Below are 72089 nucleotides of genomic sequence, written 5' to 3' on the forward strand. Positions count from 1 at the left end.
ATAATCACTGCTTAAGCTTTTTCGAGCTTGTGGCCAAATACTACAGATGCAGCTTTAGTATTTTGATCCAATTAATAATTTCAGCAAATGTTTGGTTGTTTCTGCTACACTTTTAACCTCATAAGTTATAACACAAGTTATACAGCAAAACTCAGAAAATATGTTCCTATTCCACACAAGATTCAAATACTGTTTTGATTAATTAGAACCACATGGCTCCACTTTTTCATTGATCCAATGCCCGTTTTTTCAAGTCCATAATGGAACATAGATATTTAACTTGCTGCTGTGTCCAATTTTTTTGCCATTAGGACAACAAAACCTGCATTTCTGTATTCCTCAAATCCTTATAAAGCAAGCCGTGTCACGTAATATACGTAGGTTTGACAGTGCAGACATTAAACCAGGGCTATGATTCTCCACCAGGTGGCAGTCTACACCAAAGTAAATATTCATTAGGATTTTGGTCTGAGCAACAATCAAACTGCTGTGGAGGTTATTGTTTCAATACCAGTCCCATAATGACTGTTTACGTTCTTTATGAAATCAAATAAAGAAATCAGATGTTTTTCATGCACAACATCCAAATGTAAGACAGATACCTATTTAAAGAGTTATTAAAAGGTTTATTACAACAACTTATCAGTTAATTTTTTTTTTTTACAGAACTTTCACATTACAATTACACTGTCAACACAGTATCACAACCCGTTTGTAGCCATACAGCTAGGGTGAAATAAACAAAAACAAAAATCACAGAAACGTCTACAAGTCAAGTTGTAATAACTTGTTTCATATTGTTTTCTTAATTCAGACATAAACAGTAAAATTCTCGCAGAGAATTGTTATCTCATGCAGATAGCACATAACAATAAAACCTTAAAAATCACATCTTAAGAAAACAATGTGTTAGCTGTTTATAAAACTACACAGTAGTAAGCCAGTACAGACTAAGAAGGAAAAGGCAAACTGACTTTTAAAGTTGAAATTTGTTTCTTACGGTTACTTCAATAGTCATAATGACTCAGGAGCTTTAGCTGTAGTGTAACTAATGTAATTCCAGTTCACATCTGAATGATGGCATTTTACATGATAACCCTATTGAGTCAATAAGAGGTGCATCCTAAAGAGTCAGTTTAACAGCTAATGGAGCTGAGATCCTAAAGCCCTATCAAATCAAATATTAAGAAGGACAACATATGATACATTGATGGCTTTTTTTACAATGTTTCCTAAAAATGTTCTTGTTCACGGAAACCTTAATGTTCTGAAGAGTTTTGCATTATATGCTAAAGCCATAAAGAGTCACTTGCAAAGCGAACAGTTTACGAAGCAGGAAAATCTCTGCAGAACAAACATGTTCATGGGCCCCTTTAAATCTGGGAAAACAACAATCAACTCAAGCTTAATTGGCATTTAAAAAATTTTACAGAAGGTATTTATGCAAAATACATTAATGGCACTGAATAAGGTCAACATCACCACAGACTGAAAAATAGAAAGAAAAAGGTACTGCAATCCTACAATCACTGCTTCAGGGACAATCAGGCTACAGCTGGAATGTTAATGAGAAAACACACAGATCTAAGCAGCTCTCCTCCCTCAGACTATTTTACATGCAGAGGTGAGCTCAAACATTCAGACTTGCACTACAACACTACGGCTGAGCTCAGCCAAATTCAGCTAAGTAATGTTTGTGTCAGCATTCAAAAATCTACTTCTAAAAAGCTGCCAGTGCTCAACAAACTCTTGAAAAGTAAAACCCGTCATCTCTTAAATATGTGCAAAATGGTCAAAAAATACAAAATACAAAAAAAAAAAACCTTCATCAAAGAGAGTGCTTATAAATCAGTTAAGACAAAATGAGCCTCTAAGCACTTTGGTAAACTTAATGATGGAGTAAATGACTGCCTTCAATTGAAAAAGAATAAGATACAGCAGGTAATATAAGTGTTAAACACCTTAACTTTTTTCTCAGTAAGTAGTTTTCAAATGGGAATATTTGCATGAAATTCACACCATAGGTTAGTGAGAACCAAAATAATGCAAATATAGAAAGAAATCAAAACGAATAGATACATAAATTCAGACGTGTGTAATAAGGTGCAGTGGGAGCGGATAATCATTAAGCAGAAAAAGTTGAAAAAAGTCACAGAAAGCCAGAAAACAAAACAAATCTGCTAGCATTTAGAAAGCTATCCTCTATATCAGTACAAATCAATATCATTAGGTTTAGTCCAATTAAATGGCATATGAATAAGTATCTCATGATTGATAAAAGCAAAGAGTTTTTTCAAGACCTTTCCAACATTATTGCTGCAAAACATACTGATTCCACTGCAGTTGCATTTTTCCGATTTGAGTCTTAGCACTTCGGCGCATCATTGAGTTGATGACAGAGGAGTCAATAGAATACTCAGAAGAGTTGCTCGAGAACAAAGGACCAATCAAAGAGAAATTCAGATAGATTTAGCAAGTTCACTTTTTCCCTGAAAATGAAAATAAGTCACTCAACCTGGGGTGCAAGTGCAAGACTTCTCTGCTGAAGAAAAAAGAAAACATTCTGATGCTCATTTAAAGTTTACTGTAAAATACTTTGGCAAGTCAATGAAATACAGTGAGAATCAGACTAAAATTAAACTGTTAGGATGCCTTTGGACACAACATGTTTTGGTGAAAAATAGCGTTGGATGTCAACCCAAAAATGCCACACCAGCAGCTAAGTTTGGAGGTAGGAACCTGACAGTGTGGGTTGTTTTTCTTGTATTGAAGCTGTTATTACCAAAAAGGTTGCTCTAAGTTCCATCCAATTTTACATAGTTAATAAGCTAAATCCTAGTTTATTAAAAATAATTCTTATGTGCACACAGTTTTGTTGTAACCAAGATTAGGTGTGGATTTCATCTCAATAACCCCGTTAGAAGTAGAATAGTTGAGAAAATGTTAATTTGTTAAATACTTTTTTGTTTTTTGCTGCCGTACAAAATAAATAAGTCAAACATATATGAAAACAATTAAAAGCAACATTTTGTACAAGTTACACCTAAAGTGCTTTTCTTTTGTGAAGAGAAAACATTGCATCTTTAAAAGCATAGACTATCAAGTACAAAAGTTAACAAACATTTACCCAAACAATCAAGAATAAATTAAAGTGTATGGTCCACAACTGAAGCCGAGAGAGAGCCCCTTTCCTCTGTTTGTCACAAAAAGGTTTGAGGGCCATTAGCGCTCCAGTGTGGGATGCTCTGGAACAGTTTGGGATGATCAGCTCCCTGAAGGCTGGGACCGGGTGCTGGCCCTCCGCGGTTGGCTCTCCTCTGTGCTCTGCTTTGATGTGGCCGCAGCGGCGCTGGGTGGGGCTGAGACCGCCGGGGTCGTTGAGGAGGAGGAGGAGCTGCTGACCCCGTTGGAGGTGCTGACGGAGCTGTGCTGGATGGCCTCATTCTGCGGGCTGCTGGGGACGGACATCTCCTCGCAGCTTTCGTCTTTGTCGGAGACTGTAAAGGCATCAGGAAATATTCGGTTACGTTGCCTACCGTGCTCAGAATGCCGCTTGATTGGATTACATTCTAGCACATGAAATCCAAAAGGCTCGGGATAGCTTTGTTGCAGCAGCCTAATTACATGCAAAACAGCTATCTGCATGTGGAGTTTGCAAACCATTTCATTAATCCCCATAATGCTACTTTTGCACCTCTTTCCTTTAATTAATGCTCCAGTGTCAATTTAAACCCACATCATAAGGGTGCATTACATTCTGGGGCATGTGGCACTGTTTCCCATCCCTAACTGCATTCTCATTTGTTTCTTGTTACCTTGCCAACTACTGCAGCGACAGATGATTACAGCACCTGATTTTAATGATGCTCACACTGGAGAGTAGGGAAGACTTGGAGTCGAAATGCCACCAGCTGTTAGGCAGTTGCCTTGAATTAATTGGATCCTGATGGAAAAAAAAAAGAGACTCCACTCTCATGCTCTGTTTCATACAGGAATAAGGAGCACAATGATAATTAATATGGCTAATGATATGAAGTCACTTGTTATGGCTCTCTGTAATTAATGACTGGGTCTCTGAGAATGTAAAAGATTCCAAAAAAAAGATGAGATTTCAGCCACCTTCCCACCCTAAAGTGCTTTTTTAAAATTCTGTTTCAGGAGGTTAACTTCAGAATAAATTAACTTGGTGAGTTTTGTTTCATGTTCAAGTGAACATCATTACTTTTAACAACACTAAGTGGTGGCCAGTGGATTTATCATAATACTCTAAATTTCTGCTTCCCATGGCAAAGAGGGCTTATTTCCGCTGTCTTGTTTTTTTTGTTGGGCTTTTTTTAAGCGGGCCTTCGCTGTAAACAGATGGACAGCTCGGCTTGCCAAGCGAAACCATGTCCTGGCTTGTTTGTGGGGCAGTCTGGGCTATTCCCTTCCACCTGCCACGGCTACGCCTGGGCAAGACGATGAAGGGTATTACAGGGTCTGGAGGGCGGAGAAGCCTTATGGGATTTGTAACAGGGAAAACATAAAGCTTGATGAGATCTTTAGTGGATTGGTCAGAGTTTAATAAAAAGACTTTACTCATTAGCAAAGTAGATTATTTCTGAGACTCCCAACAAGGGGGTCCTCATTGCCTTGAAACAGTAATCCTGCCTTTGGAGCCTTTCCACATTTTGTCATTGTTCATTTGAATTTAATGTGGACATTGACTAGGTCATTTTCACACATGAATATGCTTTGTTCTAAATCATTCCACTGTAGCTCTGGTCTAATATATTTTTAATCCAGGATTGCCCTGTATTTTACTCCCATCAGATCCAATCAGCTACCAGATCCTTGTGGAAGAAAAACATACCCACAGGATGATGCTGCCACTATCAATGCAATATTTTACATTGGGAATGGTTTGATCATGGTGGTCACATAACATTTTAAATAATCGTCAGGAGTTGTGGAATCCAAAAGCTTTTTGCTGTCCTTCAAACAGATTTTCAGATCTCCGCATCTCCTTCAAAGTTACAATAAACTTATTTGCTATTTCTTTGTTTACTGCTTTCAATTGTCAGCTGGTGAATTAAGCTGTTTGAACCTTGACCTTTTGTCTCATGACCTAAATGTCGCCACAGGTTTTCCTCTCTGTCCTCTCTCGTGTTCCTTGATCTTCATGTTGCCACTATTGTTCTCCAACAAACCTCTCTGATCAAAAAATCTGGATTAAAACTGAAATTAAATTACACACATACATATGTTCTATTTATTAATTATGTGACTGCTGAATGTAATTGGTGGCAGAAGATTTTATTTGGTGGTATCAGAATAAAGGGAGGCAAATCAAAAATTGATACCACACTTCTCAATTTTTCATTTGTAAGAAATATGTATATTTACTTTACACTATTGCTGTTCATTTGTCTATTTAAAATACAAAAGATGTATGCACAAATTTAATTATAGATTATATTATTCATAAAAGCACATTAGACATTTTTAAAAGCTGGAATAAAGACAGTTCTGTTGATGCAATGTATATAAAACAAACAGTGAGAAGTTTAAGAAAGGACATCTAACAATGTTTTAATAGTTTTCAAACACTCTAAAAAATTTTATTTTGATTAATGTCAGAGTAAATGTTTGATATTTCATTTCAATTTTTTCCAGCCTCTATATGAACCAGATTTTTTGTTTATGCTCATATTAAATCTGTCTGGCCAAACACATCAATTGATGTATCTGGGTGATTCCTCCAAAACAGGACAAAAAGTGCTTCAAGTGTCAACCTTTACAAATATCCAGAGGGAGAGAGGAGAGATCTTGGAGAGGAAAGAGGGCCATATTCTTTTGTGGATGCCACTAAGAACAATATCTGCACCACACCAAATGAGCCTTCAACTCCAGCCTGGACGCCCTGAGTCCCATCATGCACAGGAAGTGTGTCTGTGGGATGGTAGGCAATAAGAGATGCATAATGAACAGGGCTGCTTGGCGGACGATCCACGATGAAAATTTTCTGCAGTCTTGACAAGCCTGCTGCTTTAATGGACTCATTTTGGTGGCAATCACTGTCAATACAAGTCTGGCGATGTGTTTAGGGCTACAGTGTGGAGGAGGGGGTGTGTTGCAATCTTTTTTTTTTGCAGAGTGCCTCATCTGTGAGGGGAGGTAAGTTATGACCACAAAACCAAAATGACAAGAGGCCCCATCTGAGGAAAACGAAGAAAAATCAGTGAAATGATTCTAAATGAGAACATATTATGATGCTCTGCAGAGTAAGCTGACAACAAGAAATTTAAATTAAGAACTTCAGAATCAGCACAGTCTTTTAAGTGTTGATAAAGATGATCACTGTAAGCTGAAAACATTAGATGGGGGGAAAAAAGTTTAATCACCACATACAGGTGAAGCAATAAAACAAGACACCCTGCTTGAAGAGCACAGACATTTAACGTCATCTCACAAATGTTTATCTGGGCGCCAGATGACGAAAAGCATTTCACACGCCAGCTGTGGCCTCTCTGAAAGGATGGGAACAGCAGCACCACCAATAAAGATCTAAAGTTCTGAAAAGTTTTACGGAGAATAAACAAGAAGAATAGAGCCTAGCATGTCGATGGTTCTTTCTGCTAAGACATGTCCTTAGCTGGAGCTCATTTTAGACACGTTTCACATGCAGCCTCAGGCTGAGAATAATGGAACATTACTCACTGTGATAGCCAGACTTCTTCTGCATGACGGTTACAGGGCAATCTTTATGAGCCAGAAGAAGCTGCTTCAGCTGAGCCACTTCGTTTCTCAGCAGGGTGACTTCATTCTTGGGGAAACAAGAGACACACAACGACAGTCAAAGAAATTGGTCTCTCTTCAGAAAGGAGGTTCCCCACAACACCAAGATCAGATGTAGACCACCGCTTTTCAAGTATTTTTATAAAGTAGATACATTTCTTAAGCTAGACATATCTGTAAACAGAAATATAAAAACAGATTTAAAAATAAAAATAAGTGAAATGCATTTTTTGCACTAGAGGAGCTCCAGTACATCAGCTGGTGAGCAAAATCTGAATATTTTCAATTTGATCAACCTGGCCGGTTGGAAACAATTAGTTTTTTTTTTTTCAATCATTTAATTCATACTAATCACTACCAAGTCATACTAAGAGCAACACTCTTTGGTTTAGTAAGCTCAGTATCAATGAGACATTTACAAATTCGGACAGGGGAATTTTATAGGAAACAGAAGAAGATAGCGAGACTTCAAAGTGATAACAGGAAGGCTGAACAGACTACAAAGTTGCTCAGCTTTAAGCTTTTCAAATCATGCCTGATATAAAACATACTGAATTCAGAAATGAAATCTCATATGTAGGTAAGGACCTACATTCTCTGGAGAATTGACACAGAGACTAAAGATTTATTACCTTTAATCGGCCAAAAAAAGCTTAAAATGTCAAAATGATCAGCAATTTGTCTTCATTTCAAAGTATTTGTTGAACCATATTTATATCAAATCCTCTGTCAAACATGATGTTACATTCCCCTTACTTCTAATATGATAAGTCACACCAGGAATGATAAAACATGTATTTAAATTGCTGTTATTTCATTTTTTTTTTTCTATTGTCTTAAAGAGAAATCTCAATAGGCTAAAATCAGCATTAGCAGGTCAAAGCTTCCTTTCTGGATTTTGGGAATCAAAATTCAGCATATCACAGATTTTGTGTATTAAAATATTTAAAGGCGGAAAGCAACTTCCAAGAAGGAAAATTCTATGTCTGTGTGTTAGATGTTGTACTACTATTTTACACTTATAAAATTGCCTATTAGACATTGTTTACATATTTATTTCTGTTGTTCTCTTGTAAGCTGACATCTTGGTCAATTCTAACATCTTGCTAATAAATAATAGTGTTTTTGAACAGCCTCTATATAAGCTAATAAATAAGCTCATAAATAATAGTGTTTTTGAACAGCCTCGTACTCTAGCTGGACTAAAGCTAAAAAGGCAGATATTTGGTTTTGACGTGGTTGCAATCTGCACCTTATGACACTAGATGTCACCCATGACCATGGCCATTAGAATAGGCAAAAGCTTTTTCTCTCATCCATGCAGTAAACATGAATAATAACACGTACACACAAGTACAGCTTCTATCTGCCTTTGTTTCGTCCCGTAGGAATAGCTACATTTTTTTAGAGCTAATGACGAAATCATTAAATTACAATATTCAGGACCCCATTTGTACTTTAGTGCTGTGCATTATTCCGGGGAACTTGCATTTCTTCCCCTGAGAAAACAACAAACACAAGAAAGGAGAAACGATATAATAAATTAATAGAGGATAAAGTATAAAACACTGCTTGCTGCACAATAATTATGGGCCTTCACTGGCTACCAACCAGCACATTTGTCAGAGGTGAGCTGTTAGGGTTGTCAGTACAACTTCGTAGAGGCTGCAGAGATTTACACTCCTGTGTCGTTACAGCTCCCAAGAGAGCTGAGGATTTCTGCATGTCGTAAAAGAGAGCCACATTACGCTGAAGGTGACTTTAACTGGATTTAGAGCGGCCAGGGGCCCGCGCAACAACCAGTGGCAGATTTAAGCTCCTTCTCTTCTCCTTTAAAGGACTGAGAGTGGCTTAATCTATTAGTTTAAAAGCAGCCAATTTATCTGATTCCATCTGTTTGGTTTTGCTGGTGTTGGCAGGGCTGAGCTATTGTAAGCCAGATTTAAACACAGCTGGAAGGAGCATGTGTATCACATGTAGCCAGCACCATTTTCAGAATGCTTCCAGCATATCTGCCGCCATTTAAAGCTAATATAAACACAGGTGGGCTCTTTTTTTAATACTCCTTCCAATTTATTACAGAGATAAAGTTTTGGCTAAAAAAGTGACACAGGGAGCATGACAGCAGATCTGCCGCTTACTTTAAAGGATCATTTACATCAAATTACACCACAGCTACAAGTTAAAGTAACCTAAACAGGACAATGGAGAGTTAAAACTCGTTTCTAACTTAATCGAAAGTCGCAATTGGGCCTTGGGTAATGCTGGGAGCCCTATGAGCTGTCTGGTCTGACACCTCATTAAAAAGCCAGTTAAGGATGATGTTAAAATAATTGTGCATCATTAGAGGCAGTTTCGCTGATCAGCTGGGCCATGTCAGCATGGGTTTCTTTTCCTTTTTTTTCTCCACACAAAAGCTGCTCTGCTGATTAATGCTTTGATATAAAGTGGCCTTATATTCTCTACCACATGTTGTTCCCCTCTTGTTTAGCAGGGACACTTTTCTCTGTTTCTCAGATACCTGTTTTCAGGTATATGTTATATATCTGCTCTTACTCACCTATGTCTTGGTTTTGATCCTCTCTCATTCAAATGTAATTGTAGACAGAACAACCATGAAATGTGGTGATAACTTGATTTTGAACGCTGTTTTGTTCTGAAGCATTTTTTTATGCTGCCGAGTATTCCCCTCCTCTTTCCTCCGTATCTCACTCTGCTTTTATCCAAAAAAAACAAAAAAACAAGACGGTAAGCAAGTAAACATCACATCTCATTTAATTGTCTGGAACACCGATGTGCCGCACCCCCGACTCACACTTATCAACAGAGACAGCAGACACATGAACTGTTTCGAACTTGTCAGCATCAGATCCTAATTGCTTCCTGCGAAATGAAGGTTCAAAAAGACACCTTTTCCCTGGGAGATTTTTGAGGCCATTCGGTAAACTGCAGAGACAGAAGCGGCGACACGCTTGTGTGCGGCTGACATCTGGAGGATACATCTTTATTGACAGGGACGTATCGACGTAAAGGGCTCACACTCTACTGCTGTCACACGGCAGCTCCGCTTAATCGGCTTTAATGACTTCATCACAGCAGAGGAGGAAAAGAGTGTGTAACATCTCTTCATGATGCATGATGAATACACACACATATTTATGCATTTTAATTCTAGCACACACAAAAAAATTAAATAAACAGGTTGTTGCATGCAAAAGGTGCCTGGGATCACCTGTAGTTGTGTATTCATGGAGCCCAGGTCCTCGGCCTTCTTTTCCAGAGACTGGACCCACACTTTCCTCTTCTGCCGACAGCGAGAAGCTGCGGCCCGGTTACGCTCTAGGAACTTGCGTCTCTTCTCATCGGGGTCTTCGCTGGTGGTTCTGCGCCGCCGGCCCCCTGTGGTTGGAGGGTTTGGCACAGGAGGGGCAGGGGAAGCCTGGAAGGTGACAATAGGAAGCATGTAGTTCTAAAAACAACGTTCAATAACTGCTCATGGGAAAACTTCAGCACTAGTTAGGGTAGTGAGAATATACTAAATTTCAAAAATAGAGTTTCAGCACAAAAAAATCTTATCAAAGCAGTTGTCAAATTTGTTCTTTGATACTCTGTTTTGTGCAAACAGAGCATCATTAAAATACCTCCTGAATTTTAGAGGCACACCTCAATAACATCTTCTGCCACTAAATGGGGTGTTTTGAGGATACAAGTTGGACTGTTGGCATGAAAACCTACGGGTGTTTCTGTGGTGGAGGTGGCTGGCTGCTGAAGGGAATGTGTGGAGGCTTCCTCAGTTGTAGGCAGTTGGGGAGCCGGAGTTAGGATCGCAGCCGGCACCGGGGTTGGAGTCGGGACTGGAGTCGGGGTCGGAGCAGGGGAAGCGGGATTAACGGTGTGGGTTACTGCACTGCTCTGGACCTCGCCTCCATCTCCATTGGTTACCTGAGGAAGCTGCTGGCTTAATGTGGCTTTCAGTTTCTGCGAACAGAAGAGGACAGATAGTCACTGAACAGCTCGAAAAACAATTATTATAAACAAGAAGTGGTTTAAAACTATGTATACACAGCTAGACCCTAACTTATTAATACATCTCAGATATTTGGATTTAAAATTATTTTTTAATAAACCAGGAAGTTTGTATCTGATAGGAAATCAGACAGGCATCTCTCAAATTATTAAAATTATTTTCATTGTTCTCAATAATTTGTTTTTAGAAATAATGGGATGTTAAAAAGTATTATTACCATTCTCAACATTAAAAAAATGCACACTGGCAATACAGTCATTAAACCCTATCAGCCAGCTGAGGTAATGCACTTGGAAGAAAAAGTTGTGGAAAATAATTAGCAGGCTCCACTAATAACTTTGAATTATTGCACACATCATAACCTTGAATTTTTCAACATATTTCCAGTGTAATATTTTGATTCTGCAATAAAAATACATTAGTTTTAAAGCTTTTTACCCCTCTGCAGTTGCTGTGTTAGAAATTGAAGCATTTGCCATAAATAAGCAAGATTATGAATACTTTTATAGCTGCTAACTTCTAAAGTCATACAATGCTATAGGCTAGTTAAAAATGTAAAAGGGGAAATGCATATTGATAACTATATCAATATAAAAGTGCCAGAATTAGCCAAAAGGCAACTTTCCAACTGTAGTACATGCTGTCAGAGAGAGAGAGAGTTGTGTTGGAAAAGTTGAAATAAAAATGGTTTAAAAAAATTTTAGTTAGTAGCTCTTAAAAACTTGCTTCAGAGAAGGCTTAGCACTAGCTGCAGAGACGGAACAGGAAAAAACTCCTCATGTTATTGCTGAGAACATTTACTAGATACTATAAAATACTCAATTTTACTGCATGTTTGACTCGATTTAGTGTAGTAAGAATTAATATTCAAGTTTTCTTCATAGATTGTTAAGAAAAAATACGGCTGATTCATGATATTGCTACTAAAACACATATAAGCTAAAACAAATCCTGTGTATATGATACTGGATTACTTCACACACACAACTGTATTAAATGTTGTTGGTTAGCTGAAGTGATAGTTACCAAAAGACCCGTTAAAAACCTCATCTTTCCCATTTTTATCACAACTTGCCAGGCTCCACACAATTACATCGCATGTTTCGTAGTGACTCAAAAAAGGGTGTTTGGTGAAATCTACTGATAACTTGAGGTAAAAACTGTCTATTTGCAGGATCTCCTCCTCTACAAACCGATGTGTGAAATTCACAGGTCAATTTTTTCAACATCAAACCTTCGGCAAACAAGGTGAAAGTGAATGAGGCTCCAAGCAATAACAAAGTGAGAGAGAATACATTTACATGGCAAAACAGAGCACCGCATTATTCTAACAGCTACCTTTGCCAGACCAATCTATCTACCAAATTAGTTTATCGTGTAATACCCTTCCAGAAGCTCTTCTGGCAGAAACAAGATATTATTCTCCTGGAATGGCCTGCAGAATGAGGGAAAAGCCAGTCAGATCCATATTTCATCTCTGCCATGGAAACCTCATCAGTGTAATAACCCTCCATCTCATGGGTGTTATTCAACCATCTGCTACTATATTACTTATCTTTATTTTGCAACTAATTAACAGCATAATCTTCTAAATTCAGCAAGTTAATTATCATTATTGTGGTCTTTGCAGCATCATCAGTCCTTGTAAAGTGCCGTCTACGCCGGCTACCCTCGCCGGGTGGGGGTGGGAAGCGGGCAGGTTGAGCTGGGGGTCTGTTTTCTTGATGCAGGCTCATTAGGTGTTTGCTGATGAGCCGAGTGTGGTGGGAGGCGCCGCTAGTGAGGAGGGCGGAGGAGGGGGGGATGCAGGTCAGGCAGGATTCTGCTGAACAAAAGGTTCCATGCAGGGTGAGGCTGACTTAATGTGCCTCGCTGAGCGTTTGCCAGGATGCCCCCAGCTGGCTTTCGCTCGTTGCCCCCCTCGTGCCCCTCCTCCTTCCCGTCAGGTTGGCCCTGGTGACGGCGTGCTGTGCAAAACGATGTCTCGGCGTTTGTCATCTCTGCTCCGCATGATCTTGAATAACTCCCTGCCCCGCCCTCTATTATTCCCCACCAGTCAGGATCAGTCCTTCCCACTCAACACGCACACTTCTTTACGGCTTGGCTGATAATTTCCACAGGCAGAGCACGCTGTGAACACTTACACGATGTTCACGGGTTCCGTGATCTATGCTTCATCATATTGCCTCTGATCTCCCGCCCACACACTTCAGAACAGTGGGCTTTAACTATCACTTCTGTTATATAGGACTGCTGTGACTGCCCTCACACCATAGAGGGTTAATATGATGCATTTCTTTAGCACAAATACGTCTTGTTATCTTTCCATGAGACACCATACAAAATCCATTTTTAAAATGTCATTGTCGGAAGTAAAAAAACGATAAGGAAAAAAATAAGGTACAAATTACAAAACTTTTTTTTTCCTCTATTACCTGCATAACAACAAATGCCTTATTCAATTGAATGTTGTTTCGGAGATAGTTTCCAGCAGGTGGTTCAAGCTGGGAAGGAAACAAAATGATGCCAAAAAAATAATAATTTCTGTACAGTTATCAGAGTTCCTGGAAGAAGTCATACGTTGCACATAACAGCTTTCTTTTTAGAAATTGTTGTAACAAATCATCAATAATCCCATCGTAAATGTTTTCCTACTGTGTCTTTTCTCAAACAGGAGAGACATTGTTTCATGTTGCTTTTATCTGATTCTATTTTTGCTGAATTTTAGATAATATGTCATGTTTTTCGTGACTTATGTGTCTGAGAAAGGTTATTATTAATTAATAACTATACCTTAATAAAATTAAGTTATACTTTTAACTTAATTTAAATAAATTATACTGAATCATCTTTAATAAATATATTCATATTCATAGCTTTCCAATTGCTTTTTTTCTACACATCCTGTAACAAGCAGTCTTTTTAGTTATATTAGAACCCAAAGCAATGTAACTGTGTGTGTGATAGCACTTGCTGTAAAAATAGGTTTTATGAGCAAAGACAAAATAATTATAGTCTTGACATTTCAGGCGCCTTAAATTTGCTGTTCACACCTTCAGTGTTTCTAATTGTGAAGCTCTGTAGCGCCTTTCAGATCATACCTCATTTATCTGCATATGTTGAATGGGCCTGACATAAAATGATGAGTTAAAGTTAACCCCACAAACTGTAAGGGACAATACTGGATTACACAACACAATAATTTCCTGATCCCATATAAAGGATTAGTAGTCGTCTCGAGACTTTTAAGGCACTTTTAATGACCTACCACAACTCTTGACATCTTAATTTTAATAATATATTATTTTTATCGAAGCAACTTTTTATGTTTATTTCAGGGTGTTCCCAATAGGTCGGTTAAAATGACATATAAAAAGGTTTATTGCATCTTAGAAACTTCATTTTGCATAAAATAAAACTATATAGTGTTGCCCGAGTAGTAGTGGTTATCGATCTTTACTGTATGTGTCACTGCATGATCTGTTGAGGAAACACGCTCCGAACCTTTAGCTCATCCTGTTGGTCATCATATTTCTCAGATCCTGTGTCAAATTTCCTGTGTTAGATCAGCAACACAGGAAAATCTTGCTGTACCACTACTTAGTGAAAAACTTGTGCTGATGCTGTTTTTGCTTTGTTTCAAATCACTATTCCACACTCTTTAAAGAAATATTTTTCACTGCTTTAAGTTCATAATAATTACAAGTTTGGGAATACCCTCTGAGGTGGATCAGGGAAGTGATTTTGGTTGTCCGACTTCAAATCCCGATTCGGTGTTAAGACTTGAGGCGTAAAAGACGTGACGATCACAGAATAAGTGATGATCTGAAAGTGGGCTTTAAGTATTCTTCACAACACTCTGAAGAGTGTTGTAAAAAAAAAAAAAAAAACAGATTTTTGAGTTTTCAACCGAAGTGTTAGCGTCAACGGCTAGTTCAGCTCAAAATAATCTAATACCACTAACCAGCTAATTTAAAGTCTAACTTTAGTTTATGTTCTAAAACTATGTCTGATAAAACACTAAATGATCATTTTTATTATTTGTAGATAACATTTTGCCAAAGATGGTATAATATATTGTATGACATGTTGTTTTATAAATGACTAAAACATGTAATGTTTTTTGTGACTTGTGTGTCACAAAAAACATGACACATAAGTGTCATGTTTTTGAGTGGATCAACTCCAGAAGGATTGTTGATTGAAAAAAGATGTAATTAAAATCTTACTGGGGGGAAAAGGCTAACCATTGTATTACTCCTTTAATGCTAGATCCTCTTATTACCTTGGCTGTTATCATCTCCCTCAAATGGGAAATAACAGACACAGCATGGAAATGATATCTGATGTAAATGAGCTAATAAATACCAGCTTTGCTTCTGATTGGACGGGCTGAGGCTGTGGCGAGGGAGGTCCAGGGATTCCAGGGACGGCAGGCACTACGGTGACAGGTCTGACAAGCTGACAACAGAGACACAGACACAGATCAGACCAGAGAAAATTAGTCTTCGGTGGGAAAAAGCCTGGTGTTGGCCCCCTCCACCTCACCCCGCAACACAAACACTAACAGCTATGGCAGACTCTCAGAGCTTCCCCCCATATCTCAGCCTCATTAGGTTGGATGGCCTGTTATTTTGCGGAGGCAGCGCCACATGGAGATGCAGCGTGCACGCTAATGAACCTCTGCCTGCCTGAGTGAGAGCATATGGACAGGGAAGATGAGGAGAGGATGGAGAGACACGAGTCAGAAGGCCAGATTCAGGCCTCTTCTCACAGCCGCTGACAGCGAGACAGTGAGGGAGGTGGGGAACACATGAGAGGAGTAGGGAGGAGGAGATGATCGAGGAAGAGGGAGCCCCACTGGTGGCTCGTGTTCTCCATCTATTTTAGCCCTTCTTTACTTGTCAGAGGCTCTCCTTATCCCAGCAGACAGGGGAGATGGAGGCTTCTCCCTGCTGTGCCTCTATCACAGTGTTTCTCAACCTTTTTTGGGCCAGCGCCTCCCTGTTCATTATCCAGGTCCCTCAACGCCCCCCATCAAAAAAATTTGTAGGTTTCTTTGCACTGAATATTATTTTATTATTAATATTACTATCACTATTGTTGATGTTTTGATTTTTATGGTTGTTTCTGTATTTATCATCAAAAATAATTTCCCAGGGGACAAAAAGGCCATGTGAATAGAAATTATTTTTACAGGCGTCTACGAAAAATGTAATGAATGAACATTCAGGTTAAAATCGGTAGGTCTGTCAGCAGCCAATCAGAGTGGAAAAAAGTATTCTTGCTCTGTGCCATTTTCTGATGCTAGTTGTTAAATCTTTCACAAATTGACCAAAATGATAAAAGATGTACAACAATACCAGTTAAACAAAATTTAATGCTACACAGCACCGTTTTAGCAAGTTTCTCAAAGTCTAAACTGATATTGTTGTGCATATAAGGTGTAAAGTTTACCTTCGAGCAAACGCCCCCCAAAGGAATCCCAGCGCTCCCCTTTTGTAAAAAATTTCCACCAGCGCCCCCTGCTGTCCTTTGAACGCAGACAATCGCGGCAGCAACGCAAAACACGACAGACATCCACGTGAGGGAGTTGCACTATACGGACCACACCTGAGGTTTGTATTACAGAGACAATCAAAAGAACATTTTTGTACAGCCTTTCAATTGTGCCAGAGATAAAAACCTGGTTGTTTAATTCTACAAGGACAGAGCTCTGTAAGGCATCCTGGCCTCAAGCCTGAAAGAGCTTAGCTAAATCCTGTTTCTTTCCAGCACTGACAGACTGTTTTACTTGTAAGTTCATTATTTCCCTCAACCGCTCATTCTCTGAGGTGACTGCCAAATCACAATAATCTCTCAGAGTTCCTTTGTACAATACAATGTGTTTTATGCGTTTTTGAGTATATTTCAGGCGAGATAATTTCGCACTTAAGTGTGAAAATGTATATCCAGGTCAATTTTCAAACAAAAATATGCTTCAAGTAATTTAATTTGCATTTAAAAAGAGAAGCTAGCATGTCAGCAAAACTCACTGTTTGCCAAACATAGGACTCTTCAGTTTGGTGCTGACCAGCAACTAGCCAATTCCTCAAGTTAAAAGCTGGTTGATTCCAGTTACAAGCCGATTGAATCTCTATATAGTACCTTTATTTGTTAAAGCGATTGAATTCTGTGTTTGTACAGGACAAAATACAGAAAACCCAAAAGATCTGATGCTACACAGAATATAATTTCTGGAATACTCAATTTGTGCAAATTATTTTTGACAGCACTCACTGGGATTGTAGTTGGGATATGTACACTTGAGCTTGTAATCGATGCAGGTATTGCAACTGGCATGGTCTGGCCATTAGGCAACTGTAAGAGCACAGGGAAGGTACCAGTCACTGGGCTAAAAGAGAAAAGAAACCACAATTAAGTAAAACACAAAACAACAATCAATGCATAAACAGAATGTCTTGAAGGAATAAACTGATTCATTTTAATTCAGGTTTTGCAGAGTTATTGTCAACAGTCAGTGCTTTACCTGCTGTAAACAGTGGCCCAAGTCTTACTGGAAAAAAAGAAAGTAATTGTGATTGGTGCTAATAACTGGTAATAGCAGGGTAAGTACCAATCTTACACGGTTATTTGATTTGCATAAGTCAGCTATTTAAACTGAGGATCCATGCTTGTTGTCAATTAAACTCCTGCTTAACTAAACAAAGCAAGTTAAGTGACATGACAGAGAAACTGAGTCACCTGATGATTTAAAATGCAAGTTTCAAATTTAACACTTTTTTTTTTAAGACCGGAAACTTTAAAGTAGATAACCATCCACAGTGTTCATAAAAACAGCATTAACATTAGCTTTTTGGGCCTGAAAATGTTTAAAGATATTCATTTTAGAACATGTCCACTTCAGATCCAAATCATTTTATCCACTCTTTGGTAAAAAGTATTTCTTTAAACTACGGTAACTGGTCACAAGCTACTGAATGGAAAATACTGACTGCTGACAACTCCACACAACCTGACTTGGAAAAAAAAAAGTCAAAACTATCCCTACAAGACAGAATGATTATCAGTATACAATTATGACATATTTAGATGACGGAGATAAGATAAAGGAACCAAAAAAACAAAAGATAAGTTCTTAAACCTCTACTCTAAAATGCAAATATCACAGACCATACAGGAACAACTCGACAAAAAAAAAAACTTTACATGAGACCTGATAATGATCGGTGTTGCCCAGATACAGTGTTATTTCCTCAGGGCAGATACAGAAAAAAAAAATCAACTGAGTTTGTCAAACTCTTCTGATATTCACTGCAATCATAAATACTTGTTCCAGAAAATACATTTCTTCTTAACAACTCTACTGAATTCAAAGGTTTCCTACTTCCTATACTCAAGTAGCACTATATTCTTAGAACAAGCTAAAGGAATGCATAGATTAGCAAAAATTTATATACTTTGCTTCACACACACAGAAGAACAATCATGAATTCTAACCAAAATGCATCAAAACTTGTGTTCAAATCCAGTATAAAAACATACAAACATGCTTCAAATGCATCTTTTTATTTTAAGTTGAATGTCCCTCTGCTAGTTGCCCTTTGAAAACACATTTCTTACCGCCATCAACAAACTTCTGGAATAATTCTGGTTGGATATCTCTCCACCCGTCCTTACAGAAACAATGTTTGCTTAAAATTATTTCCTTCCTGCACAATATGTCAAGGTAGCACTTTCAAGATCAGGCTTCAGTGTTGTAGCAGCTGTCAAGCATAGTAGTGGCAGTATGATGCTGAGTTGCTGTTTGCTGCCTGTGCTAATGGTGATTTGCACAAAGTGGTTTCATATACACAGTTTATGACCTTCATGAAAGTATTAACATTTCTGAATAAAACACTGGGTTTCAGTCCAAACTCAGTTGATTTATTCAACTCTGTCTGAGAGCAAATTTGTAATAAAAAAATCTAACGTTTAACCATCATGACTCCCAGTCAGTCAAACAGCCAAAGATTATGAGCACTCGGTTGAAAAATGCTTCCTAATAGTGAAGATTAAAAACAAAACCCAATCTCTTACTTCACTACTCACTCAAAACAATAAACACAGTATCTGAACAACACCGATATCATTTTTGTTTTATTGATGCAACATAATTTCTTTGCAGCTAAACAAAAAAATTTCAGAATGCAAATGAATTTAAAAAAACAACAACAAAAGAACAAGCGCATGCTGCATAAAATGCAAGCTCACCACAATATACTGCACAAGTGATTTGGTAGAAACTAAGATGTTTTTAAAATGGACGCATTTTGTTACTTACACTATAGGCCTATTAGTGGAGGGGACTTGGGTAATAACAGAGCTAGATGTTGGCGATGGGAGAGCTGGCTGTATTACAACACTAGCCTCTGTGGTTGCTAGAAGTACATTGGGAACTTGGAGGGATGCAGGGTGGACTATAGTGGATGTTGGCAGTGAGGCTGGCTGCAAAGATAAGTCCTGAAAACACCATACAAGACCATAGCTGCAGGAATGCGTCATCAACACCAGATCAGTTAATTGAACACCTCTAACATGATGGAGTCACTCATTTATCAGGAGAAGAAGTAAATCTTCATTGGCCCGATAACTATTGTGCGAATGCACATTGTTGGCCCGACAGTTATCATTACACAAGTACTGTATTTCAAGCAGCTCATTGCAATAAATCCACAAACTATACAGCAGTTAAATTGATAAGACAATCAAGAGAAAATCACAAGCCACAAGTCAACCAGGTCTAGTTTTTTAAGCTTTACCTTATCATCACTTGTAGTGGATTCAGGATGAGGCAGCGGGCTGTCTCTATGTGCGTCTATAACTGTGGGTTCCTCAATTTTGTTGCGTATAATTGGTGTAGCAAGAGGTGACAAATCCAGGGGTAGCTGCAAAACAAGGACCAAAAACAGAACAAGGATTATCAGGAAAAAAGTTCAAAATGGACCCAAAAGTAGGATGATCTGGAAGCAAGTTTAACACCTTTTTGATGTCATCTTCAGTCGATTTTTTGAAGTCATGATCGAACGGACTTGCAAGTTCGTTAAAGAGACCAACTTCCTCGCAATTCTTTAAAAAGCGGGTGGGTGTAGGAGTTTGGTCTGAAATTGACATTATTGTAAGTAAACTGGCTTGGTGATAAAATACTTGTCATTTAAATAGCCCACCTGAAATTAGTAGTGAACTCACCTGCAATGATAAGATTGTCATTCCTTGCTGGGCCAAACTTCAGTGTCATCTCATGTTTGTGTTTGTGGACAGCCAAATGGTCTTCATTAGTGAATCTCTATGTAAGGTATAAATAAAAATGAAAAACAAAAACAAAACATCATAATAAAGATGTTGTATCTTGTGGCAAAAAAAACAATCATCTTTATATGTGGTTACTTTTTATGGTAAAGTAACCAAATATATATATATGAATGAGGATACATGATAAGGATCATATACATATACATATATATACATATACTGTACATAGGTATATAAAGTCTATGTTTTTTTATTTTTAATGACTGAAAACTGCAAGAATTTACCTGTCCACACCCAGGAGCAGTGCACTGGAAGGGTTTATCATCACTCATATTAAGGAGTTCCTTTTACTTCCACCTATAATTAAACAAAAAACAATTTTAAATATGGGAATGATTTTCAATGGTTAATACATGTAGCCGTGAAACAACCTTACTGCTGTAGTCAAAATTTTGCCAAAGATCAGAGTTAATACTAATACGGAAATAAATGCAGCATTGATTGTAAATGTGAACGCTCTGGGCAAATCTGAACAAAGCCTTATCGATAAGGGGCGTTTGCGGTGGTTGCTTACAAGTCCATGCTCTCATAGAAAACGTAAAGATAATTTTATTCAAACACAACAGTTAGTTTGTCCTATCGGGTGTCCCATATCTGACCTGTAAATAATCACCCTGCGCTCACAGAACAGCTGTAAGGATGCTACAGAGGTTCATCTGGTTCCAGTCGCTTCCATGAAGCAGCCTTAGTCCTGCATTGACACACAGCCGTCGCCATATTAGAAGCTAACTGTCACTGTAAACATATGAGACGTGAGCGTCTAGTTTAGCTCTGGTTTTATTGCACCAAACACGAGTAGCCCACGGTCACTCCGATGCTGTATTTTAACACAGTTGAGAACACATCCGTTATCAGTTTATGTGGTCACTTACCCCCTCTGCCACAACCCTCGATTTCTAAAATCCCACGGCTTGTCCAAAGTATCGCGAGAGCAAGTCGAAGTCTTCCGTAAACCTTACACTCATACAAGATCGGCTCTCGTTGAGGAGACTAGAAGGTACCAGATAATATTGTGAAGGAATGATTAATAAAACATCTTAAAATGTAAGATAAGCCTGTTCAACTTGTATTATATTGATTAATTACACACAAAGTGCTACAATTTATACGTTTATTTCAGTTTAATTTGAGGGTTAATAGATTACAAGCAATTAAAACCCCCAAAACGGTAGCATAAGAATATCAATACATTTTTAATACATTAGAGCTGCTCTATTATCATATTATTATAGAGCAGTTCTGCTGGACATTATTTCTTACTTCAGTGTCCAGGAGACTGCCACTGGCAGAAGTAACAACAGGCCTTTGCCAAATAAACTGACTAACAGATTGCTGCAAGCATATCAATGGAAAATCGAGTGAAAGGAAAAAGTGCGGAAGAAGATACACAAACAAGAGGTACTGTCACAGCCTTAGAGGATTGTGATGAAAATGCCATTGGGGGAGATTCACAAGGCGGGAGTCATTTCTTGAAGAACCACCACATGGACATACCCAGAACAACCCACATTTGTTGCATTAAATCCCTCCTAAAGGTAAAATGAAAGAAGAATCTTACCTGGTCCAAGGAAAAGAGATGAGAGTTAAAAATCCAAGCAGTATGGGCAAAACTGTGATGTTGCTAACAGTCAGTGACGATTAAGGGAGGCATATTTTGGTGTTGGTCCACCAGGCTTAGTCAAATCCAGAAGCAGCACATTCATTCTCCAGGTTTTTTTTTTTTGGGGGGGTTGTACTTAATGCTTCACATTGCTCACAAGCTATAGAGACATCATTTTAAAGCAGGCCTTGCATTGCAGTCAGTACCAGTACATGATTCAACAACCATACAACTGTCCAATTAGCCAGCAAACTGGCTTGGTATAAACCCCAAATAATTTAAAAAAGAAAAATGACACCTGACCCAACAATGCAGATGGGTTGAAGGCTGCAAATAGAGGAACCTGGGTTGGCATAGTAACAATGCCAAAGTGATCACCCAATGCTGCAATTTAAGCTAAAAAAAAAAAAAAGTATTAGTACACCCATATGCTGTAATATACAGCAGAGAAGCTGGATTTTTTTCACCTCCCATTTAGCTGTATGGCAGAATAATCAAAAACAGAAATGTTTGTGTAAGAATCTGCAGGGGGTTCTAAACTACTCAAATACATTTTAACATTTACTTTGATGTTTGAAATGAAGTGCAACATACACTGAAACTAAAGCAGTTGTGTGCAATAGAGCTCAAAATTTAGTCTTTGAGCTGCCCATGAAGTGTTTCCTAAGAACTGGATGAAAGTTTCACCGTTAAAAGTAATTTTTTTCTAATTAGCCAGTGAAAAGCTAATCAGTCAAGCTCAATGACTATTTTGTAGCTTTTGAAACATTGTGGTGGCAAAGGAAAAGGAAACATTTAACTCAATTAAATCATCTAAGTTTATTCAGTGCCATATACAAAAGCAAGTTGCCACTTGCCGTCTAATTACAGTATTAACTGCAGCTGAATGTCAAAGTCATTAAGGTGGACCCCAAAAGGCTAGGTGAAAACGAGGCTGATTTAGATCTAAGCAAATCCTTCACTGAAAAAGATGACATTCACAAAAGCTAAACGCTTCCCATTTGAACAGTGTGATGTTCCAGACAAAAGGAACTGCCATTACTAAATAGTCAAATCCATGTATTTTAATTGTGTAAGATCTTACATTTGTACAATACATGTTTTGCTTATTTGGACAGTGTCTGAAAGACTTGAAAAATGTACATTTCCATGACACCAACACAGAACAATTTTGGTAGCCACAATAAAATATGTAGTCACATCTGTGGAAAGAAACTGTTGCAGGGGGATGATTTTACATAGCAAACAGAATAAGGAAAGCGACCATCAAACAGAAGAGTCCCATAGCTTCAGACAGGGCAAAACCCAGGATGGCATAGGAGAACAGCTGCTGCTTCAGAGATGGGTTCCTATAAACGACAAGTCACCAGTAAATCAAGACATTAAAAACACTAGTGTGCAAACTGTTGTTACATATTTTTTGCTAAAATTAAAAACAAACCTGGCATAGCCAATAATGAGACTACCAAACACAGTCCCAATTCCAGCACCAGATCCAGCAACTCCAACTGTGGCAGCTCCTGCTCCAATAAACTTGGCAGCAGTGTCAATATCCCGGCTGATGGCGCTGGTCTGGAAGCCTCTCAGAGAGACCTGGGTGAGGGGATTCTGTGGCATCACAGCAACCGTGCTCTGCAGCGGGAAAGGTCTAAATGTCAGAATCTTTAAGGTTTAAGTGCAATAAAAGATTAACAATGACAAAGTCAAATATGAAAAACCACGAAAGAACCAGTTGTGGCCTAAAGTTAGGACAACATGCATCAAAATTTCAATATGAAATTTTACCAGAGTAAAAAAAAAAATAGCATTTTCCATCAACTTCATTAGGTCACACAATTACTCAACTCATTTTAATTACAATGCAGAGAAAATATTGTCAAACATTAAGATCATATTTAAAAACATAAACAGCTGATGAAAAGCTTGGAATCCTGACCTCTGTTTTGGCCTCAGGCCTGGACAGTACAGAGGCAGACAGGGGTCTGTAAAGAGCCCGGGAACCAGCACGCACCTGCAAAAACAGAACATGAAAACATTTTTTTTTAAAGTTACATTTAATTCATTTTAATAGCAGAAATCCTGTCCTTGTCATCACATACAAGTGGATATGAAAGGCACCTTGAATGCCAGTGTTTGAATGCCAACTAACAACTGTGGCATTCAAACAGTCTCCCAATGTTGTTTACACTAACAAGTTTATTTAGTTTTGTTAAATCGTAGATCAGCAATTAAAATGTCCTCAGTTTCCATTACTGTAGAATTTGTTAGATATTATTGCAGAGTACATAGATTAGCTTATTAAAAGATTTGTATCCAGTAACATGACCTTGGAAATAGGAAAGCATCTGGGCTACAAACACCTGACAGTATGGCCAGATAAGCTATGAACATGTAAACTAATTACTTTGAATGTAAATGCTTTTAATTCTTGCAGCACGGTTAGCTATGTTGGGCTAACAATGAGTTTAAATGACCTTACAAAAAACATTCATTAATGATGTCTGCTAAGAGTAAGAGCAATTGTAGTACAACATTTTAACTTAAGAGCCCTAAAACACAGCTCATGCAAACGTTAATGTACTGCTTTCTGTGAGAGAGCCTGGGCTAGGTTTAGCATTAGCTCCTGACTAACCCTGCAGGCCTAGTCGGTGGATACCCTTGGCATCAGGCTAGTCAAGTTCAATCGGAGGCCTACATCTTAAACCGTAACTCTAACTAAACAGTTCGGATAGGAGATTTTTAACTCACCACAGCCGGCGTGGACACAAACTTTGCACAGGCATACATCTTGTACTTTAGGTAGTTTTAACCGGTTCGGTCAAATCTGGTAGAAGCCCGGGTCTCTCTGAAGAAGGAAGAGCGGAGAGAAGTAAGGTCAAACGGCTGTAAAAATGCCCAACTTACAAAATAAAGACATTTGAATGTGTATTCACATCCACCCTGCATGCTGCTCACACTTGTATAGAGCAAAGTGAAGCTAAGCGAGAGGATGAATATAGATTTATGAAGATTCGCTTCTCATTCAAACTGCCATTACAGACTTACCGACTGCAGAGGTCGAACCACAGTGGAGGAGAGAGAGCGCCTGCGCGTCGTGATGTACAAGAGTCCCGGATGTGAGTGGAAGGTCACGTCACGAAAACTTTATTGAAAATTAACACAAGACAAAGCAACATAGTCACGCAAGTGGAAGATGTTTAAAGTACAAAAAATTTCCAAAGATGAGTGGCCGTTTTTGTTCATATGAACGCGAATGTTCACATGAACATTCATCTTTGGCCATTTTTGTTCTTTAAACATCTTCCACTTTGGTTTGGAAGGTTGGACGGTAGGCTGGATGGAGGGTTGGAATTAGGGCTTGAAGAAAGTTTGAAATTAGGGTTGGAAGATCGATTGATTGAAAGAATGGTTGGAAGGAGGGGTGGAATTAAGCCGAGAGGTTTGGAAAGTCGTTTGGAAGGTTTGTGAACCCTTAATGCTACAATGCAAAGTTTTTAGCTGAATTTTTCAGAAATTATAGGACGTTCCGTTCATTTCAATGCTTAATATTTCCTAATATCAATAACAATATACATAGCCGTAATGTCCTGAAACAGCAAAAGTTGAATGGTTGAAATAGCACAAAGTATGCAGAAATAGTTAACTGGGGGAATGTGTACGCAAAAAGCGCAGGAATTCCTACAGCATCCACACTAATAACTGTTACAACCAAAAAAAAAATTTTGTTTCAACATCCATTCATAACAAGATAGATTTTGTCAGTTACATCTTCGGTCTTGTTATTCCTGTCAAGCTGCTTTTATTTTAACAGTAAAACAGGAAACTGTCCCTTTAAAACATAAGCATCAAACAGGAAGTTAATCAAAGTTAAAATAAAAAAAGGCAAAATTTAAAAAAAGAAACGCAAGCAAATAAAGAAATTAACTCAGTGTTATTTACAACTACTTTTCACCTTTGCTTAATTAAAAATAGTTTGACAGTGCTATTCTTAATTTAGCTCAGTTTTTGTGTACTCTACCCAGTGGAAATGCTTTTCTTTATCAGGAACATGAATGCTACAGACCCTGAAAGACATATGACAGGGCAATACTGAAAAAAACACTGTCAGAGGCGGCAATAAATTTCTAAAGAAATCTTTCTCTCATTTTCTGTTGATTTCACAACCGTAAACTTAATGCTGGTTTCTCGTCTTAGCTGAATCTGTGGCAACTCTCATCAGCATCTGAAGAATCAAATGTAGGCATCTTGCACTAATATGTTTGCATATTTCAGTCATGTGTCAGGTGCTTGTTGTTTCCTAAGACAAGACCTTTTTGACATTCATGAGCTTTAGATATATTTCTTTTATCTACCATGTCTTACACTGGTCCAATTTAATTATTTTCTAAAGACATTCTGCAAACCATGCAGGATTCTGTGAGTCTCAGAATTTAGTTTTTTTTTCTTTTCAAAGAAAAAAAAACCCAACAACCTGTTTTTAACTATCACCTGTTTAATTTAGCGCTGTGTCCGGAGTGGCTGATGGCTCAGGGTGATATCTTTGTGACTTGCAGGTTGATGGTGGAGCTGCAGGCTACCAGCAGTAGGCAGATTTATAATCGTGATGAATGACTCTGCAGCAGCTGGTCTGTGATGGAAAGGTAATGAGCAAAGGGAGCCTGCCTCTGCTGCACACTAGGCTTAAAGGGAGGAGAGTCCCAGTGGCTCCTCAGGTATGATCTTTTCAGTTTCACAATGAACATAAAGCCACAGATTCCTAACCTCTTAGGCAGTGAGGAGAATCACCTGGTGCATCACACAGTATGAACCAAGCACTGAAGAAGACAGTGACAGATCTTATTCATTAGTTTACCAAACAACAGCTGAATACTATTCTACTTTATTTTTGTTTTTCCTCTGTTCTGGCTCTCTCCATTTTATTCTACTTTGTCATTGGTCTAACATGATTCCAAGCATGTTTATTTAGTAAAGTTTACACACCAGAATAAATCGTAATAATACGGTACATGGCCTTCAGTGATGAGTTTTTGTAGTCTTATGTGAGAAAGTAGTTTATTTTACAGGATATGCTGATTTGTAACAGTAAACAAAGCTTGAATAACCAAAGGTGCTGGTTTAGACGCATAGGTTAGCATATTGCTCCCAAAGAACCTTTAAACACAGGAGCATTTTTAAAAAGTTGGGATATCAGCAAAAAGGTCAAAAGTGTCACTTCAAAAAGTGAAGCTATTAGATATAGCCATTACCTTCATTGCTGTTATTTTAATAATTATGGCTAATAAAAAATCTGTTAGATTTTAAAATTCTACACTTTCCACTCTTCCTCTGATCTAGGGCCTTGACACAAGATTCAAACTGGTTTTCATTTGAAGAGAGGACTTTGGAGCATTAAGGAACAGTCCAATTCCTTTTCTCTTCAGTCCAGCTAAAACACTTCTGAGACAGTCTCTGGTTCAGTCATAGTGACTGCCTTATGCATCTCCCCAAAAATATTGAAATGAGATTTGCTTCACAACCCACTCAATGCTGCAGTTATCCCTGTTTCATGTGCACTTTTTTCTATGACATTTTTTTTCCACTTAATTTTCCAGTGAATCTATTTAGGTCTTTAACTTTTTGAATCAGATTACTAAAATAAATTTGCTTTTTAAAGCTTTTCTAATTTATTGAGAAACTTAAAACTTTAAATTTTCTTTGCATTGCTCTTAGATTTGCTCCAAAAATTCCTGGAGTTCAAATGTAAAAGATATATCAATTATTTTACATTTAAAATTGCAATTTTGAACATGATTTTGTAACTGAATTTTATAGTGGTGTTTTAAATATGTGTCTTTTTATTAAGATGTGTAAAAAAACCAAAAAACAAACAAATAAAAAAACATTGAAATTAAATATTGAAAAGTTTCATTATTCATCAATTGCATATACCTTAGTCATGCAAGTTGCATACTTCTATGGAGATAAAGAATGAGGAAAAAAAACACAGTTGCAAGTCCTTGTAATTTGTAATCTCATCTAGTAAAGGTTTATGTACTTTATGTTTTTTTTTCATCAGTACAATCTTACATTTTTTCCGTATTTGTCAACGATTAATAAACTTTAGCAACAGTTTTAAGACTAAAAAACGTATTGTTGTTCTACTAAAGACCCAGAAGAGGGCGCAATGGTGTCTGATGTGTTCATTGCCTTTGTTACTGGGGTTATAGTAACCCCAGTAACTACAAGATGAAACATGATTTTATTCCTTTAAAATGTTTCCAGCAGGTCAGAAAATAGAATATTTGTATTACTGATCTCAGTATTAACATAAGGATGTAAAAAGTTGTATCCTCTCCTTTCAGAATTTGGTTCTATACTAAAATCTACAATACTGTTTGATTTTTTTTTTTTTTTTTGTGTGGTGCGAGAGGATTTTCAAAGCAAAACTACCATAAAATATATTCAATGTTTTTCATTTCTAGTAATGCAAGATGTAAAACCAAAGAGTGAACACTAGGCCAGAGTGTAATGCAGCATCTTATAGGTCACATCTAACCAAATGGTAAAACATGAACATCTACACTGCATTAATTGCAAGACAGCACATATCAAAGTGGCCATTAACTACCTGAGGTCAATGTCATACTATCTAATTAACCGGCCAGCGGCTGTGTGGTCCCTACATGGCTGTGGAAGGTGGAGAGTGCAGCCCATCCCACTACACCACGCCACCCTTTACCCGCCTTTTACTTCCCCCACTTTAGCCGGCATGCACGCACTCGCTGTCTGAGTTCTTGCATAGACCGCTGTGAGACATTCCATTTGCATGCCCGCCCCATCAAGCTGGATGCACTCAGACTGGTAATAAAAGGCATTGACCTCCTTAACCTTTATGAATTACAATTTGTGCCTGCAGCACGTCCTGTCAGAGGCCTCAGAAAAGCAGGCACCTCAGTCGGAGAGTGTGCGTGTTGTTTTGCAGTTGTTAAGGAGAGGGGAAAAGGTTTTTACAGCTCCTCGTCGGAGCTTCTGACAAGCAGCTAGGAGGCGGCCTGACAGCACAAGCAGGGTAGGGAGGGACTGCGATGCTGCTGATGGCTCCGTGTTAATCTCCATGGCTGGATGCTGCTCAGAGCTGAGCAGGTTTCTTTCTTTGTCAAGAGCAGGGGCTGCAGTTTAGCTCTCTGTCTTCGCCATCCATAGCCATTCAAGCTTTTCTGTGGGAGCACTTGTTGATTTAGGCTGGAAAATTACCTAATTTTAAATCAAAGTCTCTTAGACTTTGATTTATTATCTCTGATTATTTGACAATTAATGCTTTTTTGTGTGAAAAAGCAAAACTACCATGAAGCAGACCTTTTCCACTTGTTAAAGGCATCAAAACTAAGAACTCTCACTACTTTTGACAATTTGCTTCTGCACTGAAGTAGGTGTAAACTCCAAGATAAATACATGTGGTTTGGTGATTTAAGTGGAATGTCCTCTATTCTTTCCCATTTTGAAGAGAATCTTAAAGCAGTGGGCCAGTGAATTCATGGATCACAAATGAAAACTTACTTGGAGTAACAGTAATTCTGGCACCAGTGATTTAGATAAAAATGAAAATTTCTTAACATTTTTTCCAATGAGTACATTGACTCGTAATGATGGATTTTTCAAAATTGTTCAGATTATGATAAAATGATGGCTTTTCTCAATATTCAAAACATATAGCCACATTTGAAATCATTCTAAAAATATTAATAGGGAATGTCTTGTACTGGGCTGCACAGTTTTCTATTTATGTTAATATGATAAGTGACATCATGGTACTTTTACACACTTTCCATTATTCTGTGAGAATCCCCCACAGGCTTATGCCTCATGACAACTGTAATAACCTAACCTAGACTCCAACAAGCAAATCATTCTTGGAGAAGCTCGATTGTGTTTTAGATTGTTTTTTAAGCCATCCATAGTTGATCTATTGTCTTGCAAACTGAAACTTAAGAGTGACTGCAGCTTGAGATACACCATAATTCTCATCTGTAACATTGTACACACCATACAGTGTCTGTCTATCAAATCCATTCTCCATATGGGGTCCTTAACAACCTTCTGTCTGCTAAAACAAACATGCGTACCGTACGTATGCAGGGCATCTGAAAAAAAAAACAGACAACAGCACAGTGTAGCCACGGACCACAGCGTGAGGTCAAGCAGACTCCTCTGACTGTTTTTCATCTCACTGTCATGAGTTTTGGGAGGCTTTCGCTAAAGTTTCATAAGCCATTTGATTGTAAATTTTAGTGACCTTAAAGTCACTGGAGAAAGCAGAGATCCGTAAACCAATCATCGCTCGGCTGCCCCTGTCAGCCACGCTCCTGTTCACACGAGGACTGACTGAATTTCCTGATGTTGAACAAAGAGAGGAGACAGGATTAAAGCTCAGTTCATGCTTGTATTTGTGAGAACATCGTGCCAGTATGAAACTTTATTTAAGATCCAGCTCATATTGGAGGAATAATGCCGCTGCTAAGGAAATATTCAATAAAAATCTGTCTTTTCCCTTGAATACTCACAGGGCATCCAGTAAAAAAAAAAAAAAGACAGGATAAAGACAAATCATTCTGCAGGATTCAACGTTCTCTAACCACTTCCAGCCAGTGTTGTATAAAGTACTGAAATCTCAGAGTCAAGTAAAAGTATAGGTACCGCTCCAAAATATGACTTTGGTAAAAGTCCAAGTCACTGACTGAAATGTTACTTGAGTTAAAGTCTTAAAGTATCTGAAACGTCTTGTACTTAAGTATGGAAATTGATGTAAAAATGGATGTACTCAAGTAATGTAATGAAAAGTATAAGTAAAAAGTAAAACAAGGCAAATGCAGTTTGAATGACATTTTTTATATTTTGGTAAACTTGTCAAATACACTTAAAATAATGTACACAACCAAGTGCAGGCAAAATTAAACCTGCTAATAGATATACCTGCAGACATCATTTAGTTAAGAAAATTAGGTGCTTTACCTATAGCACAAGGTTAACTTAACCTGCTTTACAACTGATTATTATTCGTTAAATTTAGTCTAAATTGCTATCGCTATGGCTTCCGTCCCCCCTTGAACAGAGGAGTCTAGGTAGGCTGCTACAGTCAACATTAGGCCTAAGCTAAATACACCACGTGTGGAACTGAAACAATACCAAACAAAGTTCATTTATACAGGTAACGTTATGCTCAAGATTTCTCAATAGTGCCTAGTGACCAAGCTATAGTTACTGAAACAGGAGGATTATAACCATTTCATAAGAAGTTACCTCGATGTGTTTCTTCAAGTTGGACGGGGAGTTTTTGTAAGATAGAATTTCCACATCTTCGGGCAGGAATAACATACACTGCATGCGGTACGACAAATATTTAACACCCACGAAAGAGTATATTGTGTTTAAATAAGGCCATGGGCTCTCGTCACCAGCTGGTGGTCCCCCTGGAGCCACCAGCAGTCGTTGTGGTCTCCGTCTCCTCCTCCATGTGGCTGCTGCTGATTGAGAGACTTGCTTTGTGTTTAATGGGAGAAGCGAAACAGGTGTATCCTATTGGTGGTGATGAACAAACCCAGGCAAGTAGGCTACCGACTTTGTTGCAGTCAATCAGTAGGTGGGGTCAAAACACTTGCGTTTCTCTCTCTCGCTTTTTTGTAACGAGTAACTAAACCACACATTGAAAATGTATCGGAGTAAAAGTATGCAATTAAGTTCGGAAATATAGTGAAGTAAAAGTGAAAGTCATCAAAAATGGTCATACTCGAGGAAAGTATGAAGTACTCCAAAATATACTTAAGTAAAGTAGTGAAGTGTTTTTACTTCGTTACTATACAACACTGCTTCCAGCTACTCTGCTCAGCAGCAGCAGCAGCAGCACAAACATCAGTGTTATTATGGATCTGCTGCAAAATTAATTGGAGGAATGTTAATGTTTTTTAAAATCTTTCTGACATAAAGAATGTCTGGTGATTTTTTTAAAATGACTTGTAACTGTATCTATATAGTAGTTGAATGGCTTCTATGACCAGCTGGTTGAAGGATGTCTCCTGTGATGACCCACGCAGGTTGATAACAAACTTCGGGGGTCTAGATAAATTTCACAAGTGTGGATTTGGTTGAACCTCCACCTGTTCTCCAGTTTGCTCAGGAACAGAGGCTGCATGTGTTAACATGGTTTATGCTCATCACTGCAGTGATTATTAACTGTGTCACCTGGAAGAAATGGCACAGTCAAAGCTTTTAGCATAGATGAACATGAAATGAAGTGAAAATGGTCATTTGGTGAAAAAGTATTGCTGTTTGCTATACTTAAATGGTTCAGTGATTTTCTGGTTATTATTTCTTGTTTCAAGCTTATAAGGGGTAACATGAGCGAACAAATTTCCACATGGTTACTTGAGATATCTTTAGCCACCAGAAATATTATCAAACAGCCAAATTAATCTTGGGTGGCAGCCATCTTACTGTGCGGGGAGGGGATACACATTTCTTTATGCTCTTTTGAGAAAATTCTGATAAATCCAACAGTTTCACTATTCTATAGGAACCAGGAAAAAACATTAACAGTGACTATGAGGACCAACTTAACTAATCAAAGCTCATCCACCACAGGTGATGAGTCAACAGCTGTTATGACACATGTAAAATAAATGTTCTCCAAATCATTTTCTTGTAGTAAAACAATGTCTATATTTTCCTTATCCCAGGAAAGTCCATGCTTGACTTGCTTCCATTTCAAGGTTCCAAAATTCATTTAACGTAATGATGCAAAAAGGTGTCAATAACACTCGATGCACATTCTTTCACTTTGATACATGGTAAAAAATTGTTTGCCTTTGTCCCATCTCATCACACCTGAGCACCAATGCACCTGAATTAAACCAGGTGTGGAGTGGAGACAGTGGCAGGTAGCATTTTTACTTCCTATCGTGCTGACAAGTTACAGTAATGCAAATAACATAAAGTGGCTCCAACAGTGACTTATTAAGACCTTACAGTGCCTTGTAATTAGCCACATAGCTTATTAAAAAAAGCTCTTAAACTCAAAATCTGGGTACTGGTCATTATCAAAATTACCCAAACAATAGTAGATTTAAGGATTATTACTCATAAGCTGATCTTTACCAGCGTGCTCACTCAACAATCATATGGAGTACTGTTGATTTTTATGGGGTGCATGTGGCTGTATTTTACTGTGCTTAATTAAAGCTCTTTAAACTAGGATTAACGTTTCGGAGCAATAATCCATTATATAAAGCCTTCTCTGAAATATGCATCCACCATTCAGTTGCTGTATACTGGAGTTGCAATACTAGGGTGTCAGAATCGCTGCTGTCACAATAGCATTTAGTGAAAGAGAGCCCTTCCTGCTTTTAATGACCTGACCTACATCCCAGTTCAGAGAGCTAATAAAGGCAGTCTGGCGTAGGTCCTGGAGCTGCACAGTGTCACTCACAGATGCTCAACTCAGCAAGATCCGGAATGCTCAATTAGTTTCTTTTATAGGTCCATTAATATGCATTAACTCTCTTTCCAGTGTGCAGGCAGAGACAAATACAAGGTGCTGGCAACATGTCAGATAGGTAGGAGAAGTTTTTCACACCATTAAGAAAATAATATCACATTTTGAACCCCTTTCACATTTTGTCACGTTAGAGCTACAAACGTCAGTAGAATTAATTATTGTTTTATGTTTCCAACAGAATTAACTTTAAAATGTTGAGTGGAAAAAAAGGGAAGTATGGTTTTCTGTAGAGCTCCCTGAAACAATATTTCGTGCAACCACTACTGCAGATGGAAAATCTAACCAGCTTCTGTTTGCCTGCTATGATGCATACCCACAGCATGATGCTGCCATCACTATTTGTCAATATGGGAGTGGTGATGTCAAATAAACTTTTTTGCTGTAGTGTTTTACCTGTAGGTGTTTGCTGTTTCTCCTAAGTGATTGTGGAAAACTACTTTATATAGCTCTCTTTAAACAGTGGCCTTCTTTTATTTGTCACTCGTCCATAAAGGCCAGGTTTGTAGAGATAGTAGTTGGTTGTCCTCTCAAGAGATTCAACAGATCCATGCCACCTGAGCCAGGAATCTTTGCAGCTCCTCCAGATTTGCAATGGACAAAGGTGAACCCCCAGTATTCAGGGAGGTCTGGACTCTGGAGACTACAATTGCTTACGAATAGCTAAGACTTGTGAGTACCTGAGATCCCCTCAAAAAACATAACTACCTACATTAACAGCTCAGCTACCAAATATACCTTAATATTCTTTAATACACACAGTGGAAACTATCTCTGCATTACTGCAAAAGCTAATATCCCGGGCCTTTCTAATCTCTTCAGATTATTGAAGGTACAGACAATCATTGCTAGGAAAAATAGCGCTCCTCAATTGGCTGCTTTGCAAATGCCAGCCAAAGCAGCCAATGCATGTAAAGTAGCATTGTGCCAATGTATTTCAGCTGCCTAAGTTACATTTTCTTTCAAGTATGTAATAGCCTGTCAAACATTTACAAGTTAGGCTCCAGGGAAAAATCCACAAATTTATGTGAATTATTGGAATTATGTTCCACAGAAAAATCTGCGAATACTAAACCAAGAAGAGGGAGTCCAATATGCCTTGTTGCATCCCTGATTAATGTTCTCCTTGCCCAGAGCAGCCAGGTTGATGGCCATGTCTTGGCTGGTCTGCTGTAAGGATTTGCAATATGAGAACACCAGGGATATATGATGTCAATGATGGTGATCAAGGAACAAACGACATGGAAAAAAAAAAAAACCTCAGATCTCTGTATTTGAAGTCTCTCTGTGTTGTAGCTCTTGGTCTTTGAGCAGCTCTTGTACAATCCGCGACCATTCCTCCCACACAATAAACTGATCTGGCCCACAGCACACTTGAATCAATCATGGCACTTTATTATCCTGTCACTACTCTGTTTCCTGCATGTGTATTTACCCCGTCCATGGCCCTGCAATTGTGGCTGTTCAGTGTACATTAAGGCGGACATAATTGAGATTGTGGGAGGCCCATAGTACAGGGCTCAACATCTTGTCGTTAATCTGTCATATTGTCACGAGTCACGGTGGTGGTGACCTATGAGAGGCTCCATTTTGGAAGTTTAGCTGAAGGCGCTTTCATGACAGAGGGGTATCACCTATTTTAAGTTTTATTAGTTTGCCACCTACAGAGACCCCCAACAAAGTGTGATCTATTGGCCCACCTCTGGCTTTAATTTTCTGATCTTATCTTAGTTTATGTTCAGATGGGACTCTATTAATCCTCATCTCCTCTACATTTAGTAAGGGTTTTGATGAATCAGTTTAATAAAGATCTGACTTATTTCAAGGTGTTGGAATGACTTATAAGTACAAAAAACTTAGGAGCAGCAGTCATGCTCCATATAATGAAAGCTTAATTCTGCTTTTTGTAACATACCAGATTATACAGGCAATCAATTTGAATTAATTGGAGAATCTTCAGATTTCAGCACTCTCTTTAAATTAGATCACAGACGGCTGTGCAGAAAATTTGCCTTCGTTTTGTGCAAATTAAAGCTGTGGGAAAGCATTCGCAGAATAACAAGATATAAATGAATGCAATCGTAATGTTGGAAAAAGTACTTTTTGCAATCACGGCCCATGTTAGAAATAATAGCTAAATCTCGCCTCAGCGGCCTGTTATTAATTACCTGGCAAATAGAACCTGTCTGTTTTCAAACTGAGTTATAGTGGAGGCGAGAGATCACCAAAGAAAATTAAACAGCAATCAAAGTACATTTCTATCATCATAATTCTGATTGTCAGCATCACCTTTCCCGAGATTGCGCACAGCAGCATAACAAACCCAGTTTTTTTTATTAAGTGCTTCAATTTTCGGCTGTTCATATTTCATATTTATGCCGTATTACAAACTCGTCACGTGTGCATTCCGCCTTGTTTTCTTTGCTTGTATAAAGCAAGATTTATTAGACATGCAGAATGCGGCCATGAAACTGGATCTAATTGATAGTTAGAGAAACCGTAGCTTGTGGCACCTTCTCATATGTGGCAGAATATGTTGACATCACTCTGAAGCAGCAGTAGGAGCAATAACATGAGACTATGTGGAGGGCTTTTTTATCACATGATGCATTTCAGACTTGATTTTTCACTGCTGAGATTCAAAAACCAATTGGTTAAAGCCTTAAAGAGGATGTTAAGTTTCTGGTTATGGCTCTTTAGACTGTGGCTTCCTTTATACTCGGGGGTTATATCAGCCTGGAGACCCATAAGTTATGAAATGTCAAGATCCTATGCATTCTAATTGACTGTGGAACAGTTAATGGCTCTGGAAATTCAGCCGCTTGACGTCTTATTCCCCCGTGTGCCGTTTCGCAGCCGAGCCCATGAGCCTCAATTAAATGACAAAATAGGCCCATTCTTGAAGATAACAACAATAAAAATACGAGCCTATAAGGCGATGATATCGGGTCTTACCTTGAATCAACAATGTCGGCAGATTGAAAATAGCTAAGACACTGAAGGGAGCTTTTTTTTTCTTGTGAGAGGTCTTTATCTCTCAGGTATCATTTTTCAATTAGTCCTTAAATATATGTTCGATAAAATATCAAATATGTGCCTTGGAATTTTCTGAACAGCTTAAAATGTGTTTTTCTTTTCTTTGAGAAGAACAGAATATTAAGTTAGAAAGTGAGTTGTATGCACTCTGTGCATACACAACCCCAGTCAGAAATTAACATGCATTTATATACAGTTCTTATTTATTTTGGGTACTTAGTGATGCATTTATATTGTTCTTCTTCTAAAGTGTGGATGAGTACATTCTAATGTATTGTGGTGAAAATGATGCATTTAGGGTCAAGTATATTCAAACACCCCCCAAAGAATCCATAATACAATAGAACTCCATAAGGAGATTGATGTAGTAATCAGCAAATTTCAAGTTGGACATTTTGGAAGGTTTTAGGGATCCAGTTCTAGGTGCTTAAAACTTGGACAGAGTTGGGTTTTCCAACAGGACAACAATCTCAAACAGATACAAATGCTGGTTTTGTAATGGATAAATACTGTACATTAAGTTTCTATGAAGCCTCTGACTTCATTCCTGCTGAAAATATATGGACTTTGCTTAAAAACATGACCACAAACCAAACAATGCATAAAATTAAATAAAGGGATACCACGTCTAATAAGTAAAGTACTGAAATATCCAGCCAGAATTATACCAGAAACCTGTTTCTTATGGGCTTCAAATAGCACGTTTTATCTATAACATGTTAAGGGAAATTCAAACAAATATTTGGATGCATGTATATTTGCTTCTGTATGTAAAGAAGAAAACCTACCACAGATTCTAAGTTTTTTCTAAATGTATTGTAATATTTTGAATTTCATTAAGCCCCTTGTCTCAAAGCTTTCCGCTCCAAAACCTACTTACCTATGTGTAAGTGAATAAAACTTTTAAGATATCAAATCACTGCTGCTTAAACAGTTTCCCATTTTCAGCAGAAGTCTGCAATCTACAAATGCACATGGAGCATATCCTATTAAACCCTGTGACACAGTGAGAGGCTAAATATTGACCCATCTCTGATTGGGGAGGATTTTTTTTCATACCCTTGCTTATTGTTTTTATCACGCTACGACTTTAACCCCTTTACTGCTTCGCTGATTTCATGCGGCAAACAATAGCTTTTCAATAATTCAATTTATAGCTCACCATAAATGGAATTCAAAGGACAATACTGTTGCAAATAAACAGCAACGATGCCTTCTGGCTGCAGCATCGGCCCTGCTTGCTGGAGGAAACTGAGAATATTTATTTTATGGTGCCTCACATCCCCATTAAAAGGAGGAAGCTACATTTCCAAGCCTATGGAGTAAATGTAATATACAGAGTTGAAAGAGACAGATGGTGGAGGGAAAATCTCATGTGGCTGCAGTGTGCAATGGTACCACCGCAGCCAGTGCCAATGAAGAAATCCTCCACAAACCATCTGAAGCCGGAAGAGATCCATTAATACGTGTTCATGTGCATGCGTCGTGTTTCTGTTGCACATGCACCGTCCGTGTGGGCAGTCTGATCCACTTTGGTCAAATCTCGTTCATCATTTGTTGCTGATGCCAAAGCCGAGAGGAGTTATCTGTGGAAATGGATCTAAGACACAAAGCAGAGAAATGAATTACAAACCTATTTATTTATCCAGGCCCTTTCTGTCAGTCACACCCATAATCAGAGCTAACTCATTCAGATTTTGAGAAAATGAAGGATGCATTCCCTCCAATTTTCAATTTGGAAGTGGCCACTATGGCCATGATGAATGTCTGAATAGTCCATCTTCCTCCCCTCATTTCTCCTAACCTTTCCTGACAGCTTAGATATTGCCTACCTGGTAATTTGCTCGACAATAATTGTTAGTGTGAGATTTCCCCCCAGCTTTTTAACAAGGATTCTCAACACCCTCTGTAGGTGACGAAATGCAATTACAAACACAAGTTGGCCCCCGTGGAGACCGGTCATCAGCAGCTGCCACCCCAACTGGTCCCCATTAACGTAGGGAAAAACAACAAGGCTCTGTGAACATTTGCTGTGAATAAAAGTCTAATTAAAAGATATGACTGTGCTTCACTGATGAACAAAATCAGTGATTGAAGTATACACCCTCGCCTTTTTTATTTTTAATCATTTTTCTATTTTGTTCCCGCTGAGATCATTTATTATTGCTGGTTATTGATAAGTGTGTTTGATGAATGCAGATGTGGCTGTTAGGAGAGTGAGCTTGCTGATGGAGCGATCATATTGTGCGAAACACCAGGCTCAGACGAAGAACAGCTGTTCTGGCTCCATCCGGTGGGACGCCATGTTTCACCACCACCCCGGGTGCACATGCAGGCGTGGTGCTGTAAAGCTGCTGCGGATGTGTTTGCACCGCTCTAACAACTCTATGAATTTTATGACACATCACCAGAGCTCTCTCATCTCTGTCCAGCACTAAAGCCTTAATTATTGGACTAATTGCTGTGGCTATATACATCTCTCTGTAATCCTTCAGTGATTACATTTTGTGTTCAATACAGGGCTTATCCTTTAATTAAAAGGATTATTAACCTTTAAAATGGAGCCATTTGGGATCATACCCTCAAATTCTAGTGTCTATTCTTTCTCAACCAAACAAGTTGAAAAATTGCTCCAGTTGCTCTAGGTTGCACTGGAAATGGACTTACATAAGCAATAAGCCTTGGTCCATATCTACTTCCAATTAACGTCTACAAAATGCTGACACATTGTGCCTGGTGGGCTAACAATCAGTGCAAATAGATAGATAATGATACGGCTCTGACCATGGAGAACATAAACGTAGTGAGAGCAAGGTGAAAGGGTGAAAAAGTCAATGATAAAAAGGGGGAAAAAATCTCATTATAGAAAAGACTAGGAGATCTTCAAACTGAGAAGCTTTCAAGGCCTTTCACCTCCAGAGCAACATGGCTCAAAGTTCAAAGTCAGACTAAGCGGAGCGAGAGGGGAGATCATTGGAAATCTTGGATTAATCAGAACTGATTCCCGACAGTGCTGCACGGTGGAACAGTTGGTTACATTGTTGCAGTGTGACAATAAAATCCTGTATTCAGACCCCGGCCTGGGGCGTATCTGTATGGAGTTTCCATGTTCTCTCGGTGTTGCGTGGGTTCTCGCTGAGTACTCCGGCTTTCTCCCATTGTCCAAAAAATAGTAGGTTAATTGGTCTCTTTAAGTTGTCCTTAGGTGTTTGTATCTGTGTTGCCCTGTGAAAGACTAGTGACCTGTCCAGGGTCCAATGACCTCTGTAGATAGGCACACCCATAACCCTGTAAGGATATACAGGAACAGAAAATGGAAGAATGGACACATGTATTTTAAATAGTGAAGGTGGAAGACAGACTTTTTTGTAGAATGATGATAAATGAGTGATTGACATTTTGGTCCTTATTGTGAAAAGATTATATTTCTTGCTATTAGGCCTCCAAACTATGATATATAAGTCCTTCAAGTAAAAAAGGCCTCAGGGAATAAGACCATTTGAACTGCCTTGTTACTGAAATTCGCTACGCAAATAAACTTGACTTATCATTCAAATTGGCTAAAAATATTTTCTGTCTGAGGAAACACAAAAGACTTCATTGAGTCAATGACTTGAAACAATTTTGAAAGAATTATTAGTTGAAAACTTGAAGAGTAGCTATAAAATGGTTGTTGATGTCGCAGGTTCTGTTTAGGTCTTTGCTGGATTTTTTCAGCTTTGACTTCCATCTGCTGTGGGAACTTTGTAAGACCCGATACAGGGTCTTACAAAGACCTGTATCGGTCTTTGTAAGACCGATACAGGGGAGCTACTTTCATCTTCAATTTTTTCCACATTTTTCAAACAACACATTGTGTTGTCACATTTACATACAGGAACTGGGTTGAGTACAACAACAAAGAAAGTGTTAAATATATCTTCAAGTGTCCTGAGGAACTTTGGATCAAGACCATTTTAAAAGATTATGAGAAAACTTATGTCTTGCAAGACAAGAATAAATAAATTAGCTGCCGACGGGCATAAAAGATGTTCTGTTGATAAGTTCACTGTCATGGCTGTTGCTTTGGTAGTCCAATAAAACAGTAACATAATGTAATTTTGTCTGTTCAATACCTGGTGTCATCAATAACTTAGATCAGCTATTTGGCACCAATGAGCCGAGCAAAGTCACGGGACCATGATGCTGAACCCGCCCTCGGTTGTGTCATGCAGTTGGAATCAAGAACTGTTTGCCCATGCAGCATTATCCAGAGCAAGTCTTCATTTGAATGCCCTAATTAGTTAATTAGTTGGTGGTTAAGGATGATATGAGCATCTCATCAATCTCGGTATCTCTAAGAGTAAACACCCTGGGACGACCGTGGAGCGTCATTAGAATACTGATGACTGTGGGAAGTGTGTGTGAGAATGAGAGGTCCGCTTGTGACACTCTGCTTCCATAAACCACCCGAAAGACACGAAGAAGACTGAGGAGCAGTGTGCAGTGTGCACTGTATGGATGGCAAGCCAAGCATGGTGTAATGAGTTTACGGGAACTCTGAGGAGCTCAATTAATGTTTTTTCAAGCGTTTCTTTTTGGAGGATCCATTTGCTTGTTTATCACTGAAGGAGGGAAGTGAGAATAAAACAAGAGAAAGAAACCTGCTCGTTTTATTCCTTTTTTTTTTTTCGTCAGGGGAAGGGATGCGATTAAAATTAATTTAAGAAAGAATCAGTCATGCTTCAGATGTCAAAGGGGCAGGCTTGTGACTTTTTATGTAGATTTTAAGTAATCATTCCGGGCAAAGCAGCAGCACAGAGATTTGGTTCGTTCTGTATTTCTGCAGAAAGAAGGATGGTAGAAGAGAAGGAAAGAACAGGTTAAAAATAGTTAGCACATGTCAGTGTATGATTGAGCTTTCAGGGCTCTGAAATCTCCCTCTAATTATTCAATGGTATGGCTCTGTCATCCTTCCCTACATGAATTTCTTTGTGCAGAATTACAAGTGACTCCAAGTAATATACATAATTCTGCCACTTAATTGGCACAGATCGGGTGAAAGTGGGCTAAGAAATCTCCTTAGAGACTAATAGGGGCACATATCATTGGCTCCATCAGAACAGTAGTCCCACAGGTGATAGGAGTCAGCATATATTTCATGAGCAGCGCTATCACAGCGTCTCACCTCTGGAGTCTTCTGCACTTTCCTGTGAAGAACACTCCGGAAACGGTTGCACTGTCAAGTGTATTTATAGCAGGCCGGGCCCATGACTGATGCTAATGCCACTGAAATTATGCAGTGCACTGCTGCTGTCATAACAATGAGTTAAACTTAAACAGGAAGGTTAACTAAACTAGTCATTTAAGTTATAAGTGGGCCACTGGTGTATGTCTGAGTACACAGATATGAATTAAACTGAGAGCTGCTTTAACCTCAGCCTGCTTTATAAGACATCGTGGTTTAAATTTAGTCTGGTTTTGATTAAACTAAGTTCTGTTATGTAGGAAAGTATGCCCTACAGCCTGGGGATTAAATCCATGATGACAATCAAAATTTAGAAAACATCCATCCATTCATTGCCTACCTGCTTACCCTCACAGAAGTCATGAAAAGATCATGAAGATTCAATAAGGGCAAAAACAGCAGAGAAAGGGAGTACCTTCGCAAAAATTCCCACATGCCTTGAATAATTTTAGATTCTGTCACATTGTAACCACAATCTGTAATTTATTTTACTGGGATTTTACCCTCACAAAACGTGGCAAATAAAAAAGAATATTACATGTCTACAAAATGGAAGAAAATTTATATATGGGTTTTAAAAGTTTTAAAAGTGTTGTGTATATATATTTGGCCTATTTCAATTTGATACGTCTAATTAAATCATCAAACTGCGCTCAAAAGTCACCTTTCCAGTAATAGAGTCCACCTGTGTGTACTTTAATCTCATTTTAAATCCATCTGTTCTGTGAAGGCCCCAGAGATTTTTTGGAGAACATTAGTAAATAATCAGCATTATAAAACCAAGAAATAAAGGTCAGAGGTACAAAACACCAATATATGTCAAAGCATATTTTTGTGCTAGAATGACCCAGTCAAAGTACAGATTTAAACATAATAGAAAACCTGCAGAAATATTTGAATATAGATGCTTAGAGATACCCTCTGTCCTGTCTGTCTGACTTTGAGTGATTTTGCAAACAATAAGAAGCAAACATTTCAGTGAAGCTGCAAGAGACATACTCCAAAATACTAATTACAGCAAAAGCTGTGTCCACAAAGTATAGTTTTCATATTTTTATTTAGAAAATGAAAAACTAAACAATAATTGTCCATTTGTTTCACATTTATCTATTACTCAGTGTTGGTCTATAACATAAAATCCCAATGAAATAGAACAAAAATATCTGGTTGCTCACAAAATGGAAAACATTTCAAGAGATATAATTACATTTGTAATAAAATTATATGGGATAAATATTCACTTTACTATAATGGAAATGTTAGATAATGGTCTAAAAACCATAACTCACAAGCATAAGTGTTTTTAAATGCATATCATCAGATTAGGAAGCAAAAGTGAGATACGGAAACCCGTAAATGGCTTGTTGAGTCTGGTGAGAGCAGTCATTCGACTGAGTCGTTAGCACGGATAATCAGCTCAGTAAGATCTCATAATAGGTAGGGAATATGAGGCTATTTTGCAAGACTGGGTGCACCCTAGGGTGTCAGTGCTGTTCACTCAAGATGCTTCTGCATGTAATTACAAAACGAAAATGCCACAACTACATATATTTCAAGAAGGCTTTCAAAACAGCCTGGATGAAGAGCCCAGCAGTTCACTGCACAGTTCAGGTCGTACATGACAACAAACAAGGGCAACTGAGCTTGATATTCACATCCTGTTCCAGCTCAGGCACTTCCATATTCCTCTGTCTTGTTGTTATGCAGTGTTTAGGGCTGTGATGGTTAAGCCGGTGGGAGCATAATAATTCAGTTTTACTGCAGCGAATGAAAGCTTAGCATATTTAGAGATGAATGTTTGAAAGAAGCAGCCTAAATGTTTTGTTTTGGGTAGTTTTTCTATTTATATTTCACAACTGGTTAATTTTAGATTTCAAGGATTGAGTATTTTCGGACATTAGCTTTTTTTTAGAAAATGCTGGCTCAGACTGGAAATCCACATGGAAAAGCCCCTTTAAAGATCTCTTTTGTTTTCCTGTTTTGTCAGATTTAACTGGTCAGATCACCAAACTAATTCTAATTTTAGACAAAGATATTAGAATATATCTTTTTCTATTTTCTGCTTTTTCAGCAAATGGAAAAAGCAGTTCTCAGATGATGACTTAATTTATTAAGGGGAAAAGAAATTGGCTCAATCTGAAAAAGTACTGTTCCCCTGAATGCGCTCACAGGCTGTGCCACCCTTGGCTGCAAGAACTATCAAGTGCAACAGCTGGCAGTCAGTCTCTTACATTGCTCTGGACAACTTTTCTCCCTAATTTTCTTTGCAGAATTTTAATTCAACCACATTGGAGAGGGTTAGGGCTAGGGCAAAGCAGCCCCAACACGCTACCACGTTTGTCTGTGAGTATCATTTTTTATTTATTTCTGGAACCAGACGTAATGGTCAAAGAATATTTTCCCAGCTGTTTTTTGGGATATTTAACATAGGAAATATTTTATTTTTGGTCAGTTTTGGGTTTTTAACTTGAAACTCTTCAAAGGATGTCATATTGATCTGTCTCTTGTAGTTTAATCAGGAACAGTGTGCTTATCCAAGGTGAGTGAGGCATGTAGTGCTCTTGCTCTATGTTCTTGGGAAACCTCCTGGATGAATTGTTAGTGTACTCTTGGAGGAATTTTGGTCAGTCGGCCACTTCTGGGAGAATTTCCCACTGTTCCTTGTTTTCGCCACTTGTAGATGTTAGTTTTCATTCAAGTCTAAAGGTACAGATACAGCTTTGTAACACTTTCCAGACTAATGGAGGACAATGGCTTTGTTTCTGATCAAATCAAGTGTTACTTTTTGAGATCTTTTAGTCTTCTTCATGATTTCTTTCTACGAATCTGGCAGCATTCCACCTGTGTGTGAAATTGAAGCACACAAATGAAATATTATATACAGTTTATTAATGATTTAACATGGAGTTGATGTTCATAGCTATATTTTCACATAAGACCCGGATTGTTTAGAAAGCTTTTTGCAAGAGTGGGATCAACTTCAGTGTAATTCTTTATGCATTTGAGAATCTCACTAATTTCTATAATTTGCTTTTTTTTTTTTTTTAAATTGTAATTGATACACTTGTCATTTCCGATTTTTATTTTATAACTTAAACCTCTATATAACCTCTTGGTTGGACGGGCAGGTGAGTACTGCAGTAGGGTGTAGGGTGATGTAAAATCTGACAACTCTGTTGTTGTATGTTTAGAGGCTCTTTCTGCTTTATTGTGTGCTTCACAACAAGTGTTTGTTTGAATAAAACAAATTGATTATTTGGCTGCCATATTTAACTTCCTTATGAGAGACATGAGGGTTAATAGAGATATTTTTCATCACTCCCATGTATCATAGTTTTCACATGAAAAGTATCGACCTCTCTGCACAAAGTGTATAATTCTGCGTGTTAGCTACTGCTGAATCATAAGGTTCACTAGTCTATTACATTACAGACTTATTGAGAAGTATTACAGTGTTATGTAATAAACAGCATTTATCTAAAACAAAAGCGGGGAAAAATATCTGATCTATAGAGCAAAGCAAACTCACAATAAAAAGGTTTACACTATATCAGAAAAATTGTGGCCACTAGAAGAATTAATTGTCGACATTTCACCTCTCTCCATAAAGAGTTCACCGACCTTGGCACTTAAATTTACAGCTCTGTGCAGCCTCTATCAGAGTGGATGTCAACAGCGCATTCAGTTGAAAGTTTTAGTGTAACACATTGCTGATCATGACACATACGGATTTAATGGGCCCTTGAGCTACCCTTATGTGTCTCACGTCTCTCACAAAGGATAAATATCTAAACTCTGAGTGTAATAACACCGGAGGAGATTCGAGGAACAGACCAACATTTGTGATCTTAGGTCTATGAAAGTGCTTCTGAATAAATCATCAAAGCTGTTCATGTCACTGAGGGCTAGTTAGATGGATCAATAGCAATTTCGTAAGGAATGATTTCAAATTTAAGATGTTTATTAACAAATTGTGTAGAATCAAAAATAATAAAACATATACAGTTGTTGGAAAAACATTAATACTGTGGACTTTCTTCTTGCTTTTATATGTTAAAGTCACAAACATCAATGCATTTTATCTATACTTTATGTGAGAAGCCAACACAGTGCAGCTGAATCTGTATTTTATGTGGAGTATACGTATCATGATTTCCCTCCTGCCCCTGCTGACTACTGATTGCTCCCACCTGTGCTGCTGCCTATATAAACTCATGCTCTGCATTCACTCAGTGCAAGATCACCTGTCGTCATCCATTTCACAGCCTTCGAACATTTCATATCCTTGTTCCCGATCATATATGTGATGTGTTTTCTGCCTCCTGACCGTTGCCTTTGCCTGCTCCTTGTCAACACTGTGAGGTACTAACCCTGACCCTAAGATCTAAGCTGAGGTCCAAGTCTTTGAAGAAAATGTCCCAGTAAACCAATAGTGTTGAGTAATGTTTTACATGCTGTTTCCACTTAACGTTTTGTTTCCCTTTCCAGTAACTCAAACTCTTATTTGGTTTCCAGAATCTGGCCTGAAAGCTGTACCCAAAAAGATGCCAGCAACCATCTTGCACATTCAAATTGTTGTCTTTGAAACTTGCTCAACATTTACGGGGTAGTTGTCTGATTTCTCGGTCTGAACCATACTTAATGCATTACAGTAAATACGGAATAGTATACAAACTCTATAATTAGATGACTTGTTATGACAGTTGCATTGGTGACTGTATAATAGAGGAAACTAAATACACACTTTTCAGTTTTTATAAAATTATTTAAAAATATACATATATTTCAAATAATTAAAGAATATATTAAAAACTTTTTACAAATATTGTTTGTTTGTTTTTAAAAACTACTATATATATAAAAATAAGATTTTAAAAAAATAATTTTTCACAAGCATACACTACTTCAATTTCAAATTTCAATTAAGTACAATAAGAAATCTCATGTTCATGAACAAATACCAATTGTTTTCTTCTGAGAATCTGAGAAAAGTGAAATACTCAGGCTTAGCATTCCCCCTAAAAGCAGAAGAGATGAGTTTTCACATTGCTGCAAGAGGCTGTTCAGTTTGCCCAGGGAGAGGGATCATGAGTACAATATTGACTTTAAATTACAGCAATAGCTGCTGCTCATGCTGTCTCAGTACCATGCTGTGGATCAAACACAAAGATCAGACCAGGATTAGGAAAAAGCCACTGACTAGCACAGAGACACCTCTCTGTTGCGGCACACTCAGCACTGCCCAAATCTCACCCTAAGCTCTCCACCGCCCCGCAGCATGTAACGCAAAGACCTTACGCGCCTCTCGTTTAGATTTCAAAGCCAAAATTGATCAGGAAACAAAATAATTTAAACCCAAAGCAAAAGCGTGGCTGCAGAGCTATTCCCTGACATTTCCTTCACACACCTTCTAAGTATGCTTTTACTTCTCTCTCCCCCCCCCCCCCCCCCCCCCCCCCCTGCAGTTATACACAGAAAAGAAGAAAAAAAAAAAAACACAGTAGAGATGATGTGCCGGGTTTCATTTTCTTTGCTCCGGGAGGAGTGTGGGATGTGACGGGTGTGATAAATGATTATACCCTGCGCTTGGCGTGACAAAGAAACAGCAGCACAATCTGCATGTGCTCCATCCTTTCGCCATCATTAGGTGTAATTGGGACTCATGGTGAGACATGTTCCCTTTCCTCTGTGGAGGCATAGAGAATGAAGCCCTTGCTCCCTAATTGTAAAGGATACAGACAAGGAGACGAGTCCATGCCACTTCTACAGCAATAATACTACCTGTATGTACTAATGTCACACTCCTGGCTAATTCTAGACTTAACATATATGAGCATGCAGTACATTCAACCTCAAACCAGGTTTTATTGTCATGCTCCACTGTTTCGATGTCAAGGGCAGTGCACTGGTTGTTACTGACATCTGTCTGAGAAAGCCGGTTCCCCAACTATAAACACAAAGCTGATTACAGTGCTGCTCATTAGCTTTAATGGGTACGCATAAGGAATTTACACTGCTCTGCAACAAGGTTAAAACAGACTCATGAATCGCAGTATTTATGCAGAATGGCCCGCTGCACTATTATTCATCATTAAGAATATCCAAACAGCACAGTATACACAGTAAAGCTGGGAGCAAACTGGAATAGCAATATTTAATGTGGAGTGGTAAAATGTGCGTCCTCGTTGCCCCCGTTTCTCTCTGAAGCGTTCCAAATCCCAATTTACAGTGTTTTAATGCAGCAGCAGAGTAAGTTTTGGTGGCAGCAGAAACACAAAGTCGTTGTTTCTTGACCTCAGTCTATATATCCTCTCCTCTTCCTTTGAATCAAAGCTCCACCACCTCCTCCTCCACACACACCATCTTTAGCATTTAGAATTAATTGCACAGTTATCCTCAAATTAATTCCTAACTGTTTTACAACACACACAGAGAAAAGGGCAAACCAATTATTATTCTGTTTTCACCTTACAGAGGGGGATATTATGCAAATGATCCTCTCTACATGAGAGGGAAGAGTGGGCTTTATTTTCCTCAGCAGATGCTGCTGAGACAGCCTTGCATTCTGTTGAGGGGGGACACAAAAGTAGGGATGCTGTGAAGATCTGATCGCCCCACCTGGCTTCCTACTGACTCCATATCTGAGCAATAATAGAAAACACACTGATTAATTATTTATTTCAAAGATGCTTATAGATTTTTTTTTTCTCTCTCTCCATATTTCACGCCGGACAACTAAGGTTAAATGGAATGTTCTAGGCGATGTCTGGAAGTATTTTACAACTTCTGTGATTATACGAGCCGAAGGTGTTTCTTGATGGAAGACAAAAGTCTCTGGGCTGGGCTGCCCTGCAAAATGTTTTATTTGCCTTTTTCCCAGGAAATGAATACATACTAAGAAGGGCCTGTGAGCCAGAAATTGCAAAGTGGCTGGCAGGGCAGCTACAGGGCCTTGCAGAACTATTCATACCCCTTGAAATTTTTCACATTTCAACCAGAGTGTAGTTTAAAGCTCTTTTCTGTGGTAGACCAAGTCAAAATATAAAGTAAATGTGAAGTGTAAGGGAAATTATGTGATTTTGAAAATTTCAGGAATAGAAATCTCAAAAGTGAGGACTATTGAGCCCCTTCAATTTGTTACCCCCAAATAAGCAGCAGGCAGGCCAGGCACAAAGCTGTGGAGACATTTAAATCAGGGTATCAATATCCAATGGAAGCAATGTTCAATCCATTTTCTAAAGACGGAAATCAATATTGCACAACTGCAAAACGACCAAGACAATAAGACGCAAGGAAATGTAGAGATTCACAGCTAAGATGGGATTATCTTTTGAGTGGAAAACCTTTAGAAATTGCTCCACTAATATGGCAAAAAAGAGAGAAAATGCAAAAGAATTTGGAAGATGACCAAAGTTGATAATAGGTTTTGTGGGGTTTAATGAAGGATGTCGCTGGAGGAAAACTTGGGAGAGGCTACAAAAGACTTGAAACTCCGGTGGAAAAAACTTGCAAATGGCCAAATCACTGATCATTCCTAAACCCACCACCACAGCCCTAATATTATAATATTAATTTCTTCTTGTGCTGCCATTTTGACTGACTTGGCAAAGGACTTTGATACAGTGGGTGTCTTATTGAAAGGCTTGACAGTGTTAGTATCTTTGATGGCTCTTTCTCTTATAGCTTAAATTATTTCACAGAGAGAATGCAGAGTGTGAAGTCAGAACAATTTCTTTCTCAGCCTCTCTCGGTTATTGGTTACCAATAACCGAGATAAGTTCAGAGCCAGTTTTTAAATCTTTAGGATGAAAGAGGGAGCACACAGTTAGTCACAGCAAAAGTTCAGCCAATGGCGATGTTTAAGAGAGAGACCGGGTTACACACTGAAAGTAGGAAAACATTAGGTTACTGGCAGCAGTAGGGTGTGAAAGCTAAACAGGTCAGGTGTAGCTTATAAAATACAATTACAAATTTGGAATTTATAATATAGTAAAATCTACTGTAGATTCATAAATTCAACTTTATGCTGAAGAAAAAATCATCTTCTCCTTTGGCCTCCTTTCTCCCTGCTATAGTTTCTCAACAATTCAAACTTAAGTTGAATCAACAGGCCCTTATTGCACCTTCAGTTAAACAACTGTAAGATCAAAGTCATGTTCATTTAATGTGCAAGGAAAATGTTGATGCAAATAATGATTGTTCCCATGTTTGATTACACTGATCTCTGTTACAGATCAGTATTTAAAAAGTTTGCTGTCAAAGCTTAATATCTTTTACTAAACTGTTGTCTAGTTTGTAACCAACCAGGTTACAAACCTGTAGTCAGGTTTGTAACTACCACTGCAGTCTGTATTTTTCTTTTACCTGGCCATCAATGTATACCTGCTGCAAAATCCATTGCTTTATGTCAATATAGAAAAACTGTCTTGCTTAATCCTTACTTGCAACAACTATTGAACTTTTCTGGATATAACACTCGATCTGCAAGCCTGATTTATTTCAACAGTTTCTAAAACTATTTCGGTATCAGGCTTGTTGTCATTTCAGACATCTATAAGGCTGTCACTTAAACTGACTAGCCATTATCTCTGATTCACTGTGCATAAACTCACCCTTTTTGTGTGCGTCAAGGTTTTGTTAATGTTGTAATTTATGTATTAAATTTTGTGGTGCATTATCTAATTTGTATTGTTTTAAATGTTATGTTATAGCCCCCTCTCATTCTTTTCAAAAGGCCTTTCTATTTGTCAAGTCACAATTGTAAATAATCTGTGGTTTTGCCTGGTTGAACAACTATATGATAATAATAAAAAAATAAATAAATGGCTTACTTTCCAGCAGGGGAATGACTACAAACATATAGGCTTAGCTACAATGATATAGTTCAGAAACATATCCCTGATTCTAAACCAATGATCTCTGTTCGTGTCTTACAGTGATCTTACTTTCCTAAATGTTTCTGGCAAGATTTTAGCTAAAGATCTTCACATATGATTCTCTTACAATATAAATAACTGAGTTTTTTGCAGGGAAGACTGGACCAGCAAAATCAGTATGTAGATGTGCAATGCTTATAGACTACTGCATAAGAAGACAGGCGATGGGGAAAGAAATGCAAGCCATACTAGAATTTTCTTTTTTTTTTTAAAAAACCTCAGATAATGTTCTTCCTGCTTCCCAATTACACACTACTTTGTTTGTCTGTCACATAAAATTACAGTTAAATATGTCAAGGTTTATCATGATAACAAAATAAAAAATAAAAAGAGTCAATATTCCAGTGAGTATTGATGCCACTTGGCAGTGGCAATTCTGCACAAAGGTTGGTTTCAAAAAGGACAGGAGGCATCTCACCTCCCTGCGATGCTTTGCATTTCTGACCATGGTGAGTGTTTATTAATCTGAGACTCTGAGACCTCAGAGAAGTTTCTGAAATGGTGACATGGAGCATTCTCAACTTTTTAGCTGAACGCTTTTTTGTGCAGATTACAACAAAAACTGCCTTTTCTCATAAGGTGCAGCAAACAAGAGCTAAATAAGCTGCAATGATGAGCTAAGGTCAAAGCACTTATCATCTTTACAAATCAGGAGAAGATGCATTCATGGAAATAAGCTCCCCTGAGTATCCATCATCACCTCAAAAAACTGCATGCCGTGGCGTAGCTCCAGGTGCTCGAGCAAATTGGGCTTTTCGATGTGGAATGGATCAAACGTCGGCTCAATATCCATTATTCTCCCTCGCTGTGATCTGCTGGAGTTCTGTAAGTGGGTGTGGGTAATTGTGTACCTCATTGTGTGCGTGTTTTGGACCAAACTTAATCATGATGTCAGGCTGTTAATAAAAGGTTATTAGAGGGAACAAAGATCCAGGTTTTACATATGTTAGGCATAGAGAGGTCCCAGGAACCTCTGTCTCTGAGGTAAACACAGGCCCTCATGACAAATGATGTTCACGCTGAGCTCAGATAGTTAACAAGAGACCCCCTTATTATTAGGTCTGCATAGATAATTGCCATTTGAGCCTCATGTTTTGAATCTGGCTTGAACAGTGTCATTTATCAAGAACTCAAGCATGCTGTCATGGCTGCGTAATAAGCTGCAGTAACTGATGACTCCAGATTAAGTAGCTGGATTGAGAATGAAGGAGGAGAAAATGGGACACGGCCAATGTTGCAAGCACTTGGATGGATGTCCGCAGCAGTAAAGGAGCCACTGCTTGTTATATGAACAGACTTTTCTTGCATCAATCGGTGATGTTGTGACATAAGTCCGTCTTGACAGGATTTTTATGATGAAGGGCTTTCATAACTTTGCTTCCACTAAAGTTATAAATCCTCACTGAAAACAATATAAAATATTTTGAGTAATGATGTCAATAAAAATGACTACTTTGTCATTAATTTCAGAAAGTGAATCATGTATTGTATAGGTTGAATAAACAGAGTGAAATATTGAAAATCCCAAGACTCAGTGTGTATTGGGAAAACTACAACATTGGAGACTCATGTTATCATACCCTAATCAGCTAATTAAATCACACTCTAAGGTTTTCTGAGGCTCTAAATGGTAAAATAATCACCAGGTAGACTGCTTACTTCAGAGATACCCAGAAGACACTCATTGAGATCTTCCACAAAGAGCGTAAGCCACAAAAGGTCACTGCTAAAGAAGCTGATTGTTCACAGAATGCTGAATCCAAGTAGATATTAATCCAAACTATTCTTTCTTAATAAAGAATAAAGAGTGTTGGATGTTTAATGTAGCAAGTTCATACATGGATGATGGGAACAGGATCTCTGTTGAGTTGTGGTGAGGCTGAAGGTCCTCACATTAATTTTTGACTGGCAAGTTTGGAAACTTATTAAAAATACAATTTCTAAAAAACATTTTCATCTTTATAATATTAGACATCTACTATGCTACATGATCTCTGGTACCCTCCATATTATGTATACCTATTTACAGGCTATGCAGGGTCATGTAACAGCTGCTTATCTCCATGCAGAAAGAGTCCAGGCCACCTGATGATTATACTGTACAGAACCTCACTTTAAAAAATTCTGAGTCTATCAAAATCAAAATACCAATTATAGATTTAAGAATCAGTTTCATGTTATTTTAGTACCAGTTGTAACAACTGAGCTGTTTCAATTGAAACCAATTAGATCACATCTTTTTCCTCTTGTTATTATTATTGTGTGAATATGGTGATTTTTCTTTTCTTCTTTTTTTTTTACTTCATGTTGTGAAGGTGGGAAGATTCCCTTCAGGTCCATGCCCCGTACCGTCACTTTAAGCCACTGTTCTTAGTTTTCTTTGCAATATGAAATGCAGATGCCATGTTACAGTCATTGAAGGAAAATAATACATTGAAGTCAGGATGTGTGTGGGTGTGTGTGTGTGGGGGGGTGTGTGGGGGTGTGTGTGTGTGTGTGTTTGGGTGTGTGCGTGTGTGTGTAGGTTCACTGGGCCTCCATTTATCTCTCTGTTATATAAGTGCAGTTAATTACAGATGATGGGGCTGGTGATCAGCTGCAGGTATGGGACACCTCGCCCAGCTACATGCACCTCCAGCCCTCCCCTTGCTCTGTCAGGTGCTTTTGGCAGAATCTCCTTTTCCTAAAGTCTCCAGATGTCCAGTGGGGTGCGCCAAGTCACAGCAGGAGTGCCTGCAGTCCACTCTATCTACGGCCCATATCTTTCTAGGAGTGTGTGTGTGTGTTTAAAAGGAAGTGGTGACAGTGAACTGTGTGTAGGGGTGTGTGTGTGTGTGGGGGGGGAGGTTCCTCTCTGTACTCGCATTACTCGAGCAGAAGGAGCTTGCTGCCAGGATCCAGCATGTCTGCCCACACGCCCCTGCCCTGCCGCTTAGACCTCTCGGTTGGAGTAGATGATGGAGAGAATCTGGGATCGAGGAGGGGGGCGGATACCAGAGGAATCCGAGAGACAGAAAGATAGCAGGGACTCGGGTGTTCACCTCGGACAACTTCACCTCATATGGTAGTCCTCATCTCATTGTTGAGTTTGTTTTTCAGCTTTGGTGAAACTGACTGTGAAATGACAGCTGGGTTATTTGTAGATGGTTTGTTATTCTTTTATGCACATAGCTCCTTTTAATATTCTAATGTTGACAGCTGCCAGTTTAAAAGAAGCAGCTAAATACTCCATATTGACTTTTCCGTACAAGTACTTGCGAGAGTTATATGTGGGGACTGAAAAAGAAATATTAGGAAAGGATAGTGAGAAGAGTTTGATGGCAAACATTTATGGGAAACAACTTGGTACAACACAAGCCTATTTGCAGCAACAGAAAAAAAAAATAAGTAAGGACATCTTTATAAAACAATAAAGTACTAAACTGTTTATAACAAATACTTGAATATATATCAATTTGCTAATAAAAATCATACCCTTTAAAAAATGTCTGCTCCTAAATCCTCCTTTAAAGACTTATTACTGTCAGCAGGCAATACTCCCATGTACCCACAGGGGGCTCTAGTGTACCACACATTTTTACTGCCAAGACTCAGTTAACTGCAGCTCAGAGACCAGAGCCACTGATTGTGTTCAGCGTGGACCTTTTGAACTGCTGTGTTATACGATTGATACAAACATTAAGCAAGTACAATATGAGCAAGCGGTAATATTCAAATTAAATGCAAAATAAGTGAAAGAAAATGGTTAAAAAAGCAAACAGACATGTGGTGTTTGGTTTCATCAAAGAGGGGACGGAAAGTGGAGAAAAACTAGAGTGAATACATACCTTATCTCTGTACTTATATATATTTATATGTGTGTGTCGGCGTGTGTGTGTGTGTGTGCATGGCTGTATGAAATTCTGAGGTGGTGAGCAGTACTTGATGAGCTAGCTCTGGAGACCTCTGAATTTTAATGATGTTGGAGATGATATTGTGTGTCCTTCAGCTTGTTATACTGACACAAGCACTCCATAAATCATCATACCTAGCTATCGTAAAATCAATACCAAACTGCTACCTCAGCGCTAACCCGTAATAAGTTTTTCAGCCGTCTAACAGCTTAAACTTTGCTGTAATGCTGTTCGACCTATAGGTTAAGATCAGAGCATGCTTAATTTGTTTTGTAATAGAGACTTTCTAATCCTTAATGAAGCGCCTATTAGGGAGGCTTTTGTTGGCACACTGGTGATCAGTTGGTGGAACAGCCACTGCAATTAAGTTTGAATCTTTGTCCTGGAGCTAAAAAAAAAAAGCCCAGAAGGAAAATAAGGGGGGAGAAAAAAAGAAGCAGAGGCGGGAAAAAAGCAGCTTGAGCGGTCAATAAATGTTAATCCAGTCAGAAGTCGTCTGCGCCTTTGAACAGGGCTCATGCTGGGTTTTTTTTCACATGCACTTGTTTCATCCTTCCCCCTTAAGAGAGGCCATCCCTGAAGGATACTGCCACTGATCCTGAGACCAGACTAGCTCTCACTAATAAGAGCCCATGTGTAAGCAATATTGTCCACATTAAACACATTATTAGTGAGCTTTGTGTTAAACAAAAGACATAAATACAGCCGGGGAAAATAAGAAACGGGAGACCACACTTCTTCCATGGAGGAGCAGAAATAACAAGAGCCCATTTAGGTTCAGAGAATTATCTCTGCACACTTTGTTTGTACAGCAACAAGGATGCAAACACGATGACACGGTTACACTAACACTTTGAAGTTGTTTTCGTTTTCCTTTAAGGGAATGATAGTTATAACCAGGGCAGCATTTTCCAGACACACAACATATGTAAAAGCCCTTTGCACAAGAGAGAAGCCATCGCTACAATTTGTGAAGCGTAAACAGCTTATGAAAGTCAAATTGATATGTGGCATAATCTGACACGGCCAGCCGCTGCTTCAAAAACAACCTTAACAAACCACCAGTCCAGACGGCAGTGACAGTGGCAGTGTGTTTTTTAAACGCTCCACAGGTGATCGAGATATAATGGGAGGGGAAACGCAAAGTCCAACAAAAAGACATTAGACGGGTTACTTTACACACTTCACTGCAAATATGATATTGAATAGCATTGCCTTGGATTTAGCATTAACAGGCCAACCAGAGGTCAGCACCCAGATACAGAAGGTGGGAAAGGTTAAGCAATAAAGCGACCTGGCTCCAAAATTCATCCTTTATTTGAGGGGGAACCAAGGTACCAGTGAGTTTTTTAGGGAGACTCTGACTTTGGTTGTGGTTCACACAGTGAGTGGTGAAACTCAAATGTCAGAGGTCTTGCTGGCTGACATTGAAAAATCTGTATTTAGGATGTCTTGATGATTAGACACCAAGGTAGTAGGATGGAAAAAGAAACTGGAGTTTTGGAACAAAAGTAACCAACATGGATGCCCGTGAATGTATTTTAAAATTACTGGTGTCTCATTATTTCATTTTAAATAGTAATTTGAATTTTGTTCTTTTATGTTGTAAAATTACTTTATAAAACGCTGTGTTCCAATACATAATTAAGTAAATTAATAAATAATTCTGTCCATCTTATATTAGTAGAGATCTAAATCACTGTAAGTTTACTTTTTACACTTCAAACTGAAAACTACATTTAATTAAGTTATATCTTGCAATATAACTTTTTAAATAAATATAACAAAATGTAGTCTCATAAATTCAGGGTAGCATAATGTTAAAATAATAACACTAATTTAAAAATAAAATGGTTAAAATAATGAATTAAAATTCAAATAAAAAAGACTAGTGTCAAGGGATCTGTAAATTGTTAATTACAATTTTGAAAGAATGTGATTTAGAATGATATGGTCAGTTATAAAATATCTAACAATACTTGAAAAACAAAGCTATAAGCTAATAAAAATAAATTGAACGTATATGAAGTGATTTTTTTGTTTTAGTGTTTTAACATTCAAATAGATGCCGCATCTTATTTTAAGCAACATTCAGACTCGTGACTATTTCTCTTGCATAAATTTAATTTTAGTTTGTTATTTCACATACAAAAAGTTTTTTGTCTAAACTTTATGAAGAAAAGACCACATTTAGTGGTTTGTGAAGGATGTGACATTCCTGTTTATGTTAAAAAGAGCAATAAATAAATAAATAAGTTAAAATTTCTATGGCTTTTAAATTATTTTATGAGGTATTGTTAATGTGTACTATTATTATGAGTAGTAATAATAATAATAATAATAATAATAATAATAATAATAATAATAATAATAATAATAATAATAATTTATTATTATAATTACTATTTTTAGTAGTAGGAGTAGTTAAGCTTACATTTGTTCATATTTCTCCCTTTTATTAGGAGTCTATGCAACACAATAGGAAAACCAGCTGCACAGAAATCTTTTGGACTCTTAGATTAAATCTAACTTAACTTTAATGCTAAAAACTTTGGGAAAGTATTTTTTTTGCATGAGAAAAAACACCAACAAGCGTTGGTGATGAAAGACTGCAGAGCCGTATTGAAAGGAAGCGTTTCATTTGAATACTAGGCTCAATTGGAGCTCCCTGGTACAGACATGTGTCTGTTAGAGGTCTCCCACGTGGCTCTGATCGGGCTGTTAGGCACTGGTAAGGCCAGAACAGAGCAGAGCGCGAGAGGAGAGGGGATGGAGGGAATTTATACTTGAGGCCAGTGCTGGGGGCTGTCGATGTGGGGATGTGGGGGACTTGGGTCATCTTTAGTGTGACCTGCCAACCTTTGACGGAGCTCTGAAAAGTGCAATCTGACCCCCGATCCCGAGCAGTCGTCTCTCACTGTCATCATCCAAAAGGCAAGCTCTTCGCATATTATTGGTTTACAATACTTGGCTCTATTCAAGTGCAATTAGCAACAAAACCAATCAGGACATAACATTAAGCAACAACTGAAAACCCAGGGATGGAAAACACACCAGTGGCTTTTAATTTGAGCCGCACAGCAGCATCTACTGCCTCAGAAAACACTGATATAGTTTTTCACAATTGCATGGTCTGCCAAAAAGTCCAGAGTCGCCCTTTGTTGAGCATCTACAGCACGAGGGGAGCACATAATAAAGGTCTTTTTATGATAAGGGTCTTTCGCACAGAGGGACATAGAAAAAATATCTATCAGGAGGTGGGAATTACACTGCTCTATGAAGCAGGCGTCTCCGAGCTCGGAGGCAACATAACCTTCAGAAAGATCCTATTTTTCATTAGACTAGTGTCAGCTAGCTCTGCCTTTAATAACATTCATCCCCGCACCAAGGAGAGGATAACTCAAGCTTTAGGCGCATAATGAATGGGAGAATCGGCCCCAGCGCTGCTCGGAACAGGAGGTGTGTGCCGGACAGGCGGAGCTGCGTTAGGTTAGTCTTTCCCACAGGCTGCATTAACATCAATGCAAATGAACATTCAGAGGCTTTCCTGAGGTGTCTCTCTTTCCAACGTGGCCCTGTTAATTACTGTCATTAACGCCAAGGACCAGGGGAGAGTACTAACAAGCCAGCATTCACATGATCCCCACATTTGAAAGTCATCTTAGGCTTTAAGAACATGTCACAGCCACGCTGAAAGAAAATTGCAAATTGCCAAATTTGCTGACAGAGTGGAAAAAAATTCTGCTGACTCCGAACAGCCCATCGGTGATGGATGCATTCTTGACACAGTCTTGGTGTTTAGACTAAGGAAATAATGAGTATCAATGTCCCAGCCAAAGAATATGCAAAGACAAAAAGAGCAGTGTGTGGGTTTAATTAAGGGAAGCGGAGGCAAGATCGGTTTTCAAACTGACTGACCCGACATGATCAGGTTCTTATCGCTGTCATTTCGGTGCCCAAACATGGCCGCCAAGGTAGTGATGGCGGTTTAACAATTCCAGTGTAATGTCTTGGCAACTTGCACACTATTAATGCAGATATAAACCCCAAGATATCTTTAAGCCAGCATGTTAAAATGTAATGTTTGCATGAAGGGGGCAGGAGGCTCTCTGGATTAGGCCAATTTTCTTTAGAAAAAAAAGAGAAAAGAATTGGTCTTCACTGCATCATTACAACCACGGGGGGTGAGGGCACTCATTGTTTCCACAGTCAAGTAAAGTATTTTGTTTTACAAATGCCCTCTGGCAATTTGTGCTTCCTACATCTGAGCAGGAGGGGGAAAAAAATGTTTCCCATACTTCAGAGAGCAAACCAAAATATACCCCATTATGTCTGTGATGCATCAGATCCCTTGTGTGGCAATGAATTTAGTTTTTCCTCTAAAACCGGAGGGTGACACGGTCAATATATTCAACACGCAAGGCCACCACAAGAGTAATATGGAGGACTTTTACTATGTCTCAGGTTTGACTTCCCTCCCGTCTTGTTTTTCAAACGTCTAAGCTGCTGAGGACAAATCAAAAGCTGAATTTTACTAATGTAACATTGAGCAGACTGCGAGGTGGCTGTGGGGATAATGAGGGACTGCAGGGATGTGAAACAGACAGGCTGAAATGGATAATTAGGACAGAAAGTTTCTGCGATTGCAATGACACTCTTCGGGAAATAGGATCATTAAGTTCCATATGAAATCTCTGCGCAGTGTATCTGCATGATCCTCCTCGTCCAAATTCATTCGTTTCATTACAACTTTTCTTTTCATTACAACCAAGTTCTGCTTAACTTAAGGTGCAGCTCTTACCTTTGTTTGAGAAAGATGTCAGAATGTAGATACTTTATCTTTACAACAACCTCTGGACCTATTTTACATAATTACTATCTTTACTTGCCAGAGAAACACTCAGACTTGTGAAAGTTGTCATAACCATTGAGCTTTTTCATAGTGGGACCACAGACTTGGATGCATTTTGTTGGGATTTTTATGAGACACCAACATAAAATAGTGCAACACAGTAAAGTGGAAGCAAAACATCACCACAACATGATGCTGCCTCTGCTATGTTTCATCTAAAGGATTTGTGGTTTTCTTTCAGAAATCTGCTTAGCATAAATGGGAAATGTGTAACTAATACTAATCCTGTTAATGGATATTCCTTCCTGAGCTGTAAATTTCTGCAGCTCCTCCAGAGTTGCCAGGTGCCTTGTAGCTGAGACTCTACCTTACCAGGACTCTCATTTCAGTTGTACGGCCATGTTGGGTTGGCGATACAGTTGTGCTCTTACTTTTTTCATTTTTGAATGTATTTGGTTGTTCCTTGTTCTTTATGATACAATTTGATCATTAATGTCCTCTAATAAATATCAAAGTCCTCCACAGAACAACTGCATTTATACAGAGATTACGTTACTCACTGACTGGAGTATCTCTATTAGGTGAGATCATCATTTTGCAGAATTGGACTTTATTTATGGGTATCAGAGTGAAGGGGGTGATGTATAAATACATGTTCATGTAATTTGACTTCCACTTCATAGCTATGCATGATCTTTTTTAGTCTTTCACATAAAATACCTAACAAAAATACATTAAAATTTGTGCTTGCAATGCGACACAAAGCAGAAACCTTTAATAATACTTTTTATAATGCATTGTAGGTACTTTAACTCTCTTTAGTAGATATATTTTGCATAATTACTACCTTGACCCACCAGAGAAGTACATGACTACGGTCCATATTTAGCTATCCTGCAAACCAAGCTTATTGTTCATATCAGGGAAGAAAGCCCTGGTGACATGTGAGGGTAAAGGACAGGAATACTTCATGCTGCAGAGGGTTTTATCCAGGCAAACTGGATAATAAGATGCAATAGCTGTTAAAAAGCATTTGAGGGAGATATCACGCTATGTTGCTCTATTATGATTAGATTTCTCCTTGACAATATGAAAAGATCAAATCAATATCTACTGAGATTTTTATGATCCACAAGCCAGTCCTAGCTTGTTCCTCCCTCCCAAGGCTCTATTAAAAGAATATGATCTGACATCACAGCCCGTTAGATCTGCTTCTGTGGAAATACGTAACTTCAATTAGAGAAACGCTTCACAAAAATAACCCTTGTTTTGGATTTGCTCCCAAATGTTTTGTTTTGGGCTGTTGATGACAGGATCCATTGTGTTCCACTTAAAAGCAATTCAATTAGGAGTCATTAGTCCTCTGAGTGATTACTAGTGGCCTATCGATGGAGAGAAAGGACACTCTAATTAAAGAGCATTTAGATCTTTCTCAATGGAAAAATAATGGGGAGGAACACAGCATTTAAAAAACAGTTTGAAGGAAAACATCCTCGCGCAGCAAATGATCGACATAACATCTTCGCTTTGCTCTCTGTAAATTCCCTTTATAGACACATATGCACTAACGGATCCCTTAGGAATAGTAAAACGTTACCATACAAGCAGCCGCTAACACTACTAAGAAGCAGGTAAGCATTCAGATGTCATCTTTACCTGCATAAAGGGAAGAAAAAGAACAGACAGATTAAATGGCAGAACTGATGCAAAATCATGGCAGGCATTTATAGTACACATGTGGAAGTGAAAATTCCTGGAAGGACGGTGCGGAAAATATTTCATTTTTAATTGACTGTCAGTGTTGTGCATCTTTGAATTCACTCTATAAAGATAGATAGGCACATTCACTGACTATCATGAAGTTAACTCCACTCTGGGATGAATCATAGTGATTATATTAAAGTCAGGAGGTTTTCATTTTCTAAAACACTTTCTGTACATTTAATATAATCAGCTGAAAGGAAATGAGATATATTAAGTGTATGCTGACACTGTGAAATACATATTCAACCAAGATCTATTATGAGAGATCATTTTTGATATGGGCAACATAGACAGTTGCCCAGGGTGGCATGAGAAGGAGAGAGCAACAACATGGAGCCTCGGGATCGGGGGTATGTCGATAGCATATTGAAGGAAGACTTAGTGGACTTAGTTAGAAGGAGGTGCTTGTCCAGGGTTCCATTCAGGTCACCACTTTCTATTATTATGATGTTTCATTTATACGTTTATTACAGAGACTCATTTACCTAACATTTCCACACTGTTTTGAGAGAATGGCATTGAGTTAAGACCAGTATGAATGATGCAGTATGAATTACATCCAATCCTATAAGATTAGTGGCGCACTTCAGTCTAGGTAGCCCAAGGTTTTTAAAAGTTGTGGTTTAAAACTGCTAACCTTTTGCAATACATCGTTCTTGTGGTATAAAGTCTTTGCGATGAGATGCCAAAGTAAATAACTTAAGCACTTCTGTTTTCTGTCCCTGGAAGCTTTCAACTGTGCTAAAAGCAGACTAGTTACTCGCTTAGAGGCAAGACAAATTAATTTTCACGTTCAAAATATTTTGAGTCTCCAAAAACATAAATAGCATAAATGGACACTAAATGAGCACCGCCCATTACATTTACTAGTGTGACAATGTTTTAGAGTTACACAAGGTACGAGTACGGTGCATGTTAACCAGCGGGATGCAGGCTAGCAGATAGGGAAGCTAGTTATTGAAGCAGCTACTATCACATTAAGTACTTACTACTAAATTTAAGCAGTGTTTATATTTTCTTTTATATCTATTCATTAAAAATAATTAGCATTAGCAATTGTTACAGATGAAATTATTATAATTACAATCATTAATTATCTTTTAGAAAATGAATCAATATTAGCTGCTTTTCTATTTTGATTTTTTTTGGCATATCTGTCAATCAGAAACCCATCATGATCATTTAGATACAGTAAAATCAGCTTTCTCCTTCACTTAAAATTACATTAACAAAAATAAGAGGATAGGTTAGGTGAGACACTAAAGGAAGCAAAGACATTTTTATTTCCTTACCTTGAACATGGCTTGATAGTTCTTTCAAAAATCTTGCTACACCTTTTCTTATCTAAACAGTCCTTGAAATTATGAGGGTCTAAATGTGGAGAAATTAATTTCACAAAGTCCTATCACATCTATATGTTGTGTATTCTGTATTGTCTGTCTGTACTGGGATAAAGGGTATAACATTGGAACCTGTGTGTGGTGTATTGAAAGAATAAGTTACTTTTTGCAGTTTGGTCAACATCTGTGCTTATTTTTGATTTTTCATACGTGATAGTTGTCTATCTATCTAATTATAAAGGTTCAGTGGTTATGCATATCTTTGTGTGTCCCTCTTTGGTAAAAAAAAAAAAAAATAAAATATATATATATATATATATATATATATATATATATATACAGTACAGACCAAAAGTTTGGACACACAGTTGTGTCCAAACTTTTGGTCTGTACTGTATATATATATATATATATATATATATATATATATATTTAGCTGTATTAATCCAAAGGTTAGAGTACTGTACCAGCGGAGTCACTGCAAACATTTCCAAGCTGTGCAATCTTCATCAGTGTAAACAAAGTGTCAGAGTAGTGTACAATGTAACACACAGATGTGACATCTTTCCTGTAACATTTGACCAGCACCCAGATAAGTTTCTCAGTAGTGTGATAAACACGGCGACTTTAAGTTTTGACAACCATTTACAGGTCCCGAAAATGTGTGACAGCAACTGGAGACCAAATTGTGCGGTTTGGTATTGGAGGCATAAAAAGGCGACTGCTGAAAGGTTATGTGCTTAAAGCCACACATCATCACATGTCACTGAAACTCAAAACAGATATGTAATAATGTGGCGGGAGTATGAGAAACAAGGCAACAGGTGGCCAGATGAAAAACCACAATATTTAATTATTTAATCACAATGTGAGGTTGAAGAAAACAGCTGAGCTAAAAATATGATTGTTGTTTCTTTTCATAATACTATTGCACTAAATTCTAAATACAATTAAATGACATTTTTAACTATTGCTGTTTAAAATAGCAATGCACTAATCACTTAGTCAGTGATCAAAATTTGATTTTTTTTGCCTTGATTATCTCTGACAGGTAATCAGCAGATCAAACTCATAAATACCTGATATCCCCTGCTAACTGTATACATTAAAACAGAAAATGTGAGCTTTTATTTACTTCCTGTAAATGAAAAAAAAAACAATTCTTTGACTAATTGCTGCAATTGACAACACTTAAAAAAAGGACATTCATCCTTTTCCTTTTCCTTCAAAGAAGAGACCATTTACATATTTGAATAGCGGGTTCAGGAGGATTCTGATATTTATTATGTACAATAAGTGAATAAACTTCTTTATTACAAACTTACTATGGTAAGAAAATAATAATAATAATAATAATAATAATAATAATAATAATAATAATAATAATAAAAATAATAATAATAATAATAATAATAATAATAATAATAATAATAATAATAACATTAGATTTCAAAATGAAAGCAAACATAATCTCATTGATATGAGCCTTATTTTGGTAGGAACAGGGAAATAATTACTTTTTTTTTTATTTATAATTTTTGGCATCTAATTATAAAATGTAACTGCATTCTCCAACATTCAAAATATAAAAATTATTGTTTTTCTGAGTAGAGGCATGTGCAGCTAAAAATAATGTGTTTGATTGAATTTGATCACCAGAACTGAGCACAAATTTACAATGCATTAAATATTCAGTACTTGCTGGATGCTGCTGTGTCCAAACAAATGCTGCGGCAGACAAACTCAAATCTATTGTAGTAATCAGTGTCTCCTGTTCTCTTACTATGCCGTTTTCTGACATCACAATGAAATGATTGTGATGTCATACATATTGATAAGATGTAAGGTTTACTTAATATCTAAAGTGTGAAATGTGAAAAAGTAAATGATGGGATTTTGCATGCCAGCTGCATTCCTCTGTTTTCACCATACAGCCGAAATAACTGTGAAAAATGTCCCCTCGGTCCGACTTTTATCCCTCACCTTATTCCCAATGTCATTCATTTGCCACTGAAGGTAACAAGCCTTTTCCACTCGGTGCTCTGTAACGGCAGACCTTTAATAGCCATTTCCCGGTGTGGCGAGAGGAGAGAGCGGGAACATGTTTATTTGTGTGTCTGCACATGCTTCTCCAATGATTCTCTCTGCTCCACTCACCCAGCTGCTGGCTGGAGGAGTGATTCATGGGCCTGACAGATGCCTGGTGCAGCTGGATCTGTCCTTGATCATCCCAAAAGCCTGGACAGCACTGTCATTCACCATTGCCCAAATTATCTCTGTATTGACTGCAGAACCCTCTGTGACAGCGCTGTAATGGCTAATTACCCAGGATGCTTTGGGTACTTTTAAGCCCCAGAGTGTTCCCTAGCTGTCTTTGCCATGCGGCGGCTGCTGCTGGCTGCCGGATTGTGTTGCTGTGAGGGCGACTGCTTCCCCTGCCCCACCTGAGGTCTGTAGCCTGGAGCAAAATGTCAAGAGAAGGAAATGCACAATGTCTTCGTTTCACTCTGTATCTCAATGCAAGTCAAGTTTATTTGCATATTTCAATTAATAGGCAAGGTAATTTAAAGAAACTGGAAAATTAATAAACAAGAAAAAGGAAAAATAAAGATAAGGCATATTTAAAAATCCCAGCGACATTTCAGCATCACATTAAGAGAAGTATATCACTATGCCATGATAAAGGTGAACAGATTAAGATATCTTTATGCTTTATAGAATCAGATTCAGAATCAAATTTATTGGCCAAGTATTTTTACATACAATAAATTTGACAAGGTGCTGCTGTAATGTAGAATTTCAGCATCAGAAAGATGCAGAAAAACAATGTTGTCAATCTAGATCTAATGGTTTCTGTACATCGTAGATGTTTAGGTAGTTGGCTCCAGAGAGTGACCCGAGAATAAAGCCTTGAGGAACCTCACAGGTACTCTTTCTGTTACATGGCAAATATAAATCTGAGAACAACAAAGTAGTCCCATGCTGCAAAGTAAGATCTGAACCAATCTAACATACCAGACTATTCCAAACAGTCTCACCAACACTTCTCTAAAAGACAGAAAAATGTGTCGTTTACAGTTTGTCTGTTTCTCTTTCCTGCTTTCTGTATCAGGGGAATTACCTTCAGAAACATACAGTTAATTGTCAAAATCTGTCTAATTACAGCATGAATAATTTGCTAGCTGAAATCATTCTCATTTTCCAAACATGACAGTGTGGTTTATGTTGAAGGTATGCGGTAAAAAAAACCCCAAAAAACTATTTACACAAATATCTGCTAAGGTTTTTTACTAAGTCACCTGTTTCTTATGCTGCAACATTACTTACAAAGTCTGAGGTACATTTTAGGGTGACAGAGGAAGGAAAGAGGAGCAGAAAGGAGAGACAGAAAGAGGTAAGGAGAAGGTGAGGGAATACAGGGTACAAAATCCCATCCTGACTGTTAGAGAAGATGATGAGGTCCCCTGAGAATGGACAGAGTAGAAAGGGAGCAGCTTTTCTCCGCAAAGATTCCAGTAATTTGCCACATCCTGTCCGCACACCCAGCGTGGAAACCACTCTGTCCTTAATTACCAGGATAACAGGCCCAACCCCTCCCTGCTCCTCATTGTCCTGTTCTCCTCACATTACTTTCTCCCCCCTCTTCCTCCAGCCAGGGACTCCACCTCCTGGGCTACTGCTGCTCTTCCTCACCATTGGCGTAGGGGTAAAAATGAATGGCCTTTGTGGCCGTCTGCAGGCAGTGGAAGAATGGACACCAAATAAAGTGATAAAAGCTGCGAGAGTGACCCTGAATCTGTTCGCAGCTGTGATCCTGATGGACAGGGGCATTATTATGACACCAAGGCCTTTACCTGGATAAACTAGCAGCTCTGACAGCACTGTTAGTCAGACAGAAAGGAGAACATCTCTAAAACAATGGGTTTCTGTTTAATCCAGCGTAGTAATTTAGATATATTTTTTCATAACATTCAACTTAAAAAAAAGTGTCAGCAACCTCTATAATCCTGGATAGAAGAGACTGCAACATACTGTGCTTGCAACAACAATCAATGTCAGGAAGCAACCAGGGTGTCAGGGTTGTGGCCTCTTCGTCTGGCTGGCGTCTGTCATCTCCAAGATGGCGTTGCGTCTGCTGCAGCTTTATTTGCATCAGCTTTTGCAAACGTTGCTGCCTTACATATCCTGACTCCACAGAAACCTTTTTTTTTTTTTTGCTTAAAAAAAAAGAGGAGATCCACTAGTGACACCACAGTCCTGCCCTGCTGCTATATAGATGCGATGAATGACGAGGCTGAATTGGAGCTGTGTTTGTGCGCCCTTTCACTGAACAGGCAGTGGGAGGGTCTGATATTCCTCAGGGTGAAGGGGTTAGAGGGGGTGTGTGTGTCTGTGTTACCAGTCACCTGCTGCTAAATCCTATTAGCAAGGCCCGGGGGTTAAACCAACCATCACCATTAAAGGCCTGTCAGGGGGAAAGCCCACAAATAATAGAGCTGATCGCTACAACTCACAAATAATTAGGTGCTTTGATAGAGAATAATCAATTAGCGATGATAGGAGGAGGCTTGACTTTTCTGAGAGATCTCAGAGAGAAGCAAAATACAAACAAAAATCAATTTTATTAATAGTCATAACCTTTTTTTTTTAATCAAACTCCACATAATTAAGAGAAAATCTCTAATATATGAACCTGATATTTTTATTTACTGTAATTCAGGAAGAAATAAATAATAGATAAATGTAGAATTTTTCTGCCAATTTTTGATCAGGGTCTGATTGGTCTTTGGTCTTGCTTTCTCTCGCAGCCTAAGTAAACCAGACATGTTTCAAAACAGAGAAAGTAGATTCCGTTTATAAAATTTTCTCTCATCTGTGAACTTCCACTGACTTTATTTTAAACTCTTCACTGAAAGATAGCAATTGCTCTTATCCCTTCAGTAACAACTTCCACATCTCAGAATGTTGGTAGAAGCGTGAGCTGAGCAATGTGCACATTGATTGCGCAACACCAAAGCTGTACACCCTGAATATCTGGTAAAAACAAAATCAATCCTAAAATTACTTGATTTGGAAATTTGACATGAAAGTCTGGGGAAAACCTTGGCCTTTTCTTTAAAAGTTTCTAAAATAATCATTTTGATAATATTTTGACATACTGTGCTGTTTTTCTGTATCCCTGTCACTTTACATGTTTTATTGAACTTAAGCTTTTTGCTGGTGTTTTCACACAATGTCACAAAAGTGAGCAGTCATTAGTTTTTATTTGTTTCTGGCTTTATTTAGTGCTTCTGAGGCAACGTTGAACACTATAAGGTGAGGAAGGCCAGGTGGAAAAATCAAAACATTAAAGTTGCTCTTTTAAATGTTACCCTTTTCTCCCACTTTGTACTCATCAAGGCTATACATGAGATACTGGCTTATGCAGCGGGACTCTTAAAGAAGATACTACTGTTCTACAACTGAGAGTGCCCATGTAAACATATCCATATGTTTAGTGGCTTGACGAAAATGAGGTGAGAGGATATTGGCAAAGCAAGTGTTAAATAAGATGAGAAGTGACAGCTTACATCTCCAGCCACAATTAACACGTTGATAGCGTTTTTCGCTGGCCCCCTCACAGTGATAATGCCTGTTGTCAAATCTGTTTAGCACACCAAATCTCCCGGAGCCTTCAACTAGGCAGCAAGCTTTTGACAGATTGAAGGTTCAGAGATAGGCTATCATGACAGATGGAAGCTGGCATCGATGTTCAGCTCTCGCCAATCACAGGGGACCTGCCCCCCTTATTCTGCGGGGCGCAGCTCCGCAACCTTCCCCCCTCTGATGGGAGCAGGGGATGGCATTGTTAAGCAGTGCATCTGTGAGACTCAGTCTCCTCTGATGGAAGCATAAGGCAAAGAGCTCTCAAGCAAAAGACGGCCACTGCTGTAAGCGCATTTCAGATATGATGGGAGGCTAGCTCTGGGGAATTGTGGAAGAGGAAAAGTTTGGAACATTTTGAGGAGCTGAGGAGGACCCAGGAGAGACGAGAGAGACTGCATCAAGCCTCAGCTACTCAGTAATGCCATCATTAAATTTGATTATTACCTAAATGCTGGCAAATGCTCTGTACAGTCACAGCACAGTGGAGTTTGACAGAAAGATTTACTTGATCACTCCTCATGTCTGCTGACTAAAATTACAATTTTTCTTGTGACCAACTGCATCACACCTGTTAAATACCAGATTTGAAGAAGGAAAATCAATTTAGATACCCTTGGTCTGTGCAGAAAGTCCTCCTAGAACTCATACTACAGTATGATTACCCTTAATGAGATCCATCTGAAAACGGTGGCACAGGAGAAACTCATTAAGCCGAGCTTGTTCTAATCAGACAGCCTGTATGGATTTTGCAGACATCAGAAATTGTTCTGAAAAAGTAGAATACACCAGGGCCCCTGAAACAGAAGAAGGGATCCGATAATTAAGTATCTGCCATGCGCTGATGATATCACGAGTGTTAATGATCACTATAATGACAGTTCATGCAGCATTCGGTTGATTTACAATACACCTTCTGTGAGGCACCACTGCAGTAAACACATCCAAATGGAAAGCGTTTAGTATAGATTTAAAAGGCATCATTTAGACCCTGTCGCAACGTTTAGGGAAAAGGAATTAAATGCTTACTTGCACGTAAACATTTTTGCAAGAGGAAACGTTTGACAGGCAGCGATGTTGATTTACTTTTCTGGCAGGCAGCCCTCTAAGTTGTTTGGTCTCTCCCTCCCCTGTTTAGGCGAACACATTGTTGATTCAGACCCATCATGTTGAGGCTTGAGGTCACCCTGTCTCAGGCTTGGCTAGTTAGCAGCAGCCCACCTGATGGCCCAGAGGAAATCACAGCAGCCGCGCTCACAGGAGAGGGCCTGACAGCTAAGGCCCCACACCAGAGAGACGGGTCCAGGCATGGCTGTGGAGATAGGAGGGTCAGCATGGTGGGTGGGGGGAGACAGAGGAGGGAGTTTGTGGTGAATAGAGGGTTGGAGGGGGGTCCTTCAAAGCAGGAAGCAGGGAGGATAAAATATAAACTGTAACTTAAGAGGGTGCTGTGGTGGAGTGTTGTACGTAAAAGTATGTACACACACACACGGCCACACGCCCCCCCACACACACATATACATTTATATTTATATAAACGTCTATACAAAGAAATGGCACATATATGGAGACTTAGAAGATAGGTGAGTCGGTGATATACTGTATCTAAAGTAAATGTTTCTGTTAATACCTGAGGTTCTGTTTCAAAAACTGTTAGGATATTACATTAAATAACAAAAATATAAAATACAGACGGCCATCCTACTGTAAGCAGAAACATGAAATGCCCTAAAATTAGGCTGTGTGACTGTGGTCTCTCAATCAAGACTGACTTAGGAAACTTTATAACAGAACTGAAGTAAAGCGGATTTTTTTTTTGCTCGGTTCAGTCTTCAGACACACTCTGGGACCTTGAAATGAAAAATGGATCCAAACCCTTGAATTGAATTTGCTTTATAGTCTTCTTAGGGCTAAAATTATCCATGTTCTCGTGCACCTTTGAAAGCACTTTTTCTTTCCACTTAACTTATCATTTTATGTTGTATCTTGTGTTTGGAGGTAACCAGCATCTGTTAGTTATCAATGACTGTCTCCTGGACAACTGTCAAATCAACAAGCGTCTCCATTGTATGTCATAATAAAACTTAACAGTCCTATGTCCATTTTTTTATTGGCCTTATATAATATTCACAGTTTCTGAGAAACCAAACTTTTGGGTCTTCAGTAGCAGTAAACCATTGACATCTAATACATTTCTAAATTACATAATTCTGTGTATATTGAATTTATATAAGAAATGAATTTTGTTTATTAAATTAATTTATAAAATAAATTACCTTTTCAGCATTGTTTTCATTCCAATGAACTGCTATGGGAAGCAGAGAGTAAATGGTGGAGAAATCCAAGCAACAGTATTCAGCTGGAGGAAGAACAGAGATGAGTATCCTCATTATTAAAGAGGAATTGGTCAAATTTTGAGGAAGGCAGAAATGCTTCCTTTCTTGGAAGATGTTCGGGGGGAGGTGCTCTACTCTAATCGTGTTGTCTAGTTTTTTTTCCAACACCCAACAGCAGTTTCTGGTCAGGCAGAAGCAAAACTGCTCTGTGTAAATGAAGTGAGGCATCAGTGCAGACTATCCTGGGGCAGCGATGCTGCTCTTGCACAGAAAACGTTGGCTGTAAAATGCTGTGATGAACAGCAGACATTTCCAGTTCACAGGACTCCCAGTCTCTCCTGAGAGTCTGCTTCATCCTTATTATGGCCAATAATAGCCCATTGTAGTCAAATGCTCTTTCTCTTCACTGTGACTGAATGAGGACACATTATTTACAGAGAGGAGACAACGCTAATACACGCCTGCAGAAAACTGCTGACAGGAAGAGGGCAGAAATCACAGGGCTTTTCCCTCCTGGAGGACATTACACTTCTTTGTATTTATAGCTATGTTTAATAAGATCCCACAGTCTGCCAATACACCTCCAGACAACCTCCACAGCCACTCTCCCTGCAGGTTTAGATACAAGCTGTTAGACTGAGATCAATGTTTAATTTCTGTATTCAACATTAAGCCTGCGCTGACACTAGCAAGGTCATTCAATGATAGACAAAAATAACATTATTATCATTCATATTAGGATTAGGCAGCTCAACAGTATTACTTTGAATACTGATTTTAAAACATTGTGTTGATCATGCAAATTTAAGTTTAAATGTGTTTAATGTTTCTGGTAATTCTTCTTCTTCTGCTTTTCTTTAAGGGTATTATGTTCTCAACAGTGACACCTTGTGTTTTGTCATGTTGAGTGAATAAGTCACGTTTGTAAACAATTAGGCAAGCATGATGATTGCAGCACGTAGAACACAGCGAGGTCAGAATCAAAACTGATGAACCTGTAGAGATTCGGTTGTGTTTTAGCTTACATCGTTTTTGGGCTATTTTATAAATTTTTGTAAAGCTTCACAAGGTTTTTGGTGTTCCACCCAGATATATGTTCAAGATTAGTTTGTATCTTCAAATTGAGGAAGTGCCTAGACATCTCTCTAAGTGGGCCAGAAACGATAGTTTAAAATCCAGTACTCATAGCATTTTGTATTTCCAAATCAAGTAATCAGTTTCCAAAGTTGAGCTAGAGTTAATAACTTTGTTTTTATGTTTTGTTTATGTATTTTTTTTTATTCTAATCAACTCTTTAGTAAAAAGATCTGAGTTTGATCAATTGTAAATAGACTAAGAGTCATTAGCAGTCTTCTTATAATCTTTCCATTTAAGAAGAAGATCATAAAGATTAAATTAAAAGATGATGCCATAGGATAAAGGCATCTTTTTCAACAAAATCCTTACAGACTCTTTATGAATCTGTAATTCCTGCATTCCTTTGCTGCAGAAAATGACTTTAAGTTTCCGTTATGTGCTTATGTCCAAAGGCATTCTGAGACAAATGCCCAACCCCAAAGTCATACACCATTAATGCAGTCAGCAATGCTGCAGCCTCAGAATCTTATTATCTTAGTTGGTTCAGCCTCATTAGCCGTTCTATGCATATTAATGGGTGGGAAATGGGAAACTATACCCTATTTAAGAACAAAACATGCTCCTAGTGTTCGCTGCATCCTCGGATACAGAACATAACTCACTCGGCAAATTGCCATCATCGAGCTTGTGGCAGAACCCCGCTGTT

General features: G+C 38.3%; 2 protein-coding genes across 6 annotated transcripts; both read right to left on the minus strand.

Annotated features, from left to right (window-relative positions):
- Positions 1-605: 605 nt before the first annotated feature.
- atf2 (activating transcription factor 2) lies at positions 606-21096 on the minus strand. Of its 5 annotated transcripts, none has more exons than XM_032567501.1 (14): positions 21028-21079; positions 20755-20846; positions 20380-20452; positions 20033-20129; positions 19826-19944; positions 19606-19731; positions 19128-19306; positions 17084-17198; positions 15173-15265; positions 14522-14587; positions 10513-10755; positions 10010-10216; positions 6700-6805; positions 606-3497 (listed from the first exon to the last, which is right to left on the minus strand). In XM_032567501.1, exons 3-14 carry the CDS (start codon positions 20425-20427, stop codon positions 3265-3267), a joined length of 1632 nt encoding a protein of 543 aa, XP_032423392.1. In that variant the 5' UTR covers positions 20428-20452; positions 20755-20846; positions 21028-21079; the 3' UTR covers positions 606-3264. The 5 variants fall into 5 exon arrangements, 4 of the variants coding, with proteins under 4 accessions (XP_032423392.1, XP_032423391.1, XP_032423393.1 ...); XR_004339888.1 differs by lacking the exon at positions 20755-20846 and adding an exon at positions 3852-3943 and having other exon boundaries at positions 3383-3497; positions 21028-21096; XM_032567500.1 differs by lacking the exon at positions 20755-20846 and having other exon boundaries at positions 21028-21095.
- Positions 21097-22797: 1701 nt separating this feature from the next.
- atp5mc3a (ATP synthase membrane subunit c locus 3a) lies at positions 22798-24914 on the minus strand. Its single transcript, XM_032567505.1, has 5 exons — positions 24801-24914; positions 24504-24600; positions 23692-23766; positions 23197-23387; positions 22798-23104 (listed from the first exon to the last, which is right to left on the minus strand). Exons 2-5 carry the CDS (start codon positions 24540-24542, stop codon positions 22990-22992), a joined length of 420 nt encoding a protein of 139 aa, XP_032423396.1. The 5' UTR covers positions 24543-24600; positions 24801-24914; the 3' UTR covers positions 22798-22989.
- Between the last annotated feature and the right edge of the window lie 47175 nt (positions 24915-72089).

Source organism: Xiphophorus hellerii, chromosome 7 (genome assembly GCF_003331165.1).
Source record: "Xiphophorus hellerii strain 12219 chromosome 7, Xiphophorus_hellerii-4.1, whole genome shotgun sequence".
Taxonomy (NCBI): Eukaryota; Metazoa; Chordata; class Actinopteri; order Cyprinodontiformes; family Poeciliidae; genus Xiphophorus; species Xiphophorus hellerii.

Bases quoted from the DNA above. Each gene is read 5' to 3' on its own strand.
- atf2 (XM_032567500.1), bottom strand. From the start codon at position 20,427: ATGAGTGATGATAAACCCTTCCAGTGCACTGCTCCTGGGTGTGGACAG. The intron at 14,588-15,172 runs GTATTTATTAGC...TTTACGCCTCAA, and splicing joins TCCAATCAGAAGCAAAGCTG to GTCTTAACACCGAATCGGGA. The intron at 6,806-10,009 runs GTGATCCCAGGC...TGTTTCCCCAAG, and splicing joins CCATGAATACACAACTACAG to AATGAAGTCACCCTGCTGAG.
- atp5mc3a (XM_032567505.1), bottom strand. From the start codon at position 24,542: ATGTATGCCTGTGCAAAGTTTGTGTCCACGCCGGCTGTG. The intron at 23,767-24,503 runs GTGAGTTAAAAA...CTGTTTTTGCAG, and splicing joins TTGTGTCCACGCCGGCTGTG to GTGCGTGCTGGTTCCCGGGC. The intron at 23,105-23,196 runs GTTTGTTTTTAA...TGTCGTTTATAG, and splicing joins CTCATTATTGGCTATGCCAG to GAACCCATCTCTGAAGCAGC.